The sequence below is a fragment of the Micromys minutus genome (assembly GCF_963924665.1).
Source record: "Micromys minutus genome assembly, chromosome: 24".
NCBI classification, from domain to species: domain Eukaryota; kingdom Metazoa; phylum Chordata; class Mammalia; order Rodentia; family Muridae; genus Micromys; species Micromys minutus.
Window position 1 is genome coordinate 6,374,398 of NC_137959.1, and position 72,089 is coordinate 6,446,486.

Sequence of the window (72,089 nt, forward strand, 5' to 3'; positions counted from 1 at the left end):
GCTCAGAAAGAACATCGTGGTATAGAAGAGGACGCCTGTGTTAGTGTATAGGCAGCAGTAAGCATCAGATGTAAGAGGAAGAGTTCAGCTGGATGGGCTTGTCAATGGGGCTCTTCACTGCCAACCATACCCACCCCAGCCGGCCATTAGTGTGCTACGTTTCTGATCTTAAAAGCCCTCAACTTTGGTATTGGTTAGTCAACTAAAATTTGGACAATCTTAAGTATTATTACTAAATTAAAAATTTTTTATTGTATATTTCTTTGTATCTACATTCCAAATGTTCTACTCCCCCCCCCCCCAACTCCCCTTCCTCCTCTCCTTAAACTTGATTCCATGAAGGTGCTCCCTCTCCACCTCAAGTGCCTTAGCTGATGATGATGTTCTTCCCATGAGGGTGCAGATCTTTCAGCTCCTTCAGTCCTTTCTCTAGCTTTCATTGGGGTCCCCGTGTTCAGTCTGATGTTTAGCTGCAAGCATCCTCATCTGTATCTGTATGACTCTGAGGAGACATCCATATCTGGTTCCTGCCAGTAAACTCTTCTTGGCATCGGGTTTGGTGGCTGCATATGGGGTGTTTCTCCAGGTGAGGCAGTCTCTGTAGATCTTTTCTTCAATTCCTGCTCCTCTATTTAACCTTGCATTTCTTCCTCTGTTTTATTCTCCCTTCTAAGAAGAACTGAGGCATCCACATTCTGGTCTTCCTTCTTTTTGAGCTTCATAAATTCTGTGGATGGTTTCTTAGGTATTCTGAGCTTTTTTTTTTTTTTTGGGGGGGGGGGGGCTAGTACTCGCTTATAAGTGAGTACATACCATGAGTTTTCTTTTTTGAATGGGTTACCTCACTCAGGATGATAGCTTCAAATTCCTAGGAATTTCATGAACTTGTTTTTATTTGCAATTCAATACATAATATTGTTAACACATAAAACCCTGGAAATATTTGATAGTCATAGGTAAAACTGTGGACTTATTGCCTTTGTGGATGTTCTACAAGCACCTTAACCTAATTTCAATCCAAGTGTTGAATGAATTATCAGTTTTAGCAGATGCTAGGACTGACACGACCTGGTTATAAGTTATCATTTTGCTGTGGCTAACTGAGCACAAGGTAAGTCAGAAAAGCACCATGAGGACTGGTGGGTCACTCACAGGAAAGGGCACCCTTCAATCTGTAAAGGACTCCTGCTCTACACCAGCCTGCTGTCAGAATCTTCCTGGTAACTGGAGACAGGTCAGGGCTGGGGGGACTGCAGGATGAAGATGAAGAGCTGTTTTTAATCACTGCCACAAAAGCTTGGGAAAAAGATAAACCTTAAGTCACCAACACCCAGTATTTCCTTAAAGTGTTTTTAAAATAAATATGTGACTGATCTTCAGAATACATGGTCATGGATATGCTAAAATGGCCAGGAAGAAGGATCTTTGGGACAATGCTTGAGTACTATATAATCAAGTCCCAGGAGGAATGATATGTTGACATGTTTCCAGTTTCCTGCTCCCCCCCCCCCCGCCCCAAACAGCAAACAGCTTCAAGACCAAAAAGGAAAACCAAAACAGGATAGTAGGACTATGGGGTGTGATATTTTAATATTTTATGAAGCAGATTATATCTTATGTGTAAGGCATGTATCTCAAAGGAAAAAAACCATATATACAACTCTAAAAATGTTATCAATGTTTAATGTGGAGATTAAGTAACAAATCAATTAAAGATTTTTTACTTAAACTAGCTTCATTTCTTCTGAATTTTTCTACGAGTTAGAAATTTACCATTACACTTACTAGTTTAGAACCATCAGATTTTACTTCTGAAAAAATCCAATATCTTTAAAAAATTATAATTTTAATGTTAGCACAAAATTACTTCCTAACACTTTGTTTTAGAAAACTTTCCACAGCCAAAGATAGCCTATGTTTGAATTACAGTACTGCAAGGCACATACAGGACTCACCTCTTTTAAAACACACAGGGGACATACTCCCTGAAAGAGGATTTTAAAGTCCTTGGACAACTGGAAATACTACACAGCTCGGTTAAAAGCATGCCATACGTCATGCACTCTCTGTAAATTCACTTGCCATGTGTGAGTGATCCAGTAGTGACACTTGTTCCTGAATCTGGAGACTGGCAGCCGGGGTGGACGGTGGCACCACTACCACAGAGACTCATCATCTCTATTTTTAAAGACTTGAATTTTAATGTTGGGGCAATTATACCAGTAACAAAGGCTTTCATTTTCTTAAGACAAGATATATATCTAGCATCAATTCTTTTATAAAGAATGATAAATGAATTATTTTGTTCAGTACAACTAAAAATACACCATTTAAATCCTTCTACCAAATTTAATGCAGCTTAATTAGGGACTAGGTATGCCTTTTCCTCTCAACACTTTTGGCCAAGCATGTCTAACCATAAATGCAAATGGAAGTTTAAGAGGTAGATTTTTCTTTCCCATGATGCATTTTTGTCAAGAAAATAAAAACAACCACTGAATGTACTTTCTTAAAGTATTCAGGTCTAATGAAAAGAAAAATAAAAGATAGATATGCCTGACATTTTAACAGCCACAGTATTGGATGTTTTGTGACCAGATGCATTTTCAATTCTCTCAGGGTCAAAATACGAGTCTGCCAACTGTATTAAATCCTCCTCCGCCCCCTCCACCAGTTGGCCCACAGCTTCCTGGTGGATCATTGTCGTCAAATCCATTGGGCCGAAAAGAACATGAAGCAGATGCAGCTTGTAGGGCCCGGGCTCGAGCATTCAATTCTTGTTCCTAAAATTAAAAGTAATGTTTATAAAATTAATTAGCCAAGTAGAACGGATGGGTATGGCACATACACACATCTTCTCACTCTGTGTTAGTCTCTACCAGGCATCCTTCATTTAAAAACCCTGACATCAAGACAGGCACATGTCTTTAATCCCAGTACTCAGGAGGCAGAGGCAAGCAATCTTTGAGGACAGCCTCATCAACAGAGTTCTAGGACAGCCAGGGATACACAAAGAAACCCTGTTCGAAAAAACTAAAGTAAATGAAGCCTGTCTCTGCACAGTGGTACTGATAACTCTCCCTCACTAGTTTACTAGAGGGTTGCCCAAGAAATCAGTGATGTTTGTCTATTTGTTAAGTACATGTTAGGTGCTTAATAAACACTAATGCTCTGATTTTAGAGCATTCGTTACTGGAAGGCTGAGACGGCCCAATGATGAGTCCCATATCTGGAGCCCACACGATATAACCAACTCCCACATGTGAACAACATACATGCACACAAGTACACTCATGCAAAGAATGTAAAAAGCTAAAACTAGTTATTCAGCCTTATAAAGAGCAACCGTGAATGAATCATGGCAGAAGCACATGGTAGGGCATGGACCTAAATCAACACTGAGAAGAATGGCTGCTTATGCTCAAAGCCACTCGGCCAGAAGCAATCTGTGGACTTGGACTGGATTCCAAGTAGTAGTAGTTGCATAAGTAGCCATCTGTGTAAGTATTAATGGTAAGTCAGCCGTGTTCTAAACTTCTAGTTATTATGCAAAGCTAACCAATTTCTGTAACACTCTAGATCATTACCATACCCCTTTAAAATGAATCGTGTATCATCCTTTAGAAAGTTTCTAACTCAGCAAATTTAAACATCTTTGAACACCCCAGTAATTTCATCTATAAACACTGTAGTTCCTTTTTTGTTTTGGAGAGGGGTCTCTTTATGCCAGCCTCCAGCTGGCAATCTCCCTGCCTCCAGTTCTTTCCTGTTTGGCTTGCTGGCCTGCATCACACCTAGCTTCTGGTGGCTCTTTTTGTTGACAGAAAGTTGAGAAAGACAAATACACAAATACATACACACACACATTTGAGGACTGATTATTATCAAAGGAAGTTGTTTCTTGAAAAAGATATATTCATGATAAATCCCTCTTGTATGAAATATTTACTCTATAGCTTTTCCTCAGTAAATGTTCCTCATTCCTTGACTCTGTGGCAAATCTTTGAAGAACACAATATCCTTCACATATTCATTAAGTTCTTTATGTGACTCATCTGAAGGTCAATAGATTTTCCTTAAAACACTGACAAAAAGACCCGCAGGAGTTAATTTCAAATTTAGTTGTGGGTCTGGAGAGTTCAGCGTGTTTGTTGTGCAAGCCTAAAGGTGGACGGAGAGAACTGACCCCACAGTAGCCTCTGACCCATGGTGCTCCATGCCTCATAACAAATAAAGATGGGGAAAATAGCAGCCCTTTTCCCTGCAGGAGGAACTGAGGGGCAGGAAGCAAAACATTTACATTCCATGAAGTTTGTTTCTGTATGGCACAATTTGATAATCCTCTGTAACTAACGTGACATCATTTACAGCTATAAACAACTGAGGCACAGCTTTGTAATTTAAAAACAAAACCTTCTATATTGCAGATAACTGGCAATACTTCATACAGCATGCACGAGGAGTGGAAACATACATCTAGACTTAGGCTTCGGTATCCCTGGACAATGTGTCAATTTAAAGCTAGAGCACTGGACTGCCTGCTATTCAGTACTGTTCAGAAATGTATCTGTGCTTGCAACTCACCTGCAAATACAGTTTGTTGTCCTTCGTTATGGCGTCCATCAGTTCCTTCTGTAGCGGTGGATCTCCATTGACCCAGACGCCACTGGCTGCATTGTCACTGCGAACGGCATTTGCTCTGCTTTGCCTTTTGTACAAAAGCACATAAGCTGTGTCTTTTGGAAACCTACTTGTGATTTTCTGGACTGACTGAAAGGAAGTAAATGTCACCCTACTGTCATTAAATAAAAACCACTCTTGTGACACCTCCTTATTTTCCAAGTCCTGTTCAATGACTGTACTGGGGCTTTCTCCCCCTAGTAAACAATTCTGGGAGGGTGCTAATGCTAGACTTTCAGGCTGGGGGCACATCTGGTATGAGGACTCTGTACCTGTGACGTTTCTGGCATAAGAATAGTAATGGCCACTTTCAGAGGACACACCAGAGTGCACAACAACAGAACTCAATAGGTAGGGCACTAATTTGGGGCACAAAGTTTCTTCAGTCCCAGAAGGTTTTAATTTTTTAGGTAGGTTCTCATTAATATCAGTGAAGTCAACATCTACAGACCAACTTTCCGACAAGGAAGAGAAAGAAGCAGTTCTTTTAACTGGCAACTCCAAAACCAGCGGCAGTGACACATTGTCTAAAATTTTTCTTCTCACATGGTATTTCTGATCATAAGAGAATCTCAGGAGCGTAAGGATAAGGTACTCGGGCTCCTCTGTGATTTGCATGCTTTTCTCTGCATTCTGTAAAGAGGCACAGGTTTCACAGTAATACTGGTTCTCACCAGTAAGAACCTCTGGAGCCAAAAAGTAATTCAGTAAGTCAGTCACTGAAGTTGTGCTTTCACCTCCGGGGTTCTGAGGTACATCTTTACTGACGAGGATCTTTGTAGATTCTTCAGGGACAGAAGAGTTTGTGGCACAGTGAAACTCAACAGGAGGACTGCCTACTAGTCTTTGATTCACAGCTGAGTCACAGACAAAGGCAGTTGTTGCTGGATTATAAATCACTGGCTCTTCTTCCGGGTCAGGGACACCGGTCTGCATTAGCCCATCATCTTGTGCACTGGGTAACGAAGCTGGATCTTGGAAAGACAAGTCTTCCACAGAAGGGCTAGGACAAAAGGCTAGCGAAAGATCTGTGAAGGCTTCCACTTTGTGTGAGGTACTTTTGCAGTTCAGGCAGCAGATGTGAGTCTGTAGCTTCCCTCCAAACATTTTCTCTATGAGAGTCTTCTCACTGTCTCCTGTGCCAGGAGACTCTGAGGGCACAGCTGCCTTACTGGATACTTCTTGTAAACAAGTTTCAGTGCAGCCCAGACTTTCAGAAGACTTTGGAGAGGACTGAACGCGCAAGATCTTTTCTTCTTCATGGAGTCTGCAAGAGGGTATATCATTACATAGCCAAGATTAATGGTATTTACGTTTGAGATCTTGGTAGCTTATGCAAACAAGTTAATTCAATCAAGTAAAAAGCTTAAAGTCATTTTCTCCTCCTTTATGCAGGAGTGTGAAGTTAGTAGGAATGGCCTTAAGGAGCATGCTTCATTTCCACACTCAGCTCATCCACTGAACTGTCATACAACACTTGCACACACTGCTGCTCTGCTTGACATTTCAGCAGCCCAGCACCAAGAAACCAACACTGCCCTGAGGAAGGAAGGCTACGCAGGTGGACTACCTTTACTAGTGCTCACTCTAGAGAAAGAAATGGATACAGAAGTATACAGTACAGTAGGTCTTATGAATGAAGTGGTAAAAAGACACCACAAAATACCAAGCCCTTATAGTTTATCAACTGGCTCTTAAAGATTTCAGTCTCAGGTTTCCTTAATATTCATTAAAAAACAAAAAGCCCCCCAAACCAACCAAACATAAAACTCCAAACTCCAAACTCAACCAACCAACCAACCAGCCTCCCCTCTGACCCAGCATCCCTTGTCAGCAGTGCTGTTCTGAGAGGTCATGCAGCTGGCCTTGCTGTTACACAGTGCTAAGGGCAGGTTTGACAATTTTATAGCCTGGTCTCACTTTCTAGTCTCTCTCTGCTTCCCAACTGCCAGGCTGGTCTTAAACTCCTGCTGCCAGGCTTTCTCTGCCATGACAGACTATATGCTCTCTGAAACTGTAAACCAAACTCTAAAACTTTTTTCCTCTGTGTTATTTTTGGTCATGGTAGTATATTTTATCAAGCAATAGAAAAACAACACACACACACATATATATATATAAATAATAAATTGATATTTACTATATTAAAAGTAATAAAATATATAAAACAATAATCTAAAATGAATTAATTTTATTCATCAGAAATTAATTTCCAGCATTTTTAAGTAAGCATCATCATTTCAGTTTGTAAACCGTAAGCATGTGTCTCCACAGATGATGGCTGGATGTGGTGTCTGCACTGCATGCTTCCCCATTGATATCCGCTTTACAAGGTGAACTATGTGAAGAAAAGCTGAGTTCCCACAGACATGTAGTTAAAAGGGGATTCAGCAGAATTCTGAAGTTCTGGCAGCCCCTTAGAAATCCTGCTGCTATATTTTGATAACAGGTACTCTAAAGAGAAAGTATTCAAAACAAAAACCAAACTAAGAACAAATGTAACTTTATAAACACACAGCCACACGGGGTGCTTTAAAGATCAAGTCTGAAATCAGTATTCAGGGAAGTAAGGTACTAAGAGAAGACAGCTTAATGAACTTTACACTTTACCTGTCCAGCAGAAACCTGAGGTACTCAGAGCAGTCCTGTTGTGACCTGGGAGTAAACCACGGAGGTCTGGAAGCCTCAAAAAATATCCGAGGCGCGTACGCTTCCCTCTTGATTGTGCAAAGGAAAATGAGAAAGTGACTCTTATAGTACAAACCAGTGAGTAAGCCTCATAAAGATTACTCCTGCACTCCACTTTTACCAAAATATGTCAGGCATGGGTACAATGCAGAGGCAGAGGCAACATTTACATTAAGCAATCATCAGATTTGACACAAATGAATTCTGCACAGAACTGGAATCTCTGAAAAGTCATGGGACCTGCTGAGATGGAACAACCAAGTGGGCACAGGTGATTATAACAGGACTCAGACATCTCACACTCCTGCCATAGGGTCCCTGCTTTTATCCCTCTAAAACATTCATGGCTTTGAGTCCCTAAGCTTTTTGTAAAAACCAAACCAAAACAAAAAAGCAAAACAAAACAAAACACTGGAGTGTAAGAATGATGTTAATGAATGCAAATTGTGTGTGTGTGAGTGTGTATATGTTGTGTAGTGCAATAGGATCCATCCATACTTACTTTGCTGAGAATTTCTGTCTGGCACAATTCACTTGGCATGGAAACATTTTGTTTTCATTGTCCCTGGCTATGGTCTAACACTACCTTAGTAGTATTATAGCAGACTTGAGATGTGTGTGAGTGTGAGTGTGTGAGTGTGTGAGTGTGTGTGTGTGTGTGTATGTGTGTGTGTGCCTCCTGGCCCCACCTCTAGAATCCAGGCATTACAGAAGTGTGCAGCCACAACAGGGTAAGAGGCAGTTTACATTTCCCTGGGCCCTGATGTTAGTTTGTTAACATACTTCTCCCAGGTGAATCATATCCTCTGGGTGTATCACCAACTCTAAGCTACTACCTGTCATCTCAAACTTGCTCTTTCTTTCTCATTTCATTCTTTAAGAAACATATCCCAGTTCTAAAGACTGTCGTTTCCTGACAATGGTTATGCTGTGAGACAATGGCAGTTAGAGTGAACCAGGAAAATGATGATTTATGCTCTGTATGAGCAGCACACATCAATTCTACATATGTTCAAGCCTTAGCCAGGAGTTCCTTGGGAGCAGATCTCTGCTTGATTCTCACTACACTACACACAGAACCTCTGAATATGTCTGTTCAATGAATTTAACTACAGAACCTATAGACACTGCCTCAAGTTAATTACCCTGAATTAGTTTGTGGATATAAAAGAACACCACAAAGTCACAAAGTTTTAAGTTCAAGAGCCTACGAGATGAATAATGATCTACAAAAATTTGTAATTACAATAAAAGAATACCTAAAAGAAAATACGGAAAAACCAGGTGTGGTGGTGCATGCCTTTAATTATAGCACCTGTGAGGCAGGGGCAGGTGGATCTCTGCAAGTTCGAGGACAGTCAGGGTTAGAGTGAAACCTTGTCTTGAAAAACAAAACCATAACAAACAAAAAAGGACAATAGAGAAAAAGCCTAGACCACAGTTACTTTGTGTTTGTTATTATGTCAACATATTTAGTTTCTGTAAACTAACAAAACAAAACAGATTTCTAACCACAGTCAATTCTTTCCATCCATCCCTCTCTCCCTCCGTTCTTGTGTCTTTGAAACAGGATCTTGCTACATAGCCTAGACAGGCCCTGAACTCAGAGTCCTGCCCCAGTCTAAAGTGCTGGAGTGACAGGTGTGTGACATTAAGCCAAGGTTTAAGGTTCTTTTTTTTCATAAAGGAAATTCTTTATCAACAGGAAAGTAGACTTCATTCGTGGAAGGTTTAGAACAATATGTCAGCATAATAATCATCTGCAGGGAAGGGAAGCAGGGAGAAGAGACAAGAGTTCTCGGTGTCCAGGCACAGTTCCTGAGCATTTTGGAAGTGGATCTGTTATCTTGGGAAGACACATGATATACCATTCTATCAGTTAAAAAGACTCATTATGATATGTTGTTTAAAGTACATGGTCAGTTAATATTTACATACACACATAAATACTCACTTGTGTATGAGCCAAAAAAGCAAAGAGATGTTGTAATTTTTTCATTAATGAATTACACCCATTTAGATTTAAAGATAATACTTGTCTTCTGAACCTGAAAAAGAGCAAAATCTAATGTTATCTATACACTTTTTATAAAAGAAGTTAAAGGAAGCCAGTTTAAGAATGGGCCATCCTCAGCGTTACCTGACTTACAGGAAAGCTCTTTACTAACAGTTACTACACCTTGTGTGTACTCAGGTTTCCCACCAACCCCCCGAGTGCTGGATCACAGGTTTAGGCCAGTACACAATGTAGCACAATCCTTTTACTTCTGAGGAAGAAATCCAAGTGCTTCAGAGGCTGTGGATCCCCTAGAGCTGGAGTCACTGCCTGACTTGGGTGCTGGGACCCAAACTCAGAGCCTTCTCCCTGCTGCCACATGACTTTTTGATGTAGTCTACGTTGATGTTTTGCCCAAGTGTCTGCCCGTAGACTTATATCATAAAGGAGGCAAGGTGACAATAAATGAATGGACTCTTTCTACATGGCCTGGTCTAGATGCTGTCATAGTTCTATTAACAAACTGACTAAATATTAATTTTAACTTACAAAAAAATCAACTTAAAGTTGATTATTACAAAAGTCAAAAATATTCTTCCATGAAAACACATCATAAAGTCAGGGTGATTTGAACAGAGTAGGAATGTGGCTGGAGAGGTGGTCTGCAGTTGAGAGCACTGGCTGCTCTTGCAGAGGCTCTGGGTTTAACTCCCAGTACCCGCAAGACACTCACAGCATCTGTAACTCTAGTTTTAGTGGCTCTGACACCCCTGTGGCTTCTACAGCACCAGGCACTAAAGTGCAGTACAGACAGACACTCAGGCAAAACATCAGCAAAGACAAAGTAAAAACAAGTCATTAGGTCTCAGCAGCCAAGTCAGGCAGTTCAACCAGCTCAAGAGTTTACAGTCTCTAAGCACTTGAATTCCTTCTCTTTCTCAGAAATAAAAAGGGTGTGCCACCACTCAGGAGGTGAGGCGTCTGAGGCTGGTCTGGGCTACCAGAGTGAAAGAATGCATGTATGAGAAAGACAAACTTTGTCAAAAAACAAAGTAAGAATATTTGGTTAAACATCTGTTAAAAAAAAAAAAAAACACTCAAAAGTAAATAGGGATTTTTTTTTTTTTGTGGGTCTAAAATCTAGACAATACAAAAATTGAAGCTGTGACTATATAAAACAAAAAAATATATATAAATAAAACACTATAAATTTGAATCACATGGTTGGGAGTGTCACAGCATTACATACCTAATTTATATCATATAAAACAAACAGAAAGTCAACAGAGAAACACAAGAAAGAAGACAGCCCATTTACTTTGTTCTGCTCTCAGCAATGTTCAAATAAGAGTGCGACCACTGTCTGCTCTGGGTGTGCGTCTGTGTCTGTGATACTTAGTGCCCTGTGGCAGCCACTGTCTGTTCTGGGTGTGTGTCTGTGTCTGTGATACTTAGCGCCCTGTGGCAGGAGGGTCAGGGATTTGAGGCCAGTCTGGGTAAGACCCTCTTTTCCTAAAATAAAACAAGAATAACATTTGCTAAATTGTGAAAAATTTAATACTGATTGAATCAGTGCTGTCAGAAGTATAGTCACAGGCACAACCATACACTGGTATGTAAGGTATAGTAGAGTCACAGGCACAACCGTACGCTGGTATATAAGGTCCTATTTGGATTAGGAGATGGTCCATTGGATAACCTCAATCCCGAGCACTCATGTGAAAGCTGGGCAAAGTGCTTCTCCTCTGTTTAGTATTACCCTAATACTATGGTGCAGAGACAGGTGGATTCTGGGAGCCTGCTGGCCAGCAGTCTAGCTGGAGTGAGGAGCTCCAGGCTCTATGAGGAGCCATAAGGCCAAGAAATGATTGAGGAAGCTATCCTGACATCAGCCTGTGCACTTTAAGTATATCTACAAGGTTGAGCACTTCCCTCTATCTCTGTAGTGTTTAAGGGAAAATAATTTGGCATATCCAAAGAAAGTCTCATCTATGCATGGTTAGAGAAATGTTAACTATGAAGAAAACACTGATATTTACCACAGGTATGGGTTAGGAAACGTCAGGCTGGTAAGATGACTTGCTGGGAAAGGTGCTTGCCTGTGAGCCTGATGAGCTGAGTTCTAGTCCTGGAACCCAGGTGAAGGTGGAAGAAGAGAGCTGACCACAGTGCTCTTCTGGCTTCTACACCTGTGTCATAGTGTGTGTGCATGTCCCCACCAAATACCAACAAACACATTTAAAGAAAAAAGATAAATACCATGTCAAGTGACTGACAAAAAGATTTCAACAGAGTTTCTTCCAGATGTGTCCACACATACATTAATTATATGTAACTATTTTGTATTAGATAACTGCACAAAAAAAAAGTTCTAAAACAATGCACATAGCTGACACTTTTGAAAATGTATGGATCTTGGTTTTTACAAGTTTTTTTAAAACCAAAACTAAAAAAATTGATGTATTTCTTAAGAGATTCTCCTGTTATATCATTACTGGTTACACAACACCCTGCAGTTCCAAGTGCATCATAAGGTAACATGGCCAGCAAGGTGATGACCACTGGACACTTCAGTCTTAGATTTAATACCACGTGTGTCTAGGAGATCCCTTTATCATAAAACAAGTTGTAAAATACAAACTAACCAACAACAAAACTAAATGGGACCCCAGACACTTGGGTTTTATAGTCTGGGACAAACAACCAAACCCTAAACCTAAGCCAACATCTGACAGTCCATGCCTGTAGAAATTGTTTAAGTGCTAACAGCTTCCATCTTTGGGTCAGCTCAATTGACACTATTTTAAAGGAAAAGTTGACAATTATTTTGTATCTTCAAGGATATTTTTTTTTTTTTTGAGACAGGGCCTCACGTAGTCTATGCTAGCCTTATACACACCACGTACACATGTATCACCATGAACTATTCATCTTTTTGCCTCTATCCCAAGAGCTTGGGTTACAGATGTGCAACAGCAAACCTGGTTTTATGAGGTGCTGGAGACGGTGCACAGGTGCTGCACTGGAGGCAAGCACTCTAGCAGCCGTGTCTCTAGCACAAGGATATCACTCAGCTAAGACCTGACTCACAGGAATGAAAAGGAGCATGCCTCCTTTCATATCTGTTCAGGAACCAACATTTTGGCATGGAAACAAAGCTTAGGTTTCCTAAAAGAAAAAAGCAGCCACAGTGTATGAATTAAAAAGCTGCAGTGGGACAGTAGAAGCAAGGGGACGGGGTAAAAAGCACCAGCATTGTAGGACACATAAACTCTTTGAAGGAGGATCAGTCAATCCTTTTGGTTACATTACAAAGATATCAAGTCACACTGATTAAAAATCAAACAGTGGCATTGTAAATACGATGTCCAATGCAATCATTCAGAATCTGTGCTGGCACCTCAGCCGTTCCTGGGCATTAGGAGCAGTGTCATCTCTGACTGAGGCCATGTGAACACTTATGCTGCTACACGGGAGGAGGGACGTTCTCTCCTCCTGTCTCCTCAGCACGGACTCATTTCTACTTCAAATCACAAAGTTCACATTTAAACTTACTCTGTAGCCATAAACAATGCTTGTAACACACTGTTCATGTAACATGTGTTTCCCAGGTTAATAAGACCAGTTTTCCCAGTTTCAGATTTTCCAGAAAGTCTAGACAAGCAAGATGCCAAAGCATTGGATTGAGAAGTCCAGGCACTTTGATTGAGAATCAACTTAATCTTCTCTTCACTGGGCTTAGGAAAATCCTAGATCATAAAGAAAAAAAGTTTAAACATAAAGAGAAAGTTATTTTTTTAGTTAAGCCAACAACATGATGTGGGTCTTCCTTGCTGACATTTGCACTGTCTTTACTCTCATTCTGTACACGACAGAGAACATTCAGTCAGCTCTTCAAAACACCACACTACAGGGTGATGGCTAATTTCAATGGTTGACTTTACTGACTTAAAGTAATGGACAGCACTAACCAGGAACACTTGTGGGTGTGTGAGGGTGTCTCTAGAGGATTAACTAGAGGTTGACTCACCCTGAATGTGGGCTGTATGTCCCCCTCTGCTCAGCTGTGGCTGGCTCTCACTACGCTGAGAGCTGCTCCTTACCATGACTCCTACAGTGATGGAGCAGCCCTCAGACGGTGAGCCACAGGAACCTTCCTCCTAGTCACTTGATCACAGCACCCACAAAATAGAGACAGGGACACACGCCTCCCAGAGTATTATTAAGGGCTTTTATTTTTTTGAGACAAAAATCTCAATCTGTAGCCTAAGCTGGCCATGAACTCACAGTAATCCTCCTGCCTCAGTATCCCAAGTGCTGAGACCACAGGTGTGAAATACCATGCTTGTCTTAAATATTTTAAAAGTTGACAAAACAAGGAATTCAAGTTGCATGTGAATTACTTGTATTCAGATTCTATGATGGAAACAGAAGATGACTCTGGTGTGCCCAGTACCAGCCCACAAATATGGGATGCACAGGGATTTACTAAATGACCTGACTGTGAAAGGAAAAACTACATTTCATGGTTGCTATCAACAAAATTACTACACACAGTCCTCTTAGTAAAGCAGGAGATAATGAAATAAAAACCCAAGTGTTAATGATTTCATGCCTGAGCAGAGCAATGGGCAATAAGGAATGTTGGAAAAGTTGTTTATGCTTAAATGATTTGCTTTTCAAGACCAACTGTAGTAGTTTGAAAGAAAATGCCGCAGCCCATAGGGGTGGCTTTGTTGGAGGTATACTACTAGGGGTGGGCTTTGAGGTCTAGATGCGCAATCCAGCTCTCTTCCTGCTGCCTGCTGATCCAGACGAGAACTCCAAGCTCCTTCACCAGCACTATGTCTACCTGTATACAGCCATGTTTCCCACCAGGATAATAAAGAACTAACCCTCTTAACTACAAGACAGCCTCAGTTAAATATTTCCCATTAGAATAGTTGCTGTACTTGTAGTCACGGTGTCTCTTCACAGCAATAGAAACCTTCTGTCACCAAGACCACATCTAACACACCACAGAGGACCAAGACATTGCCATGGCATTTTAAACTGCCTTTGTTTTGTTTGTTTAGCTGCTGACAACTACCTGAAAATACTTTCCTTGGCTAAGAGTAAATAAACCCCTTGCTCCTGAGTACTGGACAACGGAAGAGTATCAGTCAACAGGCATGGCAGCAAAGAGGGAAGACAGTAACGATGCTTCTGTGCACCATTTACTTCTGCAAGGGCAGAGTCATACCAGCACCACACAGGCTGACCACCTTATGATTCAGCCCTAGTCCTTAGTCTGAGCTAGCTGAACCGATCAAAATCAGCATGTTCGCAATTTATCTTACATACACTACTAATGCAATGAGGCCTATATATTGTATTTGCTGCATTAATATAATGATTAGAATTGATATCTGGTAACTTCTGATTAAGCCTGACAGAACTCAGCTCTCCAAGTCTTTGGCTATGTTCTGATTTTGCAATCATCCATTTCTCAACACAAATATTCACTACTTTTTAGAACCCATCTTTTATGAACTCGAATATCAAGGTAACAAATAATTTAAATAGTAATTCTAAAAAATATAGACATTCATAAAGTGTATAACACAAAACAATCAAAATAGGAGGGAATCAAGTATTTCCTTGATTCTAAGAAGATAGATTTAATTGTCCACATTTCTGATGCTGATGCAGGACTGATGTCTGTATGTATCGAATGTAGAATTCCATCACTAGCCAATTTCTCTAACAGCTCATCAATTAAAACTGACACCTTTTATTTGATGACACTACAGAATTAAGAAATGTGGTTATTGATCTAACATGGCAATAGCAAATAAGAGATTATGTCCTGGTGTTGTGGTATATATTAAATATGAATGACTTTTCCCTTTATTGGCCCTGTGGTCTCACCTCTCTGATGCCGCTCTAGTATGGAGCTGAGCACATGGACTCCATCACTTGGTCCACAAGCTACACTCTTCACAGGATTCCTTTCCCAGGCGGGTGGATATGACCACCCCACTCTGTTCCTTTCCACTACCGCCCAGCATAAACATTACTCCAAAGCCCAACAGCTTTTCATAGTAGGTTTATATGTTAAGTTCTCAATCCACAAACTCTTTACACAATATAATTATGTCCAATGGACAAAGATACAAACTGCCCTTCTATATGAGATAAAAGACCTACAGAATCCCTTAGAATATTCATATCTGCCTAACGCCAATTAAGTCCGTCTGGATCCAGTTCATCCTTCTCGAACTCCATCTTAATTTTTCTCCTTTCTCTCTGCCCCCTCTTTTGTTTTCTTACCTTTTCTCCGCCCACCTCTCCACTGTCCAAACATATATCACCTTAACATCAATCCCTGGCATTAATGAAACCACCATCTTAAAAACTGCTCATTACAGTAAAGTAATACATTTTACCAAATTTGTCCCTTATATATTGTGTGTAGCTCACAAAGACCGGTACAAAGCCATCATACCTTTATTGCCTCCAGAATAGGTTCATAGAGATCTGGGAATCCGGAATAATGGTACATCATACAGTGAACCAGCTCTGTTAACTGCACTAAGAAGGCTGTGCTGGAAGGCAGGCCATCACTTCTAAAGGAGTGAACCAAGTTAACTATATGAGGGACAATCTGAAGAGAAAACAGAAGTAAGCACTCTTAATTTACAAAAGTTGACAGCATAATCACAACATAATAAACACATACTTTTCTGTGTGTTTAGTCATGTTTTTTTTCTTAAAGTCACACACACTGTTTAATTAGCAAGGTAAATCTAATTTTTTAAGTCACACAATTGCATTAAAAATTTATTTTTCATTTATGTATGTGTCTGAGTGTGTGTGTGCGTGCACGAGTGTGCCCACAGAGGACAGGAGAGGGTGTTGAATTCCTCTGGAGCTGAACTTACAGGTGGTTGTGAACCACACAAACATGGGCGCTGAGAACTAAACTTGGGTCTTCTGGCGCGCCCTCTTAACTGCTGACCTCTCTCCAGCTCCTGTAATTGCATTTAATATGCGTCTTCTTCAGCTCAGCTGTAAAAAGCATCTCTCTCACCAAGCTCCAGAAGCTCAGTTCAATCTCTGGAACCTACATGGTGGAAGAACCTACGGTCAAATCGTCCTCTGACTTCCACACGTACTTTGATAGATTATATTAAATAAAATGTTTTTAGAAGGGCCAGTGAGATGCTTAGTAGGTGAGGTATTTGCTACCAAGCTTTAAGGACCGGAGATTGATCCAGAGAAACTGTCTTTTGATCTCTGCCTGCTGTGGAATGCACACAATCAACCTAAAATGCACACAGGAGTTTCAGTCATTGTTGCATTAAAAAAAAAAACTCTTTCAGATGAAAATGTTACCGCCATTCTATTGAATAGATCAATTGCTTTAAAAAAAAAAAAACAAAAAAAACAAAAACAAAAAAAAAAAACCCAAAAAAACCCTCTTTTGCGTTCCTTGGCTCAAGCCTTACCCTTGTGTACGCCAGGCAAATGTTCTATTAGTGAGTCACACCCACAACCCAACCAGGTTAGTTAACAGAACAACATTAAAACTCCCACAAAAACAACACAATGACCCATCTGCGTCTGCCCTGGAATTAGCAAAAGAGCTCCATCTAGTGTTAAGTTTAAAATTCCCAACTGAAAAAAAAAAAGCACATAGCAAAAGTCTCTGAAATAACTTAAGTATGTCCTACAATTGTGCTCAGGTAATAGCAGTACATTGGTTGATAAGAACAGGAATGATACCTTAGATAGATCAAATCCTTATTAGCAAAGCAGCTGCCCCCAAAATAATGCTCACTATTCACAAAAATCTTAAAAAATATTTATACTGGTAAACTGCACAATAATGCTCTTTCAATTAAAATTAGTCTAAATACCTGCTCTTATACAAGCAAAGGTATAAGACATAACAAAAATGGAAATTCTATTTTACATATGGCTGATATCAAAGAATTTTTTCAGCTAATTATTAATCACAATCTAATATTATATATATATGTATACTTATATATGTATGTATATGAACTAAAGGTGTCCCAGGTCCTGTATATGCAATACTTTTGAAGCTCCAAATTCTAATATACTGCATTCACAACTCTATCAGGGTTGTCCGACCAAACAGTACTAAGAACAGCCAGTACTGGCCCAATCAGTTCCCTTTCTTGCCACTGTGGCCCCCAATCAGAGGTCAGATTCTCCAATTAACAGTGACTGCTGTTCTGCACTGTCTGAACTTACTCTGTGGTGAGGCACTAAGTCACACTGAACGCTTTATGCCACCTTTTAAAGCCTCAACTCCATTACAGTTAACCGATGTGGTCATCTATAGCAGGTGTGTCTAGAACCACACTGTCCGGCAGCCACTAGGTTTATGTTCCAGAATTACGGGGTTGGAAAGGAGGAGGCACAAAAAGTGCACAATTTAAATTTATGATTTAAAATTCTAATCTTTTACTAATTTGAAATTTTCTTGGATAACTCATACACATACATAAACATGAACTTACTCTCAATCCCCACCCTCTCTTAATTTTTGATTTTATGCATTTGAGTATTCTCCCTGCATGTATGGCACTCACGGAGGGAAGAAGTTGGTCTCAGGTCCCCTCGACTGGAGTTACAGTGACTGTGAGTCGTGTGGTGTGCTGGAATCAGTTGCAGGTCCACAGGCAGGGCAGCCAAGCTGTGGACTGAGGCGTACCATGCCTTCCTTGGACCCACTGACCCTATGGACCCCTCTCTCCTCTCTCACTCAGCTTACGGCCTGTGCTGTGCTCTCATCAGCTTTCTTCGGTTATGTGTGGCAGCCTGGAGTGTGGACGTGCCCACTTCCAGATCCTAATGAGTTTGTTCTTTTGTTACCATGTCTGCTTTTCCTCCTTCCTTCCCTCCTCCTCATCCTGAGGACACAACCCAGGCACTCCTGCATCTTAGAAGAGCGCTCTATCACTGAAATGTCCTTTCTAACACATCTCTACATTTCTATCACATTTCAGCGACAATTTCATAAAGCTAAAATCTGTCACTTTCTTGCTAAATTAGTCTGAAGTCCAAAATTATCTTGTTTTTTCAGAAGTAAAGGAAGAAAGATGAAAGAGAAGGACTCTAAGAGTGAATGTCATTGTTTCAAGTCTCCCAAATCTCTTCCAGTTGTGATCTAGTCTTTCCAAGCAGGCTGAAGTTTTGTCTTCCATCACACTGTAAATAGCCACTTGAATCACCAACATGGAAATAAGACACAGTTCTTCCCAGCACTGCAGACTGCTATGGCTGAGGCCTTCTAAATGCTTCCAACTGAGATTAAAAAATATTTATTCTGTTTTATGTGTATGAGTGTTACCTGTATGCATGTGCGCGTAAAGGTACATACCCAGGGAGGTCAGAACCCTCAGAACTATAGTTACAGATGGTAGTGAGTCACAACGTGGGTGTTGTGAACTAAGCCTGGGTTGTTCACTGAGTTATGTCTAGCCCCCAAATTAAGTATTCTTAATGTGTGAGATTAAATACATTTAGAAATTACTGCAATACTCATTCAACTACTTGAGAAAATACATATAACTTATTTAATTACTAATTTTGCATTTTTTTTGTTTTTCCATCTTAACTGTGTACCACAGACCTGTCTAAAATGAATTTTATTTTTATAAAAAGTATATAAAGAGCAGCCTGGCCTGTAACAACACATACCAGAACGTGTGGTTTACTGTCAGATTTCTAAACATGAGATGTAATGGATGGCTGTTTACCCCAGGCCAGCTCATACGCACCTACCCCACACAAAATCCTCCACTGAGTTATCTGGAGTCACTGCTAACTTAACCACCACATGTGAGCTTCACTGCTGGATCTCCAGGCTATTTTTAGTTGAGCATTACAGAGTATTCACACAGTATTAGGTCTTGATTTTCAGGCTTTACTTAGATCAAATATTTCAAATTTCAAACCCAGATATTTCTTAAATAGATGACTTAAAACTGCTTTAATCCAACAGCTGAAATTTCAGTCAAGCATTTCAATTGTGTTATCTCAACTTCCTTTTTCAGAGAGAGAGAGAGAAACTAATACAAAAGGTAAGGAAGTATCTTTCTTCTTTTAATAAACTGCAAGAAAAGGAGTGAGCTCTGAGCAGAGCCCGTGCGATCTGTGTGGCTGAGGAATGGCAGCAGTGTGCAAGGAGACGCAGTAACTCCTTTCCCACAGCATTTGAAAAGCTTTACTCAAATAACATGACTATTTACTCATTGTACGTGACAATGTCAGAAGACAGGGACACACTTTCCTCTCCTGGAGCATTTTGTTTGTGTACTTATGTAAATTAGCTAAAAACTGAGTGATCTCATAAACAGAGAATCTTCTGGCTTCACCATCAATTTCACTGCTATGAGAGCAATGACTATAAAAATCACTCATCCAAAATATGGGATGAAGTGACTTATTGTCAAGGTTTCCTCAAAACAAAGTCTGTGACTTTCCCCCGAGGACGAGGTACTCAGCAGCCCATGAGAGCCTACGGTGCTGAGGATACCTTGCTAGCTGAGCACAACCAAGAGGAACTAGCTCTTCTCTTGTCATGTCTCCTGACTTGTCACGGTGCATTAGTGTCCCTCCGGTGGGAGGGACTGCTGCTGAGTTTACTCCTGTGAAACACGCTCAGACCTTGGAGAATGCAGAGAACCATGTGACAGTTTCCTGAACCAGACAGATTCCCAATAATATTGTCATTTCTCACATGTAGTAATCAACAACTGCAGTCAAATCAAAGCCAGCAAGCAAATGGTTCTGAGTGATCGGGAGAACTGTGACTGCCATTAAAGATGTTCTGTTAAGAATTATAAAGTTACACGACATAATATACAGCTAACCTACAGTCTTCTCATTAAACATCCAATGTGAGCTACATTATGAGAACCGTTATTTCCTGCTCAGAGCTTACACCGTACTTACCACATGGAATGCCTCTGGAGAATGTTGGAAACTAAGCAGCATATGAGAGAGGACTGCAAGAGCACCAGGTCTCACAAGTGGAAACCAAAGCCGATTAAAAACCTGCGGAAGGAGAAACCATCTTCAGAGTTCACTGCTAAGGATTTATGACCCCTCCCTACAGCTGACGGCTCTCCGTCAGTGTCCCCTATCGCAACACATTATTAGACGAAAAGGAAATAACAACAGGATTGAAATAAAAGAGAATTTGGTGGCCTAAACATTCTCAAAATTCCCACATTAAGTGAAATATGCAAATAAGGTTACAGCCCCCAGGGTCACTATCCATTCAGTTCACTGTCAGTATTTACTGAACACCAACTATCATCTGGCACTGTTCAGTTACTGTAGGTCATATTGGGCTTATGGCTAAGAGGACATGTACAAGATAACAAAGAGAAATAAATAGCAACACATGCTAAAAATACAAAGTAGAACACGGTGACCAGCAAACAGGGTAGCAAAGGAGTCTGTCATTCTAAAGACGGTGTTAAAAATGACCCAGAAAAATGTGACAGCTGAGTGTAAACTGTTAGGACAGGAGCATTTATGAACAGACAGTACTGCAAAGGCCCCAGCCATCCAGACTGGTACACCAGACAACTAAGAGCAATGCCACTGAGGTGAAAGATGAAGGAGAACATCTGGAGATAGGATGGCAGAAGACTGCAATAGGAGCACTTGTGCAACATATAAAAGGGACCAAAGACAGGGAGCAAGGACGCCGCTGAGGTCAGTGGAACAAGGGATGATGACTTACACCAGCAGCAGGGATGTAACAGGTGTAGGAGTAAAACTTACTGTTTTACTAAAACTTACAGGACAGTGAGTTAGTAAAACTTACAGGACAGTGCTTGAGAGACAGTAAAAAGAGAAGGGTTGCTCCAAAGACTAGGGCCTAAGTGAGTGGGAGTTAATTAAGACAGCTATTTCTCAAGAGGCAGAGGACCAGGTTTGGGAGTAAAAATCAGTAGCAAGAGTGTGGATGATATGAATTTAAGATTTTCCAGTATAGGCTACTCCCTTCCTGAGTTAGTCAGAACATGTGTCTTTGTAATAGCTTTCTTTTGCTATAATAACTCTTTATGGAAAAAAAAAAAAAACCCCACAAAATCCAGTTTCTCCCCCAAAGAAAAGAAAAGCAAAAGAGAAAGATCAGAGTTTAGATAACTGAATAAATGCACTATGGTTTGAATAAGAATGGCCCCCATAGCCATATTTGAATTTGTAGTCATCAGGGAGTGGAGCTATTTGAGGGTTAGAAGGATTAGGAGGTGTGTCACTGCGGGTGGGCTTTGAGGTTTCCATGCCAGGCCCAGGTTCTGTGTCTGTCTGTCCATCTGCCTGCTACATGAGGATCAGGATGCAAAGCTCTCAACTACTGCTCCAGAGCTATGCCTGTCTGCTTCCAGCCATGAGGGCTATGGACCAACCCTCTGAAATTGTAAGCCAGCCCCAATTAAATGCTTTCTTTTATAAGATCTTTTCTTGGTCACTTGCCTTGGGGTTTCATTGCTGTGAAGAGACACCATTATTAAGGAACCTCTTAAGAAAATATTTAATTGGGGCTGGTTTATAATTGTGGCAAGTAAGTTAGAGACCAGGCAGATATGATGCTGGAGCTAAGAGTTCTACATCTTAATCTGCAGAAGGCTGGGCAGAGCATGAGCATAGGAGACCTCAAAGTTCCCTCCCCTCCAGCACACACTTCCTCCAACATGGCCACACCTAATAGTGCCACTCCCTGGACCAAGCATACAAACATGTGAGTCTGTGGGGGGACTTACCTATTCAAATCAACAGTCATGGTGTCTCTTCACAGTAATACAATAGTGACTAAGACAAAATGAACACCTAATTCAAGGGTAAATAATGAACTGAAATATAAATCTGTTATGCCTTAAGTTGGACACCTTATTTAAATCCATGCAGCATCTATGGTTACTGTAATAGAACACTTACTGCAATTAAGTATGTATTAAAAAGAAAGTGGACCAAAGGTAAGTTAGAACAGAGCCTGATATGTCAGTAAAAGACAAGAGCCAACAGGACATAATGCCCTTTACTTAATGGGAATTAAGTAAATTAAGACAGTGTTTTAATGAGAAAGTGACCTAGCTAAGGATATAGATTAGGGGTAAAGCTTGCCTAACCCTGGGCTGGATTCCTAAGCACTGGGGGACAAACTAAAAACCCCAAAAATGTGGTGACCAGTTGTGTCCTGGGTTAGTAACAAAGAAAGCAGAGTCTCAAGGCAGGGCTGGAGAGATGGCTCTGTGGTTAAGAGCACTGACTGCTCTCTTCCAGAGGTTCCAATTCCCAGCAACCACAGGTGGCTCACAACCATCTGTAATGGGATCCAATGCCCTCTTCTGGAGTGTCTGGAGACAGCTACAGTGTACACACACACACACACACACACACACACTTTAACAAAAAGAGCTCATGGGAGCCAAGCATGGTGCTAAATACCTATACCCTTTCTATTTGTGGCTAAGGCAGGAGAAAGATTGAAAGTAAGTATTGTCATAACCAACACTAACAACAACAGAGAAACAACCACGAAAACTTAGAAAACTGCAAACTAGTTTCAACTGACTACCTCTGTTTCACTGGCTGCTGCCCCCCAAACCTATTTAAAACAAAACCCAAACTAGGAACACACCTATGCACCCCAATGGGCTGGCCCACTTCTACTCACCAGTTCTATTTTCAGCAAAGTAACATCTATCAAAATAGTAAACTTCTGAACAGCTGCCAGTCCTTTCAGGAGAGCAATTACCCACGTATCCACATGCTGAGCCAATGGCCAGGACAGCCAGTCAATCATTCTGAAACAAAACACAATTATCAGTACTTAAATACGTTCAATATTAGTTAGGAATAGCAAGAGTTACAGTAAGTAAACATTCAGCTTGTGACTCAGTACTTACTGAGTTTCTAGTAAAAAGCAATATACTGAAATGAGTGTAAGGGTGGCCTGTTTGAAGCACTTTCTGGTCTTATAAGCTGACAGTTTCTTTATCTAATATATTCTCATAAGGCTTTGTGATAAATGATCATTTCTCATAAATGTCAAATTTCAATTGGATGCTTTTTGATATAGGGATATCAAAAACTTGTTCAACAGTAAATGTTACAAGAGGAGTTTAAAAATCAGACATCTGATGTATGACTATCAATCAAGATTTTGCTTTTTGGTAAGTAATGTAATATGAAAGACACCATTAAAGAGGCTACATTCTGAAGCAGGTTTCTACACATCTTTCAAAATTCTATACTCAATGACAACATAAGAACCTCCAATCATTATAAACACTGACCATGCAAATATTCTAATGACCTGTCTTCCATTACCATGTATTTCCTTTCTTAAATATCAAGCCACTTCAATAGAATAAAGAACAAGTAGTCTGGGTTCTGACTGAGCTGCTTTCTAAAGCTAGATATACAGCACACTGAAGACCAGCACAACTCTATGGAACATAGCCAGGATACACTGTTTATGAAACTTGGTGAAGCAATCTATTCTGATGGATTAGATACTAATAAAAGAGCAAAGAAAAACTCTTAAGTTTCTGAAGGTTTAAACATCTCAATTCATGATTTATTAGTTCAGAAAATCTAACATTGGAAATACTCATGTCCGTAACTCGACATCAAATATTAACACAAAGAACAATTTGTATCCTTCTAAAAAGTTTATTATTAATGTGTGGGTATGTCTATATGTGTATGTGTGTGTATATGCATGCCTTAACACATACGTATGGAAGCCAAAGTAAGGGATCTGAGGAATGAGTTTAGGTGGCCAGACTTGTGGAGAATGTAATCTCTCCTGCTGAGCCATCTCATCAGGTCAGCAATAACCACTGTGACTGTACAAACTGTGACGGAGAGAACACCACAACACCAGCACTGCGTAACATCTACCTAAAGACTGGAGTGTCATCTTTGTCAGCCTTTCTTTCTCTTCTGGCTTTCAAGACAGGGTCTCAATGTTGCCCAGGTTAGCCTTAAACTTGTGGCAGTCTTCTGTTGTAGGCTCCCAAGTGTTGGGTTTCTAATAGTACACAACCATTTTTTTTTTTTTTTTTTTTTTTTGTTTTTAAGATTTAAATGTTTTAAAAAGTATGAAGGATCCCAAATACAACACACACTAACTGCTGTTATTTGGCTGCCCTCCATTCTCTATTCAAATTTTATTTTTCTTTTTTCCTGGCTTCTCACCACAATAATAATGGTTACAAGTCATTAAAGTAGTTGCTATTAGCTAATTTTCAACTATTGCAGGGCTGCTTTTCAGAAAAATCTGTAGGTATTATACAGAGAATAATGAAGACACATGCATTTCAGAAGAGTTTATTTACGTTGGGAGCAGGTACTGAGATGAGCTGGTAGAGTGCTTTTTGGTTGGCCATGCAAAGGGCCTCAGGCTGGATCAACACTTTGAAAGTCAGACATCCCTACAAATTCCAGCACTTGAGATGAGAACTGGAAACTAAATGTCATCATTAGCTACTATCAAGGGGGGTGGGAAGTTTGTGATGCAGAGATGCTGTTGCAAAAGGTAAAAGCAAGCTTAGTATGGTGGCACATGCCCCTTTAATTCTAGCACTCGGGAGGCAGAGGCAGAGGCAGGCAGATCTCTGTAGGTTAGAGGTTAGAAAAGAATACACAATAAGACTGTCTCAAAAAAAAAAAAAAAAAGGAAAAATAAAACCTATAGGAGTATGTTGTATTCTCATGCTGGAAACACTTGCCTAGTGTATGGTTGGGTTTGATCCACAGCACTGCAACCTCCTCCCCCAAATGTATACTCTAGCATCGTTTGTGACATGGTAATACTTCAAAAGATGTAACCGGCCACCTGTAAGGGAAGGACAGGTACAGTGCAGTCTTCACAATGCATGTGAAGTACAAGGATGCTCCAAAATGGAAAGGGAAGAGCAAGGCATGGTGGCTCGCTTGCAGTCTTAGTACTTACGAGAGCAAGGCAGAAACTTGAGGATAGCCTTAACCAGAGAGTGAGTTCTAATAAGCTAGCTTGGGTTAGACTAGAGTCTTATCCCCAAATAAAAGATGAGATATTACTAAAATAAAAATACTAGTGAATTAAGAAACCCCAACAACTATTTTTGTTTAAATGCAAAGGCGCACATTAAAAGGAGGTAGTGTGGGCACTTCTGCTTGGCTCTGTGGACTCACTGTCGGTGCAGATCAAGTGCACGCAAGGACAGAACCTCCATCTCACTGTAAAGAGAGGGCCATTCCAATGGAAGGAGGAGTAATGTCCACTCTCAGTGGCTCTTTACTATTGATAATATCTTATGTGCCTTTCCTAGACTGTCCTCTTCAAGCTTCTCAGTTTATCAGTCTCCATTCTACCTTATCCAGAAGTTAGATAGTGGTAAAGCCTGCATCTTCCTTATACTCAGGTGCTGACATCTAATCCTCAATTGTGAAATGAGACCTTAGGAGAGACTATGACCAAGGCCCCTATGACTGGGATCAGCACTCTAATAAAGGTGCTAAGGGTGAGTGTCCCTGTACCTGCCACCATTCAAGAATATGAGGAAAGTTTTCGGCTGTCTTGAGCTTAGATTTTCAGCCATCAGGACTGTCAGAAATGTACGTCTGCTTATGAATTACCCAGTCTAATGTTTTGTTTTTTGTTTTTAACAGCAGCCCAGACAGAAGTCATTCATGAGACAAATGTCTGAGTGTTACTCTATAGCTAGTAAGTAAGGTATCAGGCACCGAGAGCGTTGTGGACAGGAAGGAGAAGTCAGGGAAGCTGTCAACTGCAGAAGACTAAACAGTGTTACTGATGTCTGCACTATGCTTTTAAGTTATAATGAACTTTGGGATGTTCTTTAGTTTTAAAAGTGTCTGTCCTTTGTATATTTATTTCAGTCTCTCTCTTTCAGGGATTCATCTAATACTTTGGATTCCAGTGTTTAAGTAAGGCCATTTACTTCCACGGCTCAAAGGAATACACACAGCTTTAAAACCATAACATAAGCCAGGCAGATAGCTGGGTGGCGGTGGTGGCACACCATTAATTCCAGCATTTGGGAGGGATAGGCAGGTGGGTCCCTGTGAGCTTGAGGTCAGCCAGGACAGCCAGGGTTACACAGAGAAACCTTGTCTCAAAAAAAGCAAAAACAACCCTCCTACCCCCCAAAACCCCACTAAAACAAGCCAAAACAAAAAAGCCAGGCAATATTCTGAAAAGCAACAAAATAGAATTATGGAATATAATATAAAACCAACTTTCACTTTACAAGGCAGCCTGAAGACTCCACCCAGCCTTCAGTCTTATCTGGCCCACTGTTTCATGGATAGGACATTTTATACAGACAATCTGACTTGAAACTTCTTTTGAAACTTCTGAGGAAACAGGACCATATTCAAGTTATCAAGAGACCCCTGGGGCTGAGGGCCATCTTCCTCTCGCAGAAGGTGCTTATACAGCACAGCCTACATCACTTCACTGATTCCTGGCCTGCTTCCTACTTGAATGTTATACCTGTTCTTGGAATATATTTACATTCAACTAACTAGATTATTGTAACAGTACAGGTTTGATTTCACATATGGTAGAGCCAGAAAAATGACACTGTAAGAAGCATTCTTTTTAAAAAAGATTTAGTTATTTTATGTATATGAGAGCTCTATCTGCATGTACACCTTCCACCTGTGTGTCTAATACAGATGGTTGTGAGCCACCAAGTGGTTTCTGGGGATTGAACTCAGGACCTCTGGAAGAACAGCTCTTAACCAGTATTCTTAAAGACAGAATTCAAAGGACTAGTGATATTAATAAAAGTAAGAGAAGAATGGAGTTACTTGCTTCTAGATTTGTGATTTAAGAAACTAGAAGCACAAGTTACAGATTAACTGGCTCCTTTAACTGAACAGCACAAAGAAGCAGCTAGCATGAGCTTGTGTTTAGAAGGTGGTGTCAGTACTCATGGCACATTCTGAGAGCCCAACATAGAATACTTCAGTTAATGCCACTATAATCCTCACCTGCTCAAACAGGCTAAGAAACAAAAATTAAGCATCTAAGTAGAGAAAGTTCAAGCTCAATATGGAAACAATACTGTTGCTGAAATACAGAAACTCAGCAGCTGGGACAAGCACTGTGGATGGGCACCATCCTAGAGCAAACTGAGCAGGTCTTAAGACAAGGCAGGTGCATATGCCAGCGCAGATCTAATGTAAGTGGAAAATACCACAAGGGGTAAAACCTCCAATATTACAACCTACCAAACACCCTGATTTAGCAACATATTCCACTTGAGACTACTGGGCACTTACCCTGTTTGTGAGATTGACTTAGAGCTCGCTAAGTGACTCACTGTGTCTACCCAGCATTTGGAGAATGTCTCATACTTTATACGGTAGCCCAAGAAAAGCAGAAACCAGAAATCAAAGCATGGCTTCTACAGAATGCTTGTTTTGGAAGCATCACTATAAAACCCACAGCACTGCTTCCTTTTTTACTTGAATGCTGTGGACACCTCAATGAACCCTTCTTCAGCCATCTTACTGACAACTGCAAACTACCTACTCACAGCCTACCACTCTTCTTGTCTACCAACAAACACTCATCATTTAACATACTAAATCGTTTACTGTATGATCTAAAACAAAACCTAAATCCAAACAAAACCAATGTGATTATGTAGCAGTATGGCAAGAAAGTCAGGCTTGTTTAACTAGGGCACCCATTTCTATACATTTTCAACATCTTAAAATTCAGGATAAAGGCCGGAGTCAGTGAAGTGCTCTTACATTCCTGTTGGTTTCTCTGACTAGAAAGCAGCTTTTATTTTATCAGTTTGCTCAGGGAAGTTTGAGTGGTCTGCACTCTCTGAATGAATGACTGGGTTTATGAATGGACCTGCTGGAAAGGGCAAGTCAGCTTCTGTTTACACATGGACAGTAAGACTGCAGATCACTCAGGATACAAAGAGAAGCTCGTTGTCACAAACAGGATAATCAGACTGGCAGCAGCTCCCACTAGCAACAGGAGATGCACAGTGACAATGTGATAATACTTTCAAAACATTAAAAGAAAACAGCTAGAATAAGGGAGAGAAAACAGATTCCATGAGGCAAAGGTAGGGACTGGAGAGATGGCTTAACGGATAAGAACCACTTGTTCTTGCAGAGGATCCAGGTTTGATTTCTAGCACACACCTAGTTCATGAGCATCCATAACTCTAATTGCAGGAGCTGACTTCTGACACACAGTACACATCCATATCCAACAAATTAAATAAGTAAATAAATCCAGAGAGACAAAGGCAGAGGTATCACCCGTGGAATCTGGTTCAAGCAGAAAAATAAAATCCTTACCTAGCTAAGAGAAACAAAATCAAACCCAGAACCATACAAGGATAACCACCACCACCCACACAGAAGTGGGCTACAAGAAACAGTAAGGAATAGAGAGTCTAGGGAAACAACCCAACCACACAACTTCAGTACAAAGGTAAACCATTCGGATCCGAATTAATCTGGAGAAACTACAAATTTGCTTTTAGATTTTAGCTTTAAAAACTTTTCAAAGTTTTTCACTATTCAAAAAGCCAGAATATCTCCCAGTATAAAAACAACAAAGTACCTGCAGAGAGCTTGGGTCATACTTGCATCTTTCACGTTTGGGTCGGTGGTCAGGCTCCTGATAAGGACTGTGATCATCTGCAGAGGAATATGCTGCACCAGACTTGCCAAGGCAACCGAGGGCTCAAAGGATGCATCTGGTTGTTAGTTAAAAAGACAAAGACGGCATGGAAGTTCAAGGTGAAGTACTAGTTCAAGGGAGAAAAGGGCTTCGCACATGCACACACACACACCCTAAAGGGGCTATAAAAAGCCATGTTATACATCATGAGTAGACTCTAAATTGAAAGTTAAACCATAGAAATGAGAAGTTAAGAGGAAATAATAATCATTCTATAGCCTTATCACTAAGTAGAAAAACTGTTAAGTTTTCTTCAGTAAGCTAATTTGTTGTTCACAGTACACTTTTGGGTTTAGATAATGCTTTGGAAAGCAGTAAATGAGGAAGAACCAGTCGAGTACTCTGATTTCCATGTCAGAGGCTCATATTGTAGTAGTCACTGCACTACTGTGACACTTGAAAAATCTTAAGAGTAGAAATTAAGGTGAAGGGGGCTGGCTTTGCTTACATAAAAATGTAAGGCATCAAGATGCTTCAGCACTACAGTAAAAATCTTGGGAAAAAGCTCTTAACAGCTATGCCAAACTACAAGTATGGAATACAGGAAGGGGAAGCTAATGCACTGAAGGGGAAGCTAATGCACCTGGTACTTATTAAACGCATTAGAAAGCTTTCAAAGCTCAGCCCTCATTTCTGGCTAAGGTAAAAAGAGGGCAGCTCCACAAAGTTCAGTCTGAACCTGTTTCACAACTGACAGTTTAAAGCACCTTCATGAACAGACACAGACAAACTCTAGGTGAGAGGTTTCTAAGTGTGATCCTTTGCCCTCTCCCTAGTTTTTGAGGATGCAGATCACGAGAAGGACAAGGCAGGCTTCGACCAAAGCCGTCACACTTTTTTTCATGCTCCCTGGCTCTCCTGTCTTCTGTGGAGTGAAATGATATTTAAAAACTGCTACATGGTAACCTGGGACAATCTTATAGAAGACTGTGCAAACTCATGAATTTTTACAAAATGAGAACACTAGAAAACAACAACAACAACAAAAAAAAGCCAACCCTTCAAGAAGATGATAGGTTACACTCAGTAACAATAACACCCCGCGGCAAGCATTATATACGACTATTAGTCAGTAATGACTAGAAGCTTTTCATGGTGGCTGTCAGCCTGTAAGAATTCCAAAACTGGAGCAGAGGTGGTGTCATTAAGTGACTTGTTCCGTGACAAAGGTCTTTGGACTTAGGAGGCATCCTCAACATTTTGGCTCCAGCGTGCCGTTCTGAAGAAGGCAGTGAAGTGGAGTAATACTCTGGATAAGGGTTCTTTAGATTTGCTCTCCATCAAGAATGTCTCTTACTGGAGGATTTACTCTAATAAAAATATGCTTGTTGACCTCTTTCAGTCCTCCCCACCCCCAAAGAGAATGTTTCCGGGAAGAAAGTGCATTGTGTTTATGAGATACACATGTTGAATTTCCAAGACATACTTTCCTGAAATAATGACCCTTACCTGTGGAAGAGATGCTTGCAAAAACTTCTTGCAGAGAAGGTAGCAGCGTGGAGGGCTCAGCCTTCCAAATATTCTGTAGTAAGTTACTCACTTTTGTTACCTGGGAGACATACTCCCGGAGCTCCTTCTCCTGGGTGGACACACACTGGAAGTGACCTATAGTTCGAACCAGCTGTTGACAGAAGGTAATTGACAGTTTCCCTTTGGGGACGCACTGCACGAAATCGGTCAGAAGGTCGCTCAGCCGGGCACAGAGCAGTGGTTCCGGCCTCTCGCAAACCATTCGCAAGACCTCCACCTGTAACAGGCTGAAGAGGTCCAGCACCGACGGGCAGCTCATAATCAGCTTCAGGCCATTGTGAATGTAGTCCAGGATGGCTACGTCCTTCCTGTCCAGTGAGTGGTAGCCCTGTTGAAGGAGGCCCAACACGAAAGTCTTGTTGAAGAAGGACTCGAACTCCGGCCGGTGGTACCGCGCGTAGGCCTCCAGCACCTGGTGGCCCACTTGTCGCTGGAAAGGATCCTGGCCCTCCAGGATGAGGCGGGTCGTCAGGTCAAACATGGCCTCGCACTGCGCCTCGTCGAGCCAATGCTCCGCGGATTCCACCACCTTCCGCACAATCATCCGCTTGAGGGGCAGCGGGTGCGAGGAACTCACCAGGCCCTCCAGAATCTTGTCCATCGTCGCCACTCTGCAAGGCCAGGCCCAGGGGACAAGGAGCTGGCCGCGGCAGCCCCGGGGGACACCAAAGAGCCGCGGCGGGGGTGAACTTGGAGCCAAGCAGCAGCAGGTCGGGCCACCGCCACCACCGCTGCCTCAGCAGCCACATTTATCGAGTGGGAAGGCCCATCCGAGCCCGGATGGGAGAGGGCAATTCTGGGGCGCCGAAAGGCTGTCAGTCGCCGCGGTCCGCCTAAGGGGCCGGAGGTCCGCACACCGCTGCCTCGCTGGGCTCGCGACCGCTTTCAGCACCCGGGCGCGGGGACCCTCCAGGCCTCCAGGCTGAGCTGGAAGGTGAGGAGCGCCTTCGCGTCCCGGGGTTGTAAGAAGTCCAGGCTCCTGCGTGTAGGCAGGAAAAAGCCGCCCTGCGTTGAGTCAGGAGGCGCTGTCAACGAGAGTACCTCGGTCTGCCAAGGAGAGGAGCTGGAAACGCCGAACACCCTTAACCCGGAAGCAGAAATACCGGCAAATAGGAAGTAAAGTTCCGAGGTACAGAAGATAGGCCCGCCCTCGCCCCGCCCACCTTTTCCGGTCCTTTCTCCACTACATTCGATCCATTTCCTGCTGGCCCCGCCCCTCCCCCTCTTCTCCGTCTAGCTCCTCCCCCGACAGGTCGCGGTCCCTTTCCTGGCACGCAGGCGCACGGCCACCCTCGCGTCACTGCAGACGTTGAGGCACGTCACTGGCGGACTTCCGGAGGAGCTGCTCAGGGAGTCTAGGAGGCGCGTCTGTACTCTGAGAGTCTAGTCACTGGACGTGGATTCCGTCAGTGTTGCTGGTTAGAGGCCTAGAGAGCACTCAGCACGACCGGATGGAGAATCTATATTAAGTCGCCGGCGACTGCCTGGGGAGAAACAATCACAGAACAGCCCGGATAACGCAGGGAGCTTTAAAAAGCAAAAGAACACGAAACACTACTTCCTTGTTTGCCGTTGAAGGGGGAATAAAGTAAGCAAGCAGCTTAGCAGAAACCAAAACCGTGACGTTAGGTGAGGCATTTCCCCGAGTTTCTAGGACAGGGTTGGAGTACAGGACTTTTTACGTTTCATCAGGGGAGGATGGTGTCAGTTTCAGCATAAACCAAAGATGGCTCCAGCTGAGACAAAATGGAGGAACCCTTTTACGCTGTCCTAGTCTGGGTCGCGTTGCTTATGATGAAAATTCGAGGACGTGCTATTAATTGTTTAAAAATCTTGTGTCTGAGAACGTTCTGGAAACTCGAGAAGAACACTGGTTGAGGAAGTGAGAAAAGCATAAGAAAATACAAGCTTTGGGGGAAGGCCAAGACATGCTCCAGTTCCTTAAATGGCTGGGTTTTCCCTATGAAATGTTTGCTAATGTAAAGAGAGTACTGTCAGCTCATACAATTAGTAATTTGAAATAAGGTTGTGGTAAGAAAAATAGCATTTTTAGTCAGTGTTCAGTGTATAAGATGTGCCCCAAGTAGGCTGGAGTGTAAACCTGAGCATGAAAGTGTGTGTATGTACTTGTATAAAAGAGGACTTTGAAAACTTTTGAAGATATCATAAAGTTTACATTAAAGATCTTTTACAGCAAGGAAGGACAGATGGGAATCATCACACATGTGCCCTTTCAAGTTAAATCTCAAGGACTTAGATGGATTTTAAACTCCAGGTCTTTGTATGTGACCCAGTGTTAATAGTACCTGACAAGGCCCTGGATTTGACCCCCTAGTACTGAAATAAACAAAAACCTTAAACATAGGCTGTTACTTTGGAAAATGTTGCCTAATCATATTTTTCTTTCACCTTGTTTAATACAGCTGTGAAAGCAGACATTGCTAGTTATTGTATACCTTTATAAGTGTCCAATAGGGGGAAAAAGGTGAGTTGTTTCCATTTACTTGAATGTTTTTTTTTTTAACCACAGACAGGATTACGTCAGTATTTTTTAACATACCCATTTTCATAACATTAAAAGTAGCAATGGAGAGGAGATGGGAGCTAGGTGAAGAGGAATATTGAGTCCTGGTGCCTCAGCACTTGGAAAACTGGGTATGGTAGTGTGTGCCTATAACACCAACACTCAGGAGGTAGATGTAGGAACCTCAGAAGCAGAGTTATTTTATATAGAACAGCTGTATTGTTTGTGATGGTTTGTATATGCTTGGCCCAGGAAGTAGCATTATTAGAAGGTGTGGCCCTGTTGGAGTAGGTGTGTCACTGTGGGCATTAAGACCCTCATCCTAGCTGCCTGGAAGTATTTTTCTAGCAGCCGTCAGATAAAGAAGTAGAACTCTCAACTCCTGCACCATGCCTGCCTGTATGTTGCCAAGTTCCCACCTTGTTGATAATGGATTGAACCTCTGGACCTGTAAGCCCGTCTCAGTTAAATGTTGTCCTTATAAGAGTTGCCTTGTTCGTGGTGTCTGTTCAGAGCAGTAAAACCCTAAGATAGAAGTTGGTACCAAATACTAGAGTATTGCTGTGATAGGTCTGACTATGCTTTTATTTGGAGCAATGTAGATTTGGGGACTTTGATTTGGAAAACAGCAGAATGCCTTAGTGGAATATGCCCCACTAGTAGGAATATGGAAGACTTTGTTGCTGAGAATAATTTGAATTGTGTGGACCTGGCCCAAGAGGTTTCTGTGAAGAATTTCAATATGTGGTTTAGAGTCTGTTTTTGTAGTATTTTGGTAATGAACATGGCTGCTTTTGTCCTTGCCTGAAGCGTCTGCCTGAGGCTAAGGTGAAGAGACTCTGATTAATTGCATTTACAAAGGAAGTCTCAGAAACACCCATCATATACTTTAAGTCTCATGAAGACCATTTTGAACAAGCATAGCAAGCTTGATAGGAAAAATCGAGAATATGTGGTTCTAATAATAAGGGGGCCCCAGGAAGTGAAATGGAGCTGAATCCTGTGTTCTAGGAGATAGCAGATTAAAGAATGGAACCTTGGGGCAAGATCCTACCCAGCTAAATTTAGATCCAGGCATAGAGGTACACATCTTTAAACCCTAGAGATAAAGCCAAGCAGATTTCTGAGTTCCAGGCCAGCCTGGGGCAAAGCAGGTTCTAAGAAAAGTAGAGTTTAAATCCAGGCGTGGTGGTACATGCCTTTAATCCCAGCATTACAGGAGACAGAGCCATGCAGATCTCTGAGTTCAAGGTCAATCTACAGAGCAAGTTACTGGAAACCCGAGTTTAGGCTGAGAGGAGTTGGAAAACAGATAACTGGTAATAGAATGGGGGGGTGGGTGTATGCAAGTTCTAGCTCCAGTAAGCAGCAGAACTTAGCAGTTTTAGCCATGTGCCTCTGGTTTTAGAGTCAAGAATAGAAGGGACTACTGGGACAATTGATGCTGGTTAGCTGGAGCTAAATTAGTGGTGGTTAAGAAGAGACCAGCATCACTGAAAATCATCTGGGAATTATTTTCTGAAAGCACAAAGAAGCTGTGTTCCAGAGATAGCCAAGGTTGTACCTTGAGCTGCAGCTGTTCCTGGTAATATGTAAGAATCATCCAGGTGGTACTGGCTTTGAAGGCATGAAGGGATCATGAAGAACAGCTGAAGCTTGGCACTGTGCAAAGCCATGGAAAGCCATTGGTGAAGATTCAGCCTCAGTTGTAGTTGACAGACCAGGATCAAAGGATTTGAGGCTTGGCACAATGAAGAGAGCCTATGAGAAGCTATTGGGGAAGCCTAGTTGCAGAGTGTATTGGAGATGCCAAGAACAGCAGCTGCAGTAGAGTGGATCAACCTGAGCTTAGAGTGCTATAGAGGGCAGGGATGTAGAAGTGAAACCAACCCTTTGGAGGAGCCCAGATCATGTGTGGATCTCAGACACTGAGACAAGAAGCTGTAATACTGAAGTTGCCTTGGAGACCCTGAGATGCTTGAGAAGCCATAGCCATGGGCTAGCTGAGGAGAGCTGCTAACAAGGATTGGAACCAGCCCAGGAGAAAGAAGTTGGAGATCTGAAGACTGCTTTGACATCAGAACTGGAGATGCAGAGTTTGGCGTTTGCCCAGCTGGTTTCCTATTTTGCTTTGGGAATTACAGTTAAGTGATTGGATGAATCTCAGAAGAGATTTAGAACTTTAGACTTTTAACACTGTTGAGACTACTATAGACTGTGGGGACTCAGGAAGTTGGACTAAATGTATCATTCTGTGTTTAGGTATGGTCCCCATAGACCATATTTGAATCAGCCTATGGGGGCTAGGAAGTGGAATGTGATGGTTTGTATAGGCTCTGCCTAGGGAATGGCACTATTAGAAGGTGTGGCCCTGTTAGAGTAGGTGTGTCATTGTGGGTGTGGCCTTTTAAGATCTTCATTTTACTTTGCCAACAGTCTTCATATGAATATGTAGAACTCTCAGCTCCTCCTACACCATACCTGTTTGGATGCTGCCAAGTTTCTGCCTTGATGATAATGGACTGAACCTGTAAGCCAGCCCCAGTCAAATGTTGCCTTTATAAGAGTTGCCTTGGTCAGGGTGTCTGTTTACAGCAGTAAAATCCCAACTAAGACAAACAGCATAGGCTATATGAAACTCTGAATAAAAAGCATACATACATACATACATACATACATACATACATACATACATACATGCATATTAAGAAGCAATCCAGCTAAAATGAGCAAAATTCATGAAACACATTTAACTGGAAAGCAGATAGTAAATAAATACAGGAAAAGATACTCAGTATCACTAGCTACAAAAGCAATGTAAATCAAAACCATGAGGTACTACCACACACTTGTAACAATAGTTAACATTAAAATTGGTGATAGTTCAAGCAAGGATGCAGAGAAAATAGATATACATCATTGGTGTTAATAAAGATGGTTTAGTAACTTAACCAGTTTCTTATTTTTCTTTTTAAAACAGTCTCATTGTGTAAGCCAGGTTTACCTCACCTTGTAATCTTTCTGCTTCAGCCCTTGAGGTAACTAGAATTACAGTCATGTCTCCTCACATTCATCTTATTTGGCAGCTTCTTAAAATTAAACACGTTGGCTGGAGACATACTGCCAACATTTGGATTGAAGTGTCCACACTGGGTGGCTCACAGAGGCCTGTAATTCCAGCTCCAAGAGCCAGTGCCTATGGCCTCCGTGTGCATCTTCACATAGCCCCCTTGTCTTAGTTTGTCTTATAAAGGACATTTAATTGGGGCTGGGTTACAGACTGAGATGTTCAGTCCATTATCATAGAGGAGGAAACATGGTAGGCAAGGCAAAGGAAGAGCTGAGAATTCTGTATTTTGACCAGAAGGCCTCCTCCATGAGAAGACTGACCCCTGGTAGTCTTCTAGGAAGAGGTGAAAGACCCCCGAAGAGGGGAGACCCTCACTCAAGTCTTTGGATGACATGACCCCCAAGAACTCACGAGAGACCATCCTTGCTGCAATTTCACGAGGTTTATTAACAAGACCAGTGCACTGGGGTTGAGACTCATATCCCATGCAGGTGTAGAAGAGTTCGACCCTGAGTGGCTGGGAGAAGGGGTTTTTTAAAGAAAAACCACAACCCAAGGGGGGAGGGAGTACATCATTGGAAAATGCCAAAAATACCAGTGAAGAATCACAAGGGAAACACCCGGTTTCTCAAGATTGTTTATAAGGTGTTGTTTAACTTTATGTATTTATGGTCAGTCAGTTTCTGAAACAGCGTCACCCTGACCTTAAGGCCATAAATTCTTTATGGTCAGCCAGTTCCTGGAACAGAAGAATAGAATTGCAGAATTGGCTAGCCCACATTTTTTGGCTCTACTCTACCTGCTAGGGGTCTTCTACTTTACCTGTTTGGGGTCAGGATTTATCCTGGTCTTTCAGAGGGTCTTAAGGCCCATCCCCACAGTGATACATTTCTTCCAACAAGGACACACTTGCTAGTAGTGCGACTTACTCCTAATATACAGATTAGATGGGAAAAAAAAACCCAGCCTATAATATATAGAAATGGTGATGTAGGAGCTTTCCAAATCATATTTCAAGAGGCAAATTTAAACATAACTATGCTTACATTTTCCACTAGTGGACTTAGTTTTTCCCGTTACCTAGTTATTTCTACTCATCATTAAACTACTCATCATAAAACTAAACATGCATATTCTGTATAATAAAGATTCTTGAGTATCTGGGCCTTATCCTTGTAATATGGAATTTCTGATTATAAGAAATAATTTTGATGGACACTGTCTTAGATTAGTTACTTCAGATGCCATGATAATGTACCACAGGGTGGGAGGCTTAAACAACTGAAATGTATTCTTCCACAACTGTTGGTGCTGGACATTTAAAATTAGGCTGCAGCAGACCTTTTTTTTTCTGTTTTCACCTTCCTGCGTCTTTATATGGCCATTCCCCTTTGTAAGCAAGGAGAAAGAAAATTTTCTGCTCCATCTTTCCCACCCCACGTCTTTCTCTGTTGTCTTATAAGAATAGAACAAAGATTATGTGGGGGAAGGACAGGGCCCATAGAGAGATGAGAGGTGAGAGCAGGGAAGGATATGGTGGGAGAATTAAAACAAATATCACATTATCTCTTACCTGTGGAAAGTAGATTGTGCATATGTGTATATGTGTATGTGAAAGCATCAGTGCAACTCTGGGGAGGAAGAGGACTATGGGAATTAGGAGGGCCAATAGAGGGCGTGTGTGTGTGTGTGTGTGTTTTCATGTATATGTGAAAATGTCATGATAAAACCCATTCTGTATGCTAAATAAAATTAATTTAAAAGGCCTAATAACATAAACAATTATGACAAATCCAAAAGAAAACCAGTTTTACTAGATTAAGTGCTACATTTAATTATCTTGTAAAGGTGTAATGTCCAAATATGATCACATGGAGAGTAGGAATTCAACATACAGATTTTGGAGTTAGCTTTTGGGGGCCAAAACGTAGTCCACAAGGAAATCAATTTTCCTAACTGTGTGGACTAATTTTGCTCATATCTGAAAAAGAACCAATTTTAAATCAGAACAATGTATCACCTAATGCGATATTAAATTTTAAGTTGTGGTTGAGCTCAGAAATCTGAAAATGTAGTACACTTGATGCTAACTAACAGCAGGCCCGAGTACACTAATGTAAGGATCTGCTTGCACCATACAGTGGAGCAGAAAGTAGGTACAGCCGGTTAAGTCGATTACTGACATAGCTGCAGTGCTACAGGTTTTATGCTCCTTGGTGTATAACTGCAATAAAGTGGCGTGTGTGTGTGTGTGTGTGTGTGTGTGTGTGTGTGTGTGTGTGTAATAGCAAAAAACTCACTTTGAAAGATTTAGAAACTGAAGACATCTTAAAATTCCAGAATGAGAAGCAAATAGGTTTGTGTGTGAGCTACACACGGCGTTAACACTTGGGAGGTTGAGGCAAAAAAGATCAAGAGTTCAGAATAATTCCTGCTACATAGTGAATTTGATCCCATTCTGAGCTATATGCGACTCTGAATCAAAGACCCAGCATCCTTGGAACTTACACAGTAAATGAGAGAGCTGACCCCTAAAGTTCTTTTACCTCCCCTAACACGTGCTTGTGGTGCCTGCTCCATAAATAAGTTCATTTTTTTTGAGACAGGGTTTTTTTATTATAGCCTTGGCTGTTCTGGAATGCACTCTGTAGACTAGGTTGACTTCAAAATCAGTGGTCCTCCTGCCTCTCCCTAGTGATAGGATTAAAGGCATGTACCACCACTGGATGGCATCATAAGTTTTTAATATTTTTAAAGGAAAGAAATGAAAATTGGAATTGCATGTGGTTTATATGATTTCTAGCCAGTATTAGGGACCAATCTGAAATTACAGATCATGAATGTTAACAAAACTTGTCAATTTGTTTTCTTTGCATATATCCATATTCATTTTTACAAATCTAAGTAGAGAATAAATAAGTAGAAAGTGGGTCAGAATGACTTATGATGTAGCCAAGACCAGGGAAGCAGGATTGTAAACACCAGCACTTTGCAGACTAAAGGTTACCTGATATGGCTGGTGAGAAATGACTCCTGACCTAGCACAGTTTGGAGGGGTCACAGCTAGACTGAGGCTGTGACAAATTTGTTGCAAGCAATCAGACTTTTATACCTTTATCAGAAACACAATGTACTGGCAGTTGTGAGGAAGAATAGAATGGTAGTTGCCAAGATACAGTGGCATTTACAAGCTATACAGGGTACACAAGACTGTCTAAGACCAACTGTTCTGTCAAATTTCCATATGCTTCGTTGAATTCTAAGGGACACAGAGAAACATAGAAGTGGCCTAAATGCTTCACAGCCTGAGGGAGTGCCTCTGTTTCTCAGGATTTCAAAGCACACTTGTCCCAGAAGCTAGACTCTTAATTTGAAAAACCTTTGACACAGGCCTCTCAAGGAGCTAGACCAGGTCAACTTCATGATTTCCCCACACAAGATGAAAGCAAGAAAAGACTATGTGCAAGGGATAATTATAAGTGACCATGGGATCTGCCTTGTAAAGGTATTATTGAGACTGAGGGAGGGATTTAGAGTGGGGGAAAGGGTGTGTGTGCTGGACAAGAAATTGTAAGGTTGGCTGGGCCCGAAGGAATGCTCTAGCTTCCATTAGAGAGAGTAAACTAGAAAGATGCAAACTGGTGAGAAAATGGGGTATTCACACTCATGTGATGTCAATGGGGCACTAAAGATTGGGTTTTGACTGTGAGAGTCAGTGGAGGTGGGGCTAGACATTAGCACAAAAGTGCATGGAACTGGTAATTGTGTCCAGCAAAGTGAGCTAGTCTCAGACAAACACTGTGTTTCTCTCAAATAAAGAAGCTAGGCTGTGGTGTGTGTGTGTGTGTGTGTGTGTGTGTGTGTGTATGTGTCTGTCTGTCTGTGTGTGTGTGTCTGTCTGTCTCTGTGTGTATGTCTGTCTGTCTCTGTCTCTGTGTGTATGTGTGTGTGAGGAAGAAGAGAGAGAGAGAGAGAGAGAGAGAGAGAGAGAGAGAGAGAGAGAGAGAGAGAGAGAGAGAGAGAGAGAGAGAGAGAGGAGAGTTAATAGAAAAGGGATCCTAAGAAGTGAGTGAAGAAAAGAGCATGATGCAATCCAAGTAATGTGGAAGCAGAAAGCAGAGGACTATTTGATGGAAGAACAGAAATAAGTGGGTGACTAAGAGACAAGCAAAAATAGTTGGTGGAGAGAGCAAATTGGGGTAAAATATAATGAATGACACTCATTACAATCTGTGCTTACTTTTAAAGTAGCTTTTAAACAAAACGATAAGGTTTGTTGTCCAAATGCAGCAGACGTACAGTATCGACTTTGGCAGTTCAGATGAGCCCTTCCACGCTCGGGAGCATGAAGCAGTCATTTCCTTTGTAAGTCACCTCAGATCTGCTCTGTCCTGGTTTCTTTCTTCTGGCCCTATTCATTCATCCTCTAAGGTGTGTCGAGCTCAGATATCTCCGTGTTTTAAGCTTATCTGTCATTGTGATGAATGTCTAATGTAAATCTCTCGTCTAAGGATGAAAGATTCGCTGTCTCAGTTTCAGTTTGTACACACTTGGCCCTGTGTGCTCAGTCAGAATATCATGGAAGTGGGAGAAAGACGTAAGAACTAGAGAAAGGGAGCATAAGAAGGTGTAAGATAAAGCCCTCAGGGACACGCCAATGGCCTACTTTATCTAAGTACCATGCTCTAGCTTTCTCCAACTCTTTAAAGGCATATTACTAATCAGTCACTAATCCTCTCGTTAGTTCAGAGCCCTCACAATCTAATTGTCTTTAGAAATGCCTCACAGATACGGCAGAGCTGTACTAATCTGTTTTTTTTTTTTTCTTTTAATCTAATTTATTTATGTTGAGACAAGATTTTTCTACCTAGCCCTGGCTGTCCTGGAATTAAGTATGTAAAACTCACAGAGATCTGACTGCCTCTGCCTCCCAAGCGATGGAAGCATGTCCCAACATGCCCAGCCCTTTTAGGGATTTCTTAATCCATCTAAGCTGACAACTAAAACTAAGCATCTCGCTCAGCCTCCAGGGACATGTTATCAAGCTTAGGCAGTAGCCAGTTACTCTGTAAAACATCCTCAGAGTGTCCTGTATTTTTAGCATGTACCACAACTATATCTTTGTAATTCCAGTCTGTCTTTATTATGTGCTAGCGTACAAGCTCCTTATCGGCAGGATTCATCTCTCCTGTTCACTACCCAGCACCCACCGTAGTATCTTCTAGAACTTAGCATTCAAAGATTATTTAAAATGTGATCTTTGTTGTAACATAAGTCCTTTGGGGTATGTGCTCATATGTTTATTTTCAAAGAAATATTTGCAAAGAAGATTTACTATTATACATTTTTATAACATGTATAAATATTAATTATTTATATATTTATATTTTTAAGGTTAGTTCACACAACACACATATCCTTGTCAGAGATCCTTTTAAAGCTCACATGTCTTGATAAGGTTAAAAATTAGTTTGATTTTTAAAATTGCATCCAGACATTAAGTTTGAGCAAGGTAATGGTAATTGGGGTTTATATACAGAATCACAAACAGTAAAACAAACAAACAGAAGAAAACTGTTCAAGCACTTCCAAACCAATAAATTATAATTTTTAGTGAAAAGCTTATTTCTATGCTAATAAATTTGTTTTTTATATTTTCACTCTTTGATACTTCCCTCCCTGAATGTATATAACAATAATTTTCTGCATTATCTTTCTTCTTGACACTAAAGTAACAGTTTTGGTCTTGGTTACATTTTTATTTTTAAAGCAGGATATACTTACTAAGCAAGTTATACTTCATAATTGTGTGAATAAAAATATTAGAGATGAAAGAACAAATAATGGTGTAATTACTCCACAGCATCTCACATAATTTCAGGGAAAAATCACTTGTATAAGGCAGTAATTCTGCAGGATAAATTCTTTTCATGTCAGAAAGACGACATTTTGGGAAATCTGGTAGTTTGCTGTATACTGTGTGCTTTCTACAGTTGTCTATAAAGACATCTCTGTTGTCACTTGATAATCAAATTATAGGACTAGGACTTAAATTATACTCTAGTATGTATAAAATATGCATAATTAGGGTAAGTATATGAAGAAGCTGAGCAGGACATGTAAATGGTGAGATTTAAGAATCCACTTACATGTTCCATGTTTCACCTTTTCTGGAATGTTTATTAAAGTTGTTGAATATATAACTTCTCATTCCTTATAATGACAGTTCTTTTATCTGATAACATACAGTGGTCATGGTAAGTAACTTGGACTTCCACATTGTATATGATCTACCTCTTCTCAATGCTACCCTGTATATTTCTGAAGTAGTATTTTTGTTATTTCTTTATTTAATGGATCCTATTGTCTCAGGAGATCTGGTGATCAGCTTTCCTTAGAATTCTGGGAGATTGCAGAAGCATAAGATGGAAGCCCTGCTGATGTGAGAGCTTCTCATGCACTGGGTTTAGGATCATTTCATAGGCAATTTGGTTGATGGAGTGTGTACCTTAACTATCTGAATGTCTCTGCTGGTCAATAGCTTCTTGGTATCCACTGTGACTCATAGGAAAGTATGTCTCTGCTAAACATCTCCATAAATTGATAATAGACCTTGCTCTACTGCAGGATAATAAATATTCTGTGCAATGTATTACTGCCTTTTTTCTAATTTATTTTTATTTTATGTTCATTGGTATTTTGCCTGCATGTATGTTTGTGTGAGTGTGTCAGAAGCATGAACTGGAGTTACAGATAGGTGTGAGCCATCATGTGGGAGCTGGAAACCCCGGTCTTCTAGAATAGCAGCCAGGGCTCTTAACCACTGAGTCATTTCTCCATTAACCACCCACACATTAGTTGAGACTTGTTTCTTAGGTTTAACAAAATGTTAGTTTGTTACATACTTCAATGTAGAAGAAAATATTTGTCCTTTAGAATAAGGATGTTTTGAATTTAAAGTATCCACCACAGATTCCAGTCCTCGTGCCCAGCTGGTGGTATTATAGTGGAAGGTAGGCCCCAGATGATGGGAATAGGCCAGTAGGGGGCTGTGAAGGCTGCACTTGGTCATAGGTTCTTTCTCTGCTTCTAGCTCTCTAACCTATTGTGATGTGAGAGTCTTTGTCACAAGCTCTCACCAATGTGATCTGAGCTGCTTTGTGACAACTTCTCAGAGGTGATGGGCTGTACTCATCTGAAACCATAAGCCAAAGCAGAGCTTTCCTTTCCTAAGGAAAGGTCTATCTGAAGGTGTCGGAGTGACCTCAGCAATGTGCTGAGTACTTGGGAATGCTTACTCGAAGTGCTCTTATCACTAAGATACAACCGTGTGTGTGTGGGGGGGGGGGGTGGCTGGTGGGGGGGTAACAAGCAAAGTTTCTGAGGGCTGGAAACCAAGCAAGCTATCTTTCTGTTTTTGCTCTTGCATTCTCTCTGTCTCGTTTGAGTTGTAGATTCATGCAGATATATCCTTGTTTCCAAAACAGAAAAAACTTGGTTTACTTTCAGTTAATAGTAGCCTTGGGTTAACTGCATGGATCTTTAGTTATTTACTGGCAGAATGTTACTATCACTCTAGTCTCAGAAATGCTTTGTAGAGTAAAATATAAATAATGTGATTTAATAGGCACTCAGGGAGTATAGTTTCCCCTTTTATTGGTGAGAAACTGGTCATAAACCTTACAAGCACACACCCCTTTTATAGAATGCTGTAGTTTGTGTGGCTGAGAATAAAGATAACTAGATTGTAACTGAGCCAAATCCTTTAACACTACAGACTGGTCAACACTGCATAGCTGCCTAGGGATGCTGCTCCACTCACTTCACAGAAAGGGCAGTTAGGATTCTGTCAAGGATAATGATTCTTTTTGGGCTATTGACAGGTAAGGGTTCAGAGGCTGCTTAGTATGCATGGCAGGTGAAAAGCTGATTCCAGAAGTTCTATATAAAAGTTGTGGGCAGCTACGACACTGAAGACTCATTCCTCCACCTCCTCCACTCTCAAAAAGGGAAGCCTTTTGACTCTCACAGGTTTTGGGATTGTCTTTCTTGTGAGTTTTGGGAGCCTCCCCCCCCCCATTAGTCAGTTTCAATCTGAAGTTAAAAGCTACACAAAAACATAACTTGGGGTTTTGGTAAAGAGAGAACATACTCTGTGTAAGCACCTGCCTCATAATTCACTTTATACATCATAGCTCCATTGTTCATTGATTTTATTACTGCATGGATGGTAGGTAGCACTTGGTGTGGAACTGAGCTTGGTGCTGTTATAAACATTCCTCAAGATTACCTCATTGAATTCAGAACAACTCACTGCAGCACCAAGCTTAATAAAACGGATCCAGACTCACCCAAGTTAAAGCTCTTGTCCCAAGCCAAGCTTTATTAGGTCCATTCCAAGTCATCCCAGCCCAGGCTTAGCAGAGCAAGTTCCAGGGACGCCAACACTGCTCTTGATATCTCTTCTTACTGTGCCAGGAGTTCATGCATGTATTAATATACGAAGGCTTTATAAGTGTAGGAAGGAAAGATAGCAGTGCTGGGTGGGACTTTTGGCCCCCAAAACCTCCAAAACAAAACAGGCTATGCCATTGCTTCTGGCTGCCTCCCATAACTGGATGGGAAGACCTTATTGCTGAAGCCACAATACACTTTGGTTGCAAGACAGAGACATCAAGCTAGAGTTGACCTGAAAACTTCTCACTGCTGTCTAGCTTTCAGGATAGTGAAACATGCTATGCTGGCTGCTGGGTGAGAAGAGTCATCAGTGGTGTATAACCCAGCAGTGACCCTTGTATGCTACAGTACCAGCCTGCCAGGCAAGTGGCGCCCACTGGTGCACCTAATGGCACATACACACGGGGGGGGGGGGGCTGGCTAATCAAAAAGGTGCAGTACCTCCATAACAAATTTTGTTTTTGCTACCTCTTACCTTGGCAGGTGATTTATTATAGTTCGCTTTATCTTTTCCATAAGTCTGAGTAATATCACCCCTTTCTTGAACTATCAAAATAAATTTCATAGGTATAAGATTAGACTATTTAAGAATACCTTTAAAATCTGATCCACTTAAAAATCTATAGCATTTGTAAAATAATCTTTTCAAAACACGAGACTGATGGTGTATTTTGCTACTTAAAATGCACTCAGGATTGCAAGCCTTTCAGTAAGACAGGAATCTCAGTGATGCCTGCTGTGTGGACCCCAGGCTTGCACTCCCCTCCACCCACTGGCTCCTACTGACCTTACAGCTTCAGCACCTCCCTTTCCAAATGGTCTCTTCTGCTCTTGCTTTTGTGTGGGCATTGTCCTGTGTTCTTTTCCCCTGGTTGCTTTCATGTATTCTTCTTTCCTTTTTGGTTTTGCCAGGCAGGGTTTCTCTGTGTAGCCCTGGCTGTCTTGGAACTTGGTGGACCAGGCTGTCCTTGAACTCAAAAGATCTGTCTGCCTATGTCTCCTAGTGCTGGGATTTAAGGCATTCACCACCACTGACCAGCCTCAAGTATTCTTCACATCTGAGTTTTGCTTTTTTTTTTTTTACTTTAATAAAATCTGAAGACTTCTGTTATAGGCCCTTAGCACACAGACTTCAGGCAGTTTTACTGAGAAAAAGGGCAGAGTCAGTTTTACAAATGACCAATCTGCAAACAACAGTTTGGCAACAGACAATCTGCAGATTGGTTCAGCATCCTGATCCGGGAGGGTTGCCGCAGCTGCCTTTCTGGCAGTGTCAGACTGACAGCCAGAGTCCAGCCAGCAGGCTGCACTAAAGGAGGTGCTTCCATTGGACGTTATGTCACTGGGCAGTAGTAGAGTTGGCTTGGCAGTTAAAGTGTGAAAACGTGAAACTGACATTCAGCCCAGATACACAGTCAAGGTCAGGGTTAAGGAGCTGTCACAAATGCAGCAAAAGTATGAAATGAAGACTTCCAAAGTTGCCAGCAATTCAATGAATTGATCATTCGGTGAAATGACAATCTGGCAGAGGACTTTCCATCTAATTGATTTTCTAGAAAGTGGCGTTTGGCAAACTAGCTTCTAGAGAGTTGTCTGTTGGGGAATTCAGTGAATCAGTGAGTTGGAAAATTGACTTTTGGCAAATTGGCTTTCTGCAAATTGATTTTTTGGTAAATTGGCCTCCTAACAGCATCATGTACCCTCACCTTGTAGCATTTTATACTTAAATGTTTTCCATTATGGTTATTAGATTTGTGCTGCTTTGTCCACTCTGTGCGAACACCGAAGGGAATGGTAATATTTGTTTTTATTCACCTTTGTATTCTCAGCTCCAAGCATAGCATCTGGCATATAGTAAATGCTTGATAAATGTTTGTAGAGTGGAAGAAAATATAACATTGCCAAAGAGCAAAATGAAATGAAAATGGACTTGGGGCACACTGGATCTCCATTACCAGAAATCTATAGGACTTAATTTTACTTACAGCTAAGTAGGCTTTATGGATGTTACAAAAGTGTATACCCATACAGATGTGTACACACTCGAGCACACACACACACACACACACACACACACAGAGGCATGCAAGCACACTCATACATATGCATGCACGCACACACACACACACCAGTGCCTCTTTAACTTGGTGATGATATATACATGTTTACACAGGCAAAAGTGTAATTCACATCCTAGACTCAGTATATGGTAGAACAGGATGGCATAACATTTCATCACAGTCCTCAAAAACAGTACACAAATTTAAAACTTTCTGGAATTTTCCAGGTAATATTTTCAAGCCTTAGATAAAGGGAGAAGCATGAGAAGAACTGCATAACTAGTCAACACTTTGTTATTGATAGATGATCTTGCCCAAACATAGGGCAATAAAAGGATCCTGCAGCAGGCTAGACTGCTAAGCTATGGCGTTTGGTAAGCTCAGCATAATTAATGTACTTTTGACTAACATTTTCAGCACAATACAGGTGTATTGGATATTTTTATGTCAATTTGACACAAGTTAAAGTTCTCTGAAAGGAGGAAATGTCAACTGAGAAAAATGCCTCTGTAAGACCTGGCTGTAAGGCATTTTCTTGGTGATTGATGGGGGAGGACCCAGCCCACTATGGGTTGTTCCATTGCTTGGCTGGTCCTGGGTTCTATAAGAAAGCAGGCTGAGCAAGCTTTGCAGAACCAGTCAGTAAGCAGCATCACTCCATATACCTGTGAACCATTAGTTCCTGCCTCCAGGTTCCTGTCCTGTTTGAATTCCTGTTCTGGCTTCCTTCAGTGATAGATGACAATGCAGAAATGTAAGCCAAATAAGCTCTTTCATCCTCGATTTGCTTCTTGGTCATGATGTTTCGTTGCAACAATAGTCATCTTAACTTGGAGCATATGGGTAGAAATTCTGGTGTGACATTAGTTCTCAAATGTCACCTGGATGGGAATGAAGTAACCGAGGGGGCAGTCTCCAGTTATAGCTAAAGAGAATGGGCAGGTGACACATTTCACTGAGGCTCAGCTGTGGTATCAACACAGTAATATAAAGATGGAGATCACAAAGAAAACAGGAATTTATAGCTTTTATTTACCATTTTGTAGAAAAAACCATTTTATAGGCTTGTCATTTAATTTTACAACTTGCATGTTAAGTAGTATAACATGCTTTTCTGATAATTGTTAAGATTTCTTTTTAAGCTGGTGGGCTCCAAATGTAGTCCCAGCTCCTAGGAAGGCTGAGGTGAGAGGACCCTTTAGCCTATTTGATCAAGACCTGGTAGAACAGTATAACAAGACCCCCATCATACAAAAGTCAACCCTCGAAGTTCCCCCAACAGCTTATGTTTAGTTAAATACTAGATTTCTTTTTTCATATGGCTGTAGTCACAGTTTAAAGAAGCATAGATTTGGTACCAAAATGTTTTTAGAAAGAATCCAATTATTTACTAGTAACCTTTTATAGAATTCTTTCTTTTTAGAGTCACCTCTAGTTTTCAGCTGTTTCCGGGAATGGACCGTATTACCAGGCCCCACCTGAAGAATATTGGATTCACACATGAACTGCCTTTTTGATTCAACTGCTGGGTGCCTGCAATCTACCAGGGCTGGGGTGCCCTTCCCAGTTCCCAGCCCAGCAATCTGCCCTCAACTTCAGTTGCTCATCCACTTTCAGTCCCAGCTCAACATCCCAGCCTCCGCCTGGAAAAGCAGCCTATCCCTGCTCTGCTCAAGATCTCACATGGCTGGCTCTTCTCCCTCTTCTCTTCTAAGTCTGTTGGCTTACCCGTGGGGACCTAGAAGTCCTCTTCTTCACAGCTCATTGGCCTCTAGCATCTTTATTGATCAAGAACCAGCTGGGGAACAGAATCTTAGTATCAGACCCATCCCATCCGTTTAGCCAGGAAAAAAATCTGAACAAGTTCTGTTTTAGTGCATATCTGCAATGAAGTAGTTAGATGTGGTAAATTTGCTCCATGAAAAAAATTGGGTCTTCTTTTGACCTTTTTATATGATTACAGTAAAAGCTATCCATTTTTTTATGTTTCTATGTGGGTGATGTGCTTTGTTAAATTTGTGGTTTCATTTGTAAAGAAACCAATTTTAATCTCCCAATAGCTTTCATGACTTTTTAATAAGCCTAATATAGGGTCATATGACAGACAGCATTACTTTCTAAGAACACAGCACTGAGGACATTCACTTTCCACTATGTGTGGTCTTTTGTAAAATCATTACAGCACCAGGATGATTTGGCTTTAAAATATAATTTTAAATATAATGTAATTCAGATTCTCTAAATATTTCTTTACATTAGTGGTTCTCAACTTGTGAGTCATAACCCTTTGTAGTTGAACAAATCCCTTTCAAAAGGGGTCACATGTCAGATATTCTGCATATCAGATATTTACATTATGATTCATAACAGTAGCAAAATTATAGTTATCAAGTAGCAACAAAAGTATGTTTATTTTTGTCACTATACCATGAGGAGCTGTATTAAGTGGTCACAGCATGAAAAGCACTGCTTTAGGTCCTTTTAGTTGGCAATAAAGTAGCATTGTCTTACTTGTTTTGTAGAAGGTGAACAATATTTGGTCTGTTTTGACTAAAAATATGATTCAATAAACCATTCTAGAAAATACTGCATTATGCAAGTTTCTTTTTAACATGGCTTAAGTGTCAATTAAAATTTTCCTAATTATTCAGCATCTTTAATCATCTGGGAAATGGAAACCAAACTACAATAAAACAGATGACAGCTCATGATGGCAAGGACATGTGAGGAAGGACACTCATCCATTGCTTGAGGGAGTGAATATTATGGAAATCAGTGTGGCAGTTCTTCAGGAAGTGAAGAATAGATCCACCTCAAGGCCTAGCTATACCACTCTTGGAATATGCCCAGAGGACCTTGCATCCTCCTACAGAGACACTTGCTCAGCCATGCTTATTGGTACTCTATTTATAGTAGCCAGAAACTGAAAATGGCTGTCTGTGTCTGACTGAATAAAAAAAGTAGTACATTTGCACAATGGAGTATTATTCAGCTGCTAAAAAAATGAAATCAGGAAAATTTCAAGTAAATAAAGCTAGGAAAAAACAAAAGAAAAAAACAAAACAAAACAAACAAAAAACCCCCAACAACCTTAGTGATGTAACCCAGATCTGAAATGACAAATATGGCCTGTATTTGCTTACCTATGGATGTTAGCTGTTACGTCTTTGATAAACAGGCTACAGATCGGTTGGGGTACCCTTTTGCAAATTGGGTGAAGGTTGTCTCTATATATTCAGTTGTTGATTGCCAAATGGGCAGAGAACCGTGTACTGATCAGATCCTGGTATTGTTATTCCCATGGCCCAATACTGGCCTCATAATGTGTAAGCATTCGTTCTTCCTTATTTACTGATTGACTTTAATAAAGATCTGATGGCCAATAGCTGGGCAGGAAGTGGAAAGTGGAACTTCCATGCAAACAGTCTCTGGGAGAAGAAACAAGAAGCGTGAGATTCACCAGTAGATACCCAGGTGGATGGATGATTCAGAGTGGAGAGAGGGGTAGACCTGGCCACTCGGACATAGGGCAGAATTGGTTTAAGGCATCCAGAAGGAAGCCCAAGCTAAAGGCCTAAACTTTAACTGCTGGTGCACCCCAAAAGTCTTGGTATACAAATCTGTATAACCAAAGTGATTGATAAGAGATTGGGGTAGACAGAGTAGGGTTGGATCTCCCTGGGATGGGGAATTAGAATAGGTCATTATAGATGGATAAGAGTTGGAGGATTAGAGCAGGAGGATGAAACAAAATGGGAGGAAGAAACATGGGGTGCATAAAGGGCTAAAGGGAGGGGCAGCCACAACTAAGGGCCATTCGGGAGGCTGAACACCAACTGGACATCTCTTACCACCAAATGAATCCTTAAGTTCTGGGAATGGGTTATATATAATAGAGTTGTTGGCCAAAATAGCCCCATGGGAACCTCCAAACAACCCAGGCCATCATGAAAGCCATTGGTTACTCTCCAGAAATGATGGTAAGGCCCTGTTGCTGAAGACAAGACCTCCACAAGTCATTAAATAAGAAGATATTGAGCTTGTGCCTTTTCACCCCTCCCGACTAGTGTTGCTGGTATTGGAATATGTTCTGTATGCTACCAGAGGAGAAAGGTAAAGAACACTCAGCTGCAAATCTTTCCATCTATAATGATGCCCCTGCCTGCAGGATTCGATACAGCAACAGAGGCACAAAGCTTGTGGGGATAACCAACCAGTATCTGGATGTAAGGCCCATTCCATGAGATAGAACTCATGTTTGACACTGGGTGGCTAAGGACCTGAGAATAGGTGGACCATGGACATACAGGTTCAAATATTACTGTTCTGCCAAGGAAACATATCAATAAATTGCTCCTAAGAACATTCTGGTCTACTCATAGATCAGAGTCCTGCTCAGCCATCTTCAGAGAACTTCCTCCTGCAGTCATTGGAAACTAATACAGAGACCCACAGCTGGACAATGTGCAGAGTCTGAGCTACCTTGGAACACTGTCCTAAATGGAATGTCTCCATCAAATCCCTCCGTCAGAGATTATGAAAACCTGCAGAAGAAGATATAGAAAGAGCCAGAGAGGAGGGGAGAAACAAGGAGGCCCCATGGGTATTTGAAATCAGAGATGTGACAGCATGTAGAGGGTTGCACTTGTCTAAGCCACATGGGTACCAGCATAGAGAGGAGAAGTAGCCATAAGCCAGTAGTGGGGGTGGGGAAGTATCCCTAACCCAGCTGTTACGCTTGCAAATGAAAAAGTAGTTTTCTCCCAAACCAAGTCTCACCAAACTTCAGACCAAGACCCATGGTGGTGATAGATGGCCAACGTCAAACAAGTTCAGTGGCAGCTTTGGAGGTTCTTTCCTTTTGTATATAGTAAGCTTTTTGGCTTTGTGTATCGATGGGTTTGTGCAACAAAAGTGTGTGTGTCTGCATCTATATGTGATCCTTGTGCCTTCTTTTTGGATCTTTTCCTTCTCTTTGTTTTGTATATATTCAGAATGGAGTATATTTAGCCATAAAGAAGAATAAATTCTTTTCTGAAAAAAAAAAACTTCAGAAAATTTCTGACAATTGAGGCTATTATGTGAGCAAAATGAGGCAGACACAAGGACAGGCTTTATGTTTTCTATCCTATAAGAAATCTGAAAACAATAACAAAAGCTCTGAAAATGTGACATGGATATTATTAGGACATAGGAAGAGTAATGGAATTGGAGGAAAAGAGGAGGAAATGGAGAGAAAATGTGGCCAATATATGATATACATTTATGTGGAAATTTCCGTTAACTTGTACAACTAGTACATTCTAAGTATTTTAATAAAACCCAGAGCTACCCAGATGTGCTAAATGAGCTAAGTTTGGTATAAAAATTATAGTAATATTCTTTTTATTATCTGTAATCAGTAGTCAGAAACCAAGAACTGTTTTTATCTTTTTTATTAGATATTCTGTATTTACATTTGAGATGTTATCCCTTTACCCCCCCCTTCCCCTTCCCCCTCCAGTTGGCATCACAAAGGTGCACTCCATTCTAATTCCCCTCTCCACCCCATTGCCTTGTCATTCCCCTACATTGGGAAAATGTGCTCTCTCTGGAACAAAAGCCTCTTCTCACATTAATGCCAGACAGTACTATCTTCAGCTACACATGCAACTGGATCAATAGGTCTCTCAAAGAGCACATAAAGGTTGCTGTTTTACTCCATGGGAATTTTGGAGGGTTTGGTTGGTTGATAGTGTTATCTTCCCATTAGGTTGCAACCCATTTTTAGCTCCTTAGGTACTTTCTTTAGCAACCTGATTGGGATCCCCGAGTTCAGACTGATGATTAAGCTGCAAGCATGCTCAGCTGTATCTGTATGACTCTAGCATAGTCCCTGAGAGGACATCTCTGTCTGGTTCCTGCCAGTAATACTTTTTGCAATCAGCTATAATGCTTGGATTTGGTGACTGCATATATGGTGGATCCTCAGGTGAGGAGGCTTCTGAGTGATCTTTTCTTCAATCTCTGCTCCTCTATTTGACCTTGCATTTCCTCCCATGAGAGTTTTGTTCTCTTTTCTAAGAAGAGCTGAGGCATCCCCATTTTGGCTTAAGGAGGATTGAGGCGTCCCCATTTTGGCCTTCCTTCTTTTTGAGCTTTATAAGGTCTGTGAGTTGTCTTTTGGGTATTGGATATTCAGAGCCTTCTGGGGCTAGGATCCTCTTATCAGTGAGTGCATCTCATGAGTGTTCTTTTGTGACTGGGTTACCTCACTCAGGATGATATTCTCTAGTTCCATCCATTTGCCTAAAAATTTCATAAAGTCATTTGCTTGGAAGGTTTTTCTTAGCCTTTTACCCTAAGGTAGTGTCTGTCTTTGTTTCTGAGATGAGTTTCCTGTATGTAACAAATGCTGGGTCCTGTTTATATATTCAGTTTGATAGTCTGTTTTTTTATTGGGTAATTGAGTCCATTGATGTTAAGAGAAATTATGGAGTAGTGATTTTTCTTTCCTGTTATTTTTGTTGTTAGAGATAGACTTAAGTTTGTGTGCTTTTCTTCTTTTGGTTTCCTTGTATGATGATGATGATTATTATTGTTATTTTGCTTTTCCTTGGGTGTAGTTTCCTTCCTTGTGTTGGAGTTTTCCATTTATCATCCTTTCTAGGCTGGATTTGTTGTCAGCTATTGTGTAAATTTGTTTTTGTCCTGGAATATCTTGGTTTCTTCATCTATGGTGATTGAGAGTTTTGCTGGATATAGTAACTTGGGCTGGCATTTGTGTTCTCTTAGGATCTGTATGATGTCTTTCCAGGATATTCTAGCTTTCATAGTGTCTGTTGAGAAGTTTGGTGTATTTCTGATTGGTCTGCCTTCATATGTTACTTGTCCTTTTCCCTTACAGCTTTTAGGATTCTTTCTTTGTTTCGAATATTTGGTGTTTTGACTATTGTGTGTCTGGAGGAGTTTCTTTTCTGGTCCAGTTTATTTGCAGTTCTGTAGGCTTCCTGTATGTTCATGGTCATCTCATTATTATTTCTTTATTTTTTATTAGCTTTTTTTAATTGAACACTTTTATTTTAAAAAACAAAGATAAATGTACAGATTTTAAGAATTTTTGCATAAAAGTATATGAATACATTTTTGTCAGTACTTGATTTTTTTAGGTTTGATAGTATACATTAAAATCTTATTAGTTACAATGAACGTAAAGTACATGTAAAACAAGATGTAACCTGGAAATAGTCAAAGTTTTCTTGGTGTGTAAAAATTAAGCATAATGGTTTTTTATTTTCTTTCTTTCTTTTTTTTTTTGGCCTTTGTTTTTCTTGAACTTCATATTGTCTGGGAGTTGTTTCTGGGGTGTTCAGAGCTTTCTGGGGTTAGTATCCAATTATCAGTGACTGCATGTTATGTCTGTTCTTTTGTGACTGGGTTATCACACTCAGGATGATATTCTCTAGATGGATCCATTTTCTTAAGAATTTTATAAAGTCATTGTTTCTGATAGCTGAATAGTACTCCATTGTGTAAATATACCACAATTTTTGTATCCATTCATCTACTGAAGGACATCTGAGTTCTTTCCAGCTTCTGGCTATTATAAATAGGGCTGTTATGAACATTGTGGTGCATGTGTCTTTGTTGTATGTTGGAGCTTCTCTGGGGTATATGCCCAGAAGTGGAATAACTGGGTCTTCAGGTAGTACTATGTCCAATTTTCTGAGGAATCGCCGGACTGATTTCCAGAGTGGCTGTAGCAGTTTACAACCCCACCAACAGTGGAGAAGTGTTCCTCTTTCTCCACATCCTTGCCAGCATTTGCTGTCATCTGAATTTTTGATCTTAGCCATTCTGGTTGGTGTGAGGTGGAATCACGTGGTTGTTTTGATTTGCAATTCTCTGATGGCTAATGATGTCCAGCAGTTCCTTAGATGCTTCTCAGCCATTCTATATTCCTCAATTGAGAACTTTTTGTTTAGCTCTGTACCCCATTTTTAATAAGGTTGTTTGATTCTCTGGTGTCTAACTTCTTGGGTTCTTTGTATACCTTGGATATTAGGCCTCTATCTGATGTGGGGTTGGTAAAGATCTATTCCCACTCTATTGGCTGCCATTTTGATTTTTTTTGACAGTGTCTTTAGCCTTACAGAAACTTTGCAATCTCATTAAGTCCCATTTGTCAATCTTTGGCCTTAGAGCTCGAGCCATTGGTGTTCTGTTTAGGAAATTTTCTCCTGTACCTATGAGTTCTAAGGTTTTTCCTACTTTCTCATCTAATAGTTTCAGTGTACCTGGTTTAATATGGAGATTTTTGATCCACTTACACTTGAGCTTTGTGCAAGGAGATAAGAAAGGGTCTATTTTCATTCTTCTGCATGCTGAGTGCCAGCTGGACCAACACCATTTGATGAAGAGGCTGTCCTTTTTCCATTGAATGTTTACAGCTCCTTTGTCAAAAATCAAGTGACCATATATGTGAGGGCTCATTTCTGGATCTTCTATTCCATTGATCCACGTGCCTATCTCTGTACCAGTACCATGCAGTTTTTAGCACAATTGACTTGTAATATAGCTTGAAGTCAGAGATGTTGATTCCCGCAGATGTTTTCTTGTTGTTGAGGATGGATTTCGCTATCCTAGGTCTTTTGTTATTCCAGATGAAATTGCACATTGCTCTTTCCAACTCTATGAAGAATTAGGTTGGAATTTTGATAGGGATTGCATTGAATCTGTAGATTGCTTTTGGTAAGATGGCCATTTTTACCATGTTGATCCTTCCAATCTATGAACATGGGAGATCTTTCCATTTTCTGAGATCTTCCTCAATTTACTTCTTTATAAATTTGAAGTTCTTGTCATACAGGTCCTTCCCTTGCTTAGTTATAGTCACACCAAGGTATTTCATATTGTGTGTGACCATTGTGAAGGGTGTCATTTCCCTAATTTTTTTCTCTGCATGTTTGTCCTTTGACTAGAGGAAGGCTACTGATTTGTTCCAGTTAATTTTATATCCAGCCACTTTGCTGAACGTGTTTATGAGCTGTAAGAGTTCTCTGGTGGAATTTTTGGGGTCACTTACATACACTATCATGTCATCTGCAAACAGTGATGTTTTTACTTTTTCTTTTCCAAATTGTATCTCTTTTATTTCTTTTTGCTGTCTAATTGCTCTGACCAGGACTTCCAGTACTATGTTGAATAGGTAGAGGGAGAGTGGACAACCTTGTATATTCCCTGATTTTAGTGGGATTGCTTCAAGTTTCTCACTGTTAAGTTTGATGTTGGCTATTGGTTTGCGGTATATTTCTTTTATTTTGTTTAGGTATGGGCCATGAATTCCTGTTCTTTCCAAGACTTTTAACATGAAGGGTGTTGAATTTTGTCAAATGCTTTCTCAGCATCTAGTGAGATGACCATGTGGTTTTTTTCTTTGAGTTTGTTTATATGGTGGATTACATTGATGGATTTCTGTATTTTAAACCATCCCTGCATCCCAGGGATGAAGCCTACTTGATCATGGTGAATGATTGGTTTGTAAGGATTTTGTTGAGTATTTTTGCATCAATGTTCATAAGTGAGATTAGTCTGATGTTCTCTTTCCTTGTAGGGTCTTTGTGTGGTTTAGGAACGAGCGTTATTGTGGCCTGGAAAAATATGTTAGGTAGTGTTCCATCTGACTCTATTTTGTGGAATAGTTTGGAGAGTATTGGTATTAGGTCATCAATAAATGTCTAATAGAATTCTGCACTGAACCCATCTGGACCCTGCCTTTTTCTGCTTGGAAGGCTTTTGTTGACTGATTCTATTTCTTTAGGTGTTATGGGATTATTTAGATGGTTTACCTGGTCCTTGTTTAACTTTAGTATCTGGTATCTGTCTAGGAAATCATACATTACCTCCAGATTTTTCAGCTTTGTTGAGTATAGGCTTTTGTAGTAGGATCTGATGATATCTTGAATTTCCTCAGTTTCAGTTGTTATGTCTCCACATTACTTTCTGAGTTTGTTAATTTGGATACTCTCTCTTTGCCCTCTAGTTAGTCTGGCTAAAGGTTTATCAATCTTTTTAATTTTCTCAAAGAACCAGCTCTTGGTTTTGTTGATTCTTTGAATGGTTCTTTTTGTTTCTATTTGGTCAATTTCTGCTCTGAGTTTGATTATTTCTTGCGTCTACTCCTCTTGGGTGTATCTACTTACTTTTGTTCTAGAGCTTTCAACTGTGCTGTCAAGTTGCTAGTATATGCTCTCTCCAGTTTCTTTTTGGATACACTCAGAGCTATGAGTTTTCATTTCAGTACTGCTTTCATTTCATCCCATAGGTTTGGTTATGTTGTGTTTTCATTTTCATTAAATTCTAGAAAATTCTTAATTTCTTTCTTATTTCTTCTTTGACCCTGCTATTGTTTAATAGAGCATTGTTTATTTTCCAAGTGTATATGGGCTTTTTGTTGGCTTTGTTGTTCTTAAAGACCAGCCTTAGACCATGGTGATCTGATAGGATGCATGGGAGTATTTCGATCTTCTCATATCTATTGAAGCTTGTTTTGTGACCAATTATGTGGTCAGTTTTGGAGAAGGTGCCATGACGTGCTGAGAGGGTGTATTCTTTTGTTTTAGGATGATATGTTCTGTAGATGTCTATTAATTCCAATTGGTTCATAACCTCTGCTAGTTTCACTGTGTCCTTGTTCAGTTTCTGTTTCCATGATCTGTCCATTGATGAGAGTAGGGTATTGAGGTCTCCCACTATTATTGTGTGGGGTGCAATGTATTTTTTGAGCTTTAGTAGGGTTTCTTTTATTAATACGGGTGTTCTTGTATTTGGAGCATATATGTTAACGATTGAGAGTTTTTCCTGACAAATTTTCCCTGTAATGAGTAAAAAGTGTCCTTCCTTATTTTTTTTGATAACTTTTGGCTGAAAATCTACTTTATTCCATATTAGAATGGCCACTCCAGCTTCTTTCTTGGGGCTATTTTCTTGGAAGGGTTTTTTCCAATCTTTAACTCTGAGATAGTGTCTGTCTTTGTCTCTGAGATGAGTTTCCTGTATGCAGCAAAATGCTGGATTCTGTTTATGTATCCACTCTGATAGCCTATGTGTTTTTATTGGGGAATTGAGTCCATTTATGTTAACAGATATTAAGGAATAGTGGTTGCTGTTTCCTGCTATTTTTGCTTTTAGAGGTAGAATTATGTCTGTGTGTCTTTCTTCTTTTAGTTTTTTTGCTTAGGTATTTTCTTGTTTTTACTAGGATGTAGTTTCCCCTCCTTGTATTGGGTTTTCCACCTATAATTCGTTGTAGTGCTGGGTTTAGGTTAAATATTGTGCAAATTTAGTTTTGTCTTGGAATATCTTGGTCTCTCCATCTATGGTGATTGAGAGTTTTGCTGGGTATAGCAGCTTAGGCTGACATTTGTGTTCTCTTAGGGTCTGCATGATGTCTGTCCAGGATCTTCTAGTTTTAATAGTCTCTTTTGAAAAGTCAGGTGCGATTCTGATTGGTCTGCCTTTATATGTTACATGACCTTTTTCTCTTACTGCTTTTAGTATTCTTTCTTTGCTTTGGGCACTTGGCGTTTTGACTATCTTGTGTCGGGAGGAATTTCTTTTCTGGTCCACTATATTTGGAGTTCTGTAGGCTTCTTTTATGCTCATGGTCATCTCATTCTTAAGGGTAGGGATGTTTTCTTTTACAATTTTGTTGATGATATTTATTGTGTCTCTTAGTTGATATTCTTCACCATCTTCTATTCCTATTATCCTTAGGTTTGGTTTTCTCATTGTGTCCTGGATCTCCTGGACATTGTGGGTTAGGAGCTTTTTGGTTTCTGTATCTTCTCTGACTGTTTTATCTGTTTTCAATGTTGTCTTCGGCCCCCGAGATTCTCTCTTCCATCTCTTGTAGTCTGTTGGAGATGCTTGCATCTGTGACTACTGATTTCTTTTTTAGGTTTGCTACCTCCAGGGCTGTCTCTTTTAGTGTTTTCTTTATTGTTTCCATTTCCATTTTAAATTTCTTCTTCAATTCCTTCATCTCTTTGGTTCTGTTTTCCTCTAGTTCTTTTATTCCTTTGAGTGTTTTTCTTGTTTTCTCTTTAAAAGCTTCTCTTTCTTTATGCTTTTCCTCCCTTTCTTGTTTAAGCATCTCCATCATCATCTTGAGGTATGATTTCAGGTCTGAGTCTACTTTTTCTGTAGTGTTTGGCATTCCTCTGTTTGCTTTGATGAGAGAGCTGGGTTCTGGTGTTGCCAGGTTGTCTTGGTTTTCATTGGGTAAGTTCTTTCACTTTCCTCATGCCATCTTGTTGTCTGTGATTATACATGGTCTTGTCAGTGTTGTCAGTGATCCTGTCTCTTCCATGTACCTGGCCTGTGTGTTCCTGGATCTCAGCTGTTTCTGGTGGCAGATGGCCTGAGAGTTTGTTCTGCATGCACAGGCCCTCCAGGTGGTTACTGAGTCCCTAAGCCAGAGTTCCTGTTCCCCTGAACCAATGGGGGGCATTCATTCTGTGAGTTTGGCCCAGACCTCTCTGCTCCTCAGCTACTCACAGTGCATTCTCACCAGGCCTGTGTCACTGGATCCCTGCTGTTCCTGGTGGCAGGTGGCCTGAGCATTTGTTCCGCATGCAAGGGCCCTCTGGGTGGAAACCGAGTCCCTATGGCAGAGTTCCTGCTCCCCTGAACCACTGGGTGGGGGTGTGCTTTCTGCATGCTAGGCCCAGACCTCTCTGCCCTGGTTACTCACAGCGTAGTCTGAATCTCCACTGTTCCTGGTGGTCACCTCATTCATAAGAGCAGGGAAGGTTCCTTCTATGATTTTGTTGAAGATATTTACTGTGCCTTTTAGTTCATATTCTTCATCCTTTTCTTACGTTTGTTCTTCTCATTGTGTCCTGGATCTCCTGGACATTTTGGGTTAGGAGCTTATTGGTTTTTGCCTCTTCTCTGACTGTTTTTTCTGTTTTCTATGTTGTCTTACACCCCTGAAATCCTCCTTTTCATCTCTTGTAGTCTGTTGGTGATGCTTGCATCTGTGACTCCTGATTTTTTTTTTTTTTTTTGATTTTACATCGTTAGGGTTGTCTTTTTTTGTGTTTTCTTTATTGTTTCTATTTCTTTTTTTCAGTTCTTTCGTTTGTTTGGTTGTGTTTTCCTGTAGTTGAGTGATTTCTCATGTTTCTCCAGCAACTGTTTAAAGGAGTTATTTATGTGCTTCTCAAAGATCTCCATCATCATCATGAAGTATCATTTCAATCTAAGTCTTGTTTTTCTGGTGTTTTTGGCAATCTGCAACTTGATGTGGTGGGAGTGATGGGTTCAGATGTTGCCAAGTTGTCTTGGTTTCCATTGCTTAGGTTCTTTCGCTTTCTGCTTGCCATCTTGTTCTATGTGATTACAGGTGATCTTGTTGTCTCTGACTGGAGCCTGTCTCTCCTGTGGATCTGAGGGCGTGTGGGCTCAGGAAGAAAATTGCTTCTGGGTGTTTGTCTCTTTGTAGGCAGGCAGCGAGTTCTGATGGCAGTGACTCTGTTCTGTCTCTGTGGGTTCAGGTGGGAGAGCTCTTGTGAGGCTATTCTGGGAGCTCAGCTGTGTGCAGGTGGGTCCTGTGTCTTGCTGGCAGTCACCCTGCCCTTTCGCTGGGCTAGAAAGGACCTGAATCAGGAGTATACCATGCTAGTTGCCCTCCAGTGGCTCCAAGTTATCCCTTTCGCGACAGTCTGAAGAGTGTGTGGCAAGCTCTTTGTGGGCTCAGTGGGAAGAGCACTTGCAAGGCTGTTCTGGGGTCTCAGCCATCTGTGGGCGGGTACAATTCTTGATGGCAGTCACTTGGCTCTTTCGTGTGGGCTCAGGTGGGAGAGTGCTTGCAAGGCTTCTCTGTGGGCTCAGCAGTGTGCAGATGGGTACTGAGTCTTCCTTCCACTTAGGATGGAAAACATTTTTGCAGCTCTTCCGATCTCTCAGGCACCTGTGTGCAGGGGGGCAACCTGTCTCGATGCAAGTAGGCTGGGTCTGGCCTTAGGCGGGAAGTGTGTACCCCATTCAGTATGGAGTAGAACGTGGGCAGAAAAAGTTGATTCACTCTTCTGCTTAAGGTGGAAAGTATTCCTGCTGTTTTTCCGAGTTCCCAGGGACCTGTTCAACTAAGAACTTTTAATAAATCCCCATAACATTAGGCTAACTTATATATATTGCCTGGTGCTCTTGTTGACAGGTTAGCATGCATCCAAGGAGGCAGAGGCTGAACTAATGCCGCACTGGTGAGGTTATCCTGAAGCAACCTGTTCTCACTGAGTACTTGCTCTGACGTAGGCTCAGAGCTCAGGGCCTCATGCCTGTACAGCCTTTACTCATACGGAGAGATTCTCTCAGCTCCTCACCCCTTTTCGGCAGATAGATTTAAGATATAGAAAGGCTCAACAACTTTTGTTTAGTGTTTCACAGTAAGTACAAAGTATGACTGAAATTTGACCTGAGGCTCCTCCTCAAGCACCACACACACACACACACACACACACACACACACACACACGTACACACAAACCTCTTTCCTGCATCCCCCTTCTGTCTCTCTGTCTCTTTGTCTCTCTTTCATGTGTGTGTGTGTGTGTGTGTGTGTGTGTGTGTGTGTGTGTCTGTGTGTGCGTGCCTGTGTGTGAAGGATCTATGTTGTAAGTTTAAGGCTAGCTTGGTTACATGAGACCCAGCTCAAAAAAAAAAAAAAAAAAAAAAAAAAAAAAAAAAAAAAAGAAGAAGAAGAAGAAAAAAGAAAAAAAAAAAAGAAAAGAAAAACCCAACAACAACAACAAAACAAACAAAACACAAAAGAACAAACAAACAAAAAAGTAAAACCACCCAGAAACCAATTAGGTCTTCCTTCCACTTGTTTCAAAGCAAGAGTGACAACAGGCTTCTGGGCTTCTGGATTTGTAACCTAGTGCGTGACACTTTCTGTGTTACCCAGGATTCGAGATGAATATTTTGGAGGGCATTGGAGTGTGGTAAGTTTAGTCCTGGGACCTTGCATCTGAGGTATCTTCGGATGTAGAGAGAGGTTAAGCAAGTTTTATGATGGGGAACTTGGAGCCATGTTATTGGTTCAATTTCTAGTGCAGACTAACCATTGAATTGATATCAGGGAAGAGAGAGGAAGAGTAGGAACAGAAGGGGAAAAGGGAACCAGGAACTTTAAGAACATAGTTGCTAATGAGAAGAACTGTGGGAGCTGATAAAATTTCCACAGGACACTGTTCAATGAAAAGAATCCATAATACTTCTAACTAGTATTTAAGGCCAATAAAGAAAAAGGAACCTGAAGAGATGAAGAGGGACAAGACGCTGTAGATGCAAAATCGCAGAAGGCAAATGGACTGTGAATTTGAAGAATTTGGCTAAGAGATGTCCTAAAAATAGCATGCGATAAAGTGGTGGTGGTAGGTCTCCACCCATGGAGACCTCTCCCATGGTACTTCCATAACGTCATTCACAGTGTTGACCGTTCAAGATCGATGTGTGGTGTTAGGGATTTTAGTCACGATGTTTCACGAATAAGAACATGAATGAAACTGAAATGTAAAAAAAAAAAAAGTGGAAAAATGTAAAGGGAAATGTAAAAATAAAGGTTTTAGGAGACTTTTCTGAAACACCTGTTCTTGGTAAACAAGGACAGAATTTACTGGCCGACAGCCACAGGTCTCATAGAAAAGTCCAAATATACGTCATCAGCAGCCTAAACCCCTCAAAGTTTTTGAAAATGTATAAACAAAGCTTTGGTACACGGGTCAGAATAACCAGGCTATGCTGACCAAGCTGAGTTAAGACAAAACAAACAAACAAAAAAACTGCTTTCGGAACAGCTCCCCTGCCCCTCCCTGTACTGAACTCCAAGGAGAACTGTAAATTGTCAGCAACCTTGCTGCCAAAGTGTCTCCCCACTTCCTCTCCCCTTTCTGACCAAAGAGTTTAAAATTATACTGCTGCTTTGCTGACTTATCACAATATAGTAAGTTCACCCCCTCACAAAAAGGTATACAAGATGTACGCCCTTTGAGCTCTGGGTTTGACTCTCCCTGTGAGGCTGAGCAACCCCATGTGCGCCCGTTGGATCAATAAACCTCTTGCCATTCCATCGATTTATCATCAAGTTGTGTTTTGTGGGACGGTGCACCTAGGCTGAGACCTTGGAGGTCTTACAAAACAATCTGCCTGAAGTGACAAAACCGGGGTGCAGGGGGTGTAGAGAATTTGGTGTGTTGGTAAAAAAGAAAAAGAGACAAAATAAAACAAACCTTGTTTAAGGTAGAAAGAAAACAAGCCTGTAGTGCAAGTTTTGTTTTGGAGTTCTCATTTCTGTGAGGGTGAGCCATCTGGTGTGTGCTTTCCTGCCCTGTGATTCCTGTGTGTAAATGAAAGCAGCCATTCCTCATGAGGTTCTAGTTCGTTTTGTTTGGCTGCTGTCGGGGTAGAGCAGAGTTGAAGGTTTTCTGATTGGCAGATGCTTGGACCAGATGCTCTGTTGGGCCTTTCCTTCACAGTCAGGAATGTGAACTCAGAGTGACTGCACACAGTTTGTGTTCTTAAAAAAAGTTTTCTCAACTCTTTGAGAATTTTATACAATGTGTTTCAATTCTGCTTCTTGACAAAACAAATAGAAATTGTAGTTATATTCATCCTAATCTTTTAAAATTTATTTTAGTCTCTCACTCTCTGTGTGTGCGTGTGTGTGTGTATGCATGAATATATGGGTATATCTTTATCTCTGTGTGTGTGTGTGTGAGAGAGAGAGAGAGACAGAGAGTATACGGGTGTATCTTTATCTTTGTGTGTGTGTGTGTGTGTGTGTGTGTGATTGTGTGTATCTTTATCTGTGTGTGTGTGTGTGTGTGTGTGTGTGTGTGTGTGTGTGAGAGAGAGAGAGAGAGAGAGAGAGAGAGAGAGAGAGAGAGAGAGTATATGGGTGTATCTTTATCTTTGTGTGTGTGTGTGTGTGTGTGTGTGTGTGTGATTGTGTGTATGTGTGTCTGGGTGTATCTTTCTCTCTCTCTCTCTCTCTCTCTCTCTCTCTCTCTCTCTCTCTCTCTCTCTGTGTGTGTGTGTGTGTATAGGTGTATTTTTATCCGTGTGTGTTGAATTCAGTCCATCAAGCTTGGTGGCCAGCTTCTTTACCTACTAAACCACCTCACTAGCTCTCAAATTTAATCTTTATATTCAAACTACTTTATACAAGCCACTTTTGGGTTAGTACTGTTTTGGCATCTTTCCCCTGAAGCGTCTCTCAGTATAATTCATTCCCTTGTTCATGTCTTTATCCAATCTAACAAACAGTTGTGGGAAATCTACAGTAGAAGAATCAAACCCTGTGATGAGCACTGGAGACAAAGATCTGTGCCTTGGAAGCTGATAACATTTAAAAGTTCTTTAAATATTGCACATTTCAGAGACCTCCATCCAGCCTTTGCTTTTTCGGGTTTAAAAGGGTTCGTCACTGTGAAAGGCGATAAAGATTCAACTAAGCTGTTCAACTGCAAAGCACAACCTATGAAAGCCGAGTGAATGCCAAGGTGAATGACATCTTTCTGAAATTACTTTTAGATCAAACAGATCTGCTTTTCTTAAAAAGTTAGTTTTTTTTCTTTTCTTTTTTTTCCTTGAAGGGGCAAGATTAAAAATCAAGTGTTTTTGAGAGACCCTATAGAACAGCATGTACACGTGTTACCAAGAGGCCTTTTTGCGCTGTGCTGAAGCTATGTTTTAGAGTGGGATATTTTAAAATCAAGACGAAATGAATCTTATTTCCACTTTTATTTTATTTAAAGCATTATTCAAATGATCATATTGAAACCTCTTTTCTTTTTTTTTTCCAAGAGTAGTTGCGCTGTGCTAACTCACCCTTCAGATGGCATTGTGGCATGTTGGAAGCTAGGTATTTGTTCTAAATCCCTTTCTTCATCTATAGCCTTACTAACGATAGCATCCTTTCTCTGATTTCTCTATGGTGCCTCACATCTGACAGACATCTAGAGCTATGCCAAGTCGAAGAGTTAGTGATGTGCTAATTTGTCATACATGAGTTATGATGGAAATGACTCTAATTGTTTTGTAAACTATTGGGCTGTCATATCTATTAGTTGAAGTCATGAAAATTAAGAATTAGAAAATATATTTGAGCCAACCAATCGATATTATTTCTTTTAAAAATAGCTTGTGCAAAGAAGACTTGAAGAGCTTATGCACAGCTGGCCACTAGTCCGTGGTAGAGTCTCACTTTGCTTCCCCGGCTGGCTTCAAACTCTCTGTAGACTAAGATGGTCTTGAATTTACAGAAACCTGCCTGTCTCTGCCTCTGAGTGCTGAGAGTAAAAAGGTCCTCCACTATGCTTGGCTTATAAACATATTTCTGTCCTGGATGAACTGTCCTTTGGAAAGCTTGGAGGAGACGTTTTTACTTTCTCTGTTCTTAAATCTTGTGCTTCTTCCTTTGGTATTTTCCACTGTAAATCTAGGGCTACCCCACGTTTGAGTGTGATCTAAGTCACCAGTTTTACCTCCCAGTGACATGTTTCAGATACCTTCCCCCAAAATCTTTCATTTATTTAAAAAATGAGCATGTGCCTTTAATCCCAGAATTCAGGAAATAGAGGCAGTTTGGTCTCCAGGACTTCTAGGCCAGTGTGGGCTAGAGTTCCAGAACAGCGAGAGCTACACAGAGAGACCTTGTCTCAAAAACAAAACAAAGCAAAACAACAAAAACCCAAAAAACGCACAAACATTCTCCCCTAAAAAAAAAACATCCATCTTGAAAACAGAGAATGAGAGTCAAATGTGGTAGGAAGCACATGTCTGAGTCCTAGCGCTCCAGATGCAGAAGCAGGAATTCTTCACTAGCCTTAGCAACATGCGACTTCAATACCAGCCTGGACCATATTGAGAAATCCAAGAGCAAAACCAAGAGCTGATTGTGTTATTCATTGGGAGACTGCCTGCACTGAGTGTTTATGGCACTGAGAAAATAGTTTTAAAAAGCAGATTATTTACTTGAGAAATAATTAACTACTAAATTAAGTATAATATCGTATAGGACATTTAAAGTATCATATAAAAATGTTTATTTATGTTCCAGATATCAAAAGATGACATACACTACACACAGGGATAGGCAACCCATTCCTCAACTCTAAACTAGTTTACATGGACTTCTTTGTTTGGTTTCTATAGCTTAGAAAGTTTAAGGTTCAGTCCTCAGATAACTTTGTGTTTTCTGATTAGATAGTGAATTCTCATCTTGCCTCTTGAAATGCCATCCATGTGTTGATGGGTCTTATATTTTTAATATATTTTTTACCTTCTCCGTGAGGTACAGACTATTATACCCAGTAATCTGCTTGTTGCCTCAAATTGGGTATAAAATAAGCATTTGAAGCCTATCAACTTCAAAGCCAATTTATTACTCTCCAGTGTGTACTACCTCTTGCCAACTGGATTCCTTTTCTCTTCTGCCTCAATTAAAGCTTAATTCTGTCTTTTTTATCTTGTCCATCAACATGTCTTATCAACTCTTCTGTCAGAATATATTCTCAAATTTAAGTGATTCTACTCTGTTTTTATTGTTACTACTTAAGTCTAGAAATGCCTTGTTAGGTATATTTACATAAATTTAGCTTCTTTTATATTGCTCAATTTTCCATATGTCATTTTCTTCATGCAAACATAGACACATTTATAGCACAGCTACATATAATATACATATGCAGACACATTTATATCTTTTTAACTTTATTTTTTTTCATTAAAAATTGATTTTCATATGATATATTCTGATCACAGTTTCCCCTTTGACTAAGCCAGCTCAGTCAGTCAACAGGTTCCCTAAGGTAGGAGCAAGGATTAAAAAGAAAAAAGATGAGGGCTGGGTTTCCTCCACCCGGACTCAGGATCTGCCTGAGCTCTCAGATCAGCTGCACAGGCGCTTTTTGGACCAAGGGTGAGCCTGGGGCACAGGTCTGGGGAGGTCACACCAGAAGTTCTCAGAGCACAGAGAGCGTGGTGCTCTCTGGGAAAGGGTCCCTTCTACCCACAGTGAGGGCCAGGTCCCCACCACCAGGACTCAGGATCTGCTCCAAGGAGGCTGAGCTCCCAGATCAGCTGTACAGGTGCTTTTCCACCTGGACCAAGGGTGAGCCTGAGGCACAGGCACACCACCTGTCCTGTGAGGGAACGCCCGGAGTTCTTGGAGTTCGGGGAGCTTGTGCTCTCTGGAAAAGGGTCCTTTTGGCCTAGAAAAAAAGCCTGGTCTCAGCCATTAGGACTTAGGACTTGTGGGTAGTGGGCTGAGCTTCCAGAACAGCCTTACAAGAGATCTCACACTTGAGACCACGAACACAGAATTGTGTCACTGCCATCAGAACTCACTGTCTTCCCACAAAAAGCCAAACACACAGGGGCAATCTCCCTCCTGAGGCCACGAGTCTTCAGACCCACAGGAGAGACAAGCACCAGTCAGAAACAAAAGATCACCTATAATCACTGACAAAAAGATGGCAAGAGGAAAATGAAAAAACCCAAGCAATGGAAACCAAGACAACCTGGCAACATCAGAACCCAGTTCTCCTAACACAGCAAATAGCAGATTTTCCAACAATCCAGGAAAAAAAGATTTAGACTTAAAATCATACTTCATGATGATGATGGAGATCTTCGAGAAGCACATGAATAACTCCCTTAAAAAAATTACAAGAGAACCAGGAGAAATCACTCAAAGAACTACAGGAAAACACAACCAAACAGTTGAAGGAATTGAAAGTGAAAATAGATACAAGAAATAAATAATAATAATAATAAAAGAGACAACCCTGAAGATGGAAAACCTAAAAAGAAATCAGGAGTCATAGATGCAAGCATCACCAACAGACTACAAGAGATGGAAGAGAGGATCTCAAGGGCAGAAGACATCATAGAAAACAGACGAAACAGTTAGAGAAGATACTAAAACTAAAAAGATACAAACCCAAAATGTCCAGGAGATCCAGGACACAATGAGAAGACCAAACCTAAGGATAATAGGTGCAGAAGAGAGCAAAGAATATCAACTAAAAGGCACAGTAAATATCTTCAACAAAATCATAAAAGAAAATTTCCCTACCCTTAAGAATGAGATGACCATGAACATACAAGAAGCCTACAGAACTGAAAATAGATTGGACCAGAAAAGAAATTCTTTCTGACACATAATAGTCAAAACACCAAATGTTCAAAACAAGGAAAGAATCCTAAAGCAGTAAGGAAAAAACATAAATACAGACCAATCAGAAATACACCAGACTTTTCAACAGAGACTATGAAAGCTAGAAGATCCTGGACAGACATCATACAGACACTAAGAGAACACAAATGCCAGCCCAGATTATTATATCCAGCAAAACTCTCAATTACCATAGATGGAGAGACCAAGATTTTCCAGGACAAAAACAAATTTACACAATATCTGACAACAAATCCAGCCCTACAAAGGATAATATATGAAAAATCCAACACAATGAGGGAAAGTACACCCTAGGAAAAGCAAGAAAATAATTATGCAAGAAAACCAAAAAAAGACACACAAACATAATTCTACCTCTAACAACAAAAATAATAGACAACAATCACTATTCCTTAATATCTGTTAATATCAATGGGCTCAATTCCCTAATAAAGAGACACAGACTATCAGATTGAATACATAAACAAGATCCAACATTTTGCTGCATACAGGAAACTCATCTCAGAGACAAAAGACAGACACTACCTCAGAGTAAAAGACTGGGAAAAAAACCTTTCAAGCAAATGGTCCCAAAAAACAAGCTGGAGTAGCCATTCTAATATAAAAAATAGATTTTTAACCCAAAGTTATCAAAAAAGATAAGGTAAGACACTTTTTACTCATTACAGGAAAAAAAAATCTATCAAGATGAATCCTCAATCCTGAACATCCATGCTCCAAATACAAGAGCACCCACATTCATAAAAGAAACCCTATTAAAGCTCAAAACATTCACTGCACCACACACAATAATAGTGGGAGACTTCAACACCCCACTCTCATCAATGGACAGATCATGGAAGCAGAAACTGAACAGAGACACAGCGAAACTAGCAGAGGTTATGAATCAATTGGAATTAACAGACATCTATAGAACATTTAATTCTAGAACAAAGGACTATACATTCTTCTTAGCTTCTCACAACACTTTCCCCAAAATTGACTATATAGTCGGTCACAAAACAAGCCTTAATAGCTATAAAAAGATTGAAATACTCCCATGCATACTATCAGATTACCATGAACTAGGCCTGGTCTTTAATAACAAAAAACAAACAAACAAACAAACAAACAAAAACAATAAAAAGCCCACATACACATGGAAGCTGAACAATGCTCTTCTCAATGATAACATGGTCAAGGAAGAAATAAAGAAAAAAATTAAGAATTTTTTAGAATTTAATGAAAATGAAAGCACAACATACCCAAACCTATGGGATGGAATGAAAGCAGCACTAAGAGGAAAACTCATAGCTCTGAGTGCCTCCAAAAAGAAACTGGAGAGAACATACACTAGTAGCTTGACAGCACAGCTGAAAGCCCTAAAACAAAAAGAAGCAGATACACTCAAGAGGGATAGATGGGAGGAAATAAACAAACTCAGAGCAGAAATCAACCAAGTAGAAACAAAAAGAACCATACAAAGAATCAACAAAACCAAGAGCTGTTTCTTTGAGAAAATCAACAAGATTTAACCAAAGTTAAATTAGGGTCGAATAAATCAACTGAATAATCCCATAACACCTACATAAATAGAAGCAGTCATCAAAAGTCTCCAAAACAAAAAAAGCCCAGGACCAGGTGGATTCATTGCAGAATTCTATTAGACCTTCATAGAAGACCTAATACCAATACTCTCCAAACTATCCCACAAAATAGAGACAGAGGGAACACTACCCAACTCATTATTCGAAGCCACAATTACTCTCATTCCTAAACCACACAAAGTTCCTACAAGGAAAGAAAACTTCAGACCAATCTCCCTCATGAACATTGATGCAAAAATACTGAATTAAATTCTTGCAAACTGAATCTAAGAACACATCAAAAAGATCATTCCCCATGATCAAGTAGGCTTCATCCCTGGGATGCAGGGATGGTTTAATATACAGAAATCCATCAATGTAAACCATCATATAAACAATCTCAAAGAAAAAAAAAAGAACACATGATACTGAGAAAGCATTTGACAAAATTCAATGCCCCTTCATGTTAAAAGTTTTGGAAAGAGCAGAAATCCAAGGCCCATTACCCAAACACAATTAAAGCAATATACAGCAAACCAGTAGCCAACATCAAACTAAATGGAGAGAAACTTGAAGCAATCCCACTAAAATCAGGGACTAGACAAGGCTGCCCACACTCTCCTCCTACCTATTCAATGTAGTACTGGAAGTCCTGATTAGAGCAATTAGACAACAAAAGGACATCAAAGGGATAAAAATGAGAAAGAAAAAAGTCAAAATATCACTATTTGCAGATGATATAGTATACTTAAGTGACCCCAAAAATTCCACCAGAGAACTTTTACAGCTGATAAACAACTTCAGCAAAGTTGTTGGATATAATATTACCTCAAAGAAATCAGTAGCCTTCTTCTACTCAAAGGATAAACATGCTGAGAAAGAAATTAGGGAAATGATACCCTTCACAATATTCACAAACAATATGACATACCTTGGTGTGACCCTAACTACGAAAGTAAAAGATCTGTATGACAAGAACTTCAAATCTCTGAAGAAGAAAATTGAAAAAAGATCTCAGAAGATGGAAAGATCTTCCATCCTCATGGACTGGAAGGATCAACATTGTGAAAATGGCCATCTTACCAAAAGCAATCTACAGATTCAATGCAATCCCTATCAAAATTCCAACTCAGTTCTCCATAGAGTTGGAAAAAGCAATTTGCAAATTCATCTGGAATAACATAAAGCCTAGAATATCAAAATCAAGAAAGCTTCTGTGGGAATCACCATCCTGACCTCAAGCTATATTACAAAGCAATTGAGTTAAAAACAGAATGGTATTGTACAGTAGGTATATACAGTACCAATATAGGCAGGTAGATCAATGGAACAGAACTGAAGACCCAGAAAGGAACCCTCACATATATGGTCAATTGATCTTTGACAAAGGAGCTAAAAACATTCAATGGAAAAAGGACAGTCTCTTCAACAAAGTGTTTCTTCAACTGGCAGTCAGTATGCAGAAGTTTATCTCCTTGACAAAGCTCAAGTGCAAAAGGATCAGAGATCTCCACATAAAACCAGGAATACTGAAACTATTATGAGAGAAATTGGGGAAGAGCTTAGAGCACATAGGCACACGGGAAAATTTTCTGAACAGAACACCAATGACCTATGTTCTAAGATCAAGAATCAATAAATGGGAATGAGATTGCAAAGCTTCTGGAATGCTAAGGACACTTCCAGAAAAAAAAATGGCAGCCAACAGAGTGGGAAAGGATCTTTACCAATCACACATCTGATAGAAGTCTAATATCCAATATATACAAAGAACTCAAGATGTTAGACTTCAGAGAATCAAACAATCCTAATAAAAAATGTGGTACAGAACTAAACAAAGAATTCTCAACTGAGGAATATTGAATGGACAAGAAGCAATTTAAAAAATGCTCAACATTCTAGTCATCAGGGAAATGCAAATCAAAACAACCCTGAGATTCTACCTCACACCAGTTAGAATGGCTAAGATCAAAAACTCAGATGACAGCAGATGCTGGCGAGGATGTGGAGTAAGAGGAACACTCCTCCACTGTTTGTGGGATTGTAAGCTGATACAACTACTCTGGAAGTCAGTCTGGTGGTCCCTCAGAAAATTGTACATAGTACTACCTAAGGACCCAGGTATTCCAATTCTGGGCATATACGCCATAGATGCTCCAACATGTAATAAGGACACATTCTTCACCATGCTCATAGCAGCCTTATTTATAATTGCCAGAAGCTGGAAAGAACCCAGATGTCCTTTAACAGAGAAATGAATACAGAAATTGTGGTACATTTACAGAATGGATTACTACTCAGCTATTAGAAACAATGATGTTTTTGAAATTCCTAGGCAAATGGATAGACCTAGAGAATATCATTCTGAGTGAGGTAACCCAGTCACAAAAGAACAGACATAATATACACTCATTTATAATTGGATACTAGCCTCAGAAAGCTCCGAATACCCAAGAAACAACTCACAGACCTTATGAAGCTCAAAAAAAAAAAAAAAAAAAAAAAAA

At 40.5% G+C, this 72,089-nt stretch overlaps 1 protein-coding gene across 1 annotated transcript; it reads right to left on the reverse strand.

Annotated features, from left to right (window-relative positions):
* Positions 1-1,570: 1,570 nt before the first annotated feature.
* Positions 1,571-31,688, reverse strand: USP38 (ubiquitin specific peptidase 38). Its single transcript, XM_080937298.1, has 10 exons — positions 30,582-31,688; positions 29,013-29,148; positions 23,076-23,205; positions 20,336-20,437; positions 15,852-16,010; positions 12,920-13,113; positions 9,323-9,416; positions 7,291-7,397; positions 4,585-5,947; positions 1,571-2,783 (listed from the first exon to the last, which is right to left on the reverse strand). Exons 1-10 carry the CDS (start codon positions 31,261-31,263, stop codon positions 2,622-2,624), a joined length of 3,129 nt encoding a protein of 1,042 aa, XP_080793424.1. The 5' UTR covers positions 31,264-31,688; the 3' UTR covers positions 1,571-2,621.
* Between the last annotated feature and the right edge of the window lie 40,401 nt (positions 31,689-72,089).

Bases quoted from the DNA above. Each gene is read 5' to 3' on its own strand.
- USP38 (XM_080937298.1), bottom strand. From the start codon at position 31,263: ATGGACAAGATTCTGGAGGGCCTGGTGAGTTCCTCGCACCCGCTGCCC. The intron at 20,438-23,075 runs GTGAGTAGAAGT...CTCCTTCCGCAG, and splicing joins CTTTGCTGAAAATAGAACTG to GTTTTTAATCGGCTTTGGTT. The intron at 16,011-20,335 runs GTAAGTACGGTG...TTTTCTCTTCAG, and splicing joins CTCCAGAGGCATTCCATGTG to ATTGTCCCTCATATAGTTAA.